At 46.9% G+C, this 72,089-nt stretch overlaps 1 long non-coding RNA gene across 1 annotated transcript; it reads right to left on the reverse strand.

Annotated features, from left to right (window-relative positions):
* Positions 1–14,893: 14,893 nt before the first annotated feature.
* On the reverse strand, positions 14,894–37,848 carry LOC138565934 (uncharacterized). Its single transcript, XR_011301748.1, has 5 exons — positions 37,713–37,848; positions 17,857–17,962; positions 17,637–17,752; positions 15,456–15,494; positions 14,894–14,978 (listed from the first exon to the last, which is right to left on the reverse strand). It is a non-coding gene; the product is annotated as an uncharacterized lncRNA (long non-coding RNA).
* Positions 37,849–72,089: the final 34,241 nt, after the last annotated feature.

A 72,089-nucleotide genomic window follows, 5' to 3' on the forward strand; every position in this document is an offset into this window, starting at 1 on the left:
TGGATCAGCTGCAGTCTAGCATTACGAGACACTTTTGTTTGTAATGCCACAATATCTTTGACCAATCCAAATCTTGTGATGGGGCGCCTAGGTCCTCCTCCCATTTGCTCCTAATAGCCAAGCCCCCAGAGGGACCGCTGGTCACGAGAAAGTCATATGACCTGGATATTGCATGATGCCTTCTGCTATGATGTGTAGGGCTTCCACTACTGAGTGCGTTTCCATTATCTCTTTATATGTTGGCCATTTACACAATATAACATTCTGGATGGTGCAGTGCAGCAGGTATTGGCCTGGATCTATGCCCATGGTATCTACTAGCTCCTTGAAGGGTATGAAGGAGGTGCCATCAACCAGGTCCTTTATAGTGGCGATACCGTGTATTTCCCAATGTGTGCGAATACCCAGCTGTGCTTGGGATGCGTTTGGGACAAGTGAGGCTAGGGGGATTTGTACGGAGAAAGGATCTGTTAGTCCTATCAATGTGAGCGTCCTGTCCCACAGTTTGGTGCCTAGTGCTACCAGGTGTAGCTCTGTGTGGCCCAGGGCTTTTTGTGCCACAATAGCTCTTTGAGGAAACAACCTGGTACTGAGGGCTTGAGTCGGTCGGTGTCTGATGTAGACTCATCTGCTAATCAGCCTACCACAAATTATAGCTGCCCTGCAATGTAATATGACTCAAAGTGTGGAGCTTTGATACCACCCTCTTCATAAGGCTTCTGTAGGGAGGATAATGCTATTCTACACCTTCCATTGCACCATAGAAATTCCCTGCTTAGGGAATCTAAGGTTTTAACGAAAGTCTTGGGTATGTTATATGGGACGTTTACAAAATGGTGTAGGAGCCTGGGCAGTGCCACCATCTTCAACAACACAACTCTGTCCTTTAGTGAAAGGGGTAGCTTGGCCCAGAACTTCATTGAGCTTTCTGTGTGTTGTTGACACATTCTAGCACAGGGCCGTGATATATATTAATCCAGAGGTATCTGAATGTGTTACTGCTTCATTGTAAAGTAAGGACAGGGAGTCAATGGTGATGTACTTTGCTTAAGCCTGCCTTTGGAAACAGGGATGGCTTCTCTTTACTAATTGTGATACCTGAGAGGTGTGCCAAAAGATCTAGGGCCTCCATTATGAGTTCCAGGTTGTCTTCTGGGTTTTGTACATATAGCAGCGTGTCATCGGCGTACAAGGATATTAAATGGCGTGTTCCATTAATGAGTATACCTGCGCCTATGTATTTTGTTCTTAGATATATTGCTATCGGCTCCATTGCCAGAATATAGAGCAGTGGGGATAATGGGCAACCTTCTCTAGTTCCCCTTTCTAGAACCCAGGTTGCTGAGAAGTGTTTTCCTGTCTTGACTCTTGCCACTGGTTTGGTATCTATTAGCTTTACCCAATTGATAAACGTCTGCCCAAAACCAAACCGACATAACGTGGCATTTAGCCAGTCCCATTTGATGGAGTTGAATGCTTTTATTTCATCCAACGCAGCTATCGTGCAGGGAGTGTCCCGTGATGGAGTGCTGTTAATAACATGGTGCAAGCGCTAGGTTCCAAGCCATATGTCTACCTGGCACATACCCTGTTTGATCGGAGTGCACTAGGGTATGAATCTCTTTTTTCAATCTATTGGCCAGCAGTGCTGTCAGGATTTTACTGTCCTGATTTAGCATGGACAGGTGCTTGTACGATCTACATTCTCGTGGTTATTGATGCGGTTTGAGGAGGGGTATGATTATTGATACCCTCAAGCTAAGAGGAAGGATGCCCATGTCATATGCTTCCATTAGTGTATTATGGAGGAGAGGAGCCAGGTCCGCTACACATTCTTTATAGAACTCACTGGGCAGACCGTCTGAGCCCAGAGTCTTCCCTGATGGCAATGAGTTTATTGTGCCTATTAGTTCTTCCAACATGATACACTGTTGACGGCCTCCTCATCGAGTTCAGGGAGTAATGTCTCGCTTATCTCGCTTATCACATCCTCAATATTTGCATGTGGGGCCATAGGCTCCTCCTGGTATACATTGCAGTAGTACTCATGGAAAACCACATGAATCCCCCCTTGTGTGGTGCATGTAGTGCCTTGCTGTGTGTGTATCGAATAAATGGGTACTCGCTGCTCTTCTTTTTTTTATAAGCAAGCAGTTGACCTGGCTTGTTGCATTCCGCATTTTGTCTTTCAATATATCTAGAATAATTGTACCAGCCTAATCTTTCCCAGAATTCTATAAATGTTTGTCATAATACTGACTTGCTTGTGTCCCCCTTTTGCTGGACCGTGTCTGACTGTGCAATCCTTTGTAGTGCCTCCTCAGTGCTTTTCTGGACTTCGAAGGTATAGTCCAGGTATATTGCTACACATGCTGCTGCACTCTATATCGTGCCACCCTGCCTTGAATAGGATAAGATCTTCTCCCTGTCTTTGTAGTTGAGGACATTTGCTATGATTGGTCGTGTAGGGGCTCCTGGCGGTGGTTTTCTTGTTAGGGCTCTATGCACTCTTTCTATTGTGAAGCCCTGCGAGAGGTACCCAGGACCTATATCTTGTAAGAGCATATTTTGGACATAAGATGTGGGGTCTGTCACATGTCCGCTCTGACCTCATCTATTTTTGAGCACAACAAGGTTTTCAGTTTTGCAATAGCCATCAGAATTTGGTTATCCAGCTCTCCAGCTTCTTTAGCTGTATTTTGTGTCGACGCCATCTGGACTGTGGGCGTCTGTGATTGGGTTTTTGCATAGCTATCTATTGTTGTTGGCTGCCCTTAGGTTTGCCCACCTTAGGAGGCATTCAGCTCTCTATGTGTGTTGCGTTTAGTGTGCAGGACGTGAGTATGTCCACCACGCTATTAGAGAGTGGCTGGCTGGGTTCAGCGTGTGACTGTGGCGTATTTCTTGGTCGTTGGCTCAGCTTGCTTTACTTGTGGATGGTGCAATGGAGGGGAGAGGATCCTTGTGCATGGGCTTAACAGTGGACTGTACTTCAACAGCTTTGCGGAGGCATTAGGGACAGTCTCAGGCATCGTTTGGGTGGCGCTGTGGGCAGAGCTTGCGCGGTCTACAATGTGTTTCCAGGGCCCACCGCGCTGAAGTATTGTTTTGGAGTGCTCTGTATCCCTGAATTCCGTACGCTCGTCACTATTATCAGGGGGACCTGGGTCCTTGTCCAGCTGGAGCTTGGCCGTGCTACTTGTGTCACTGATGGTGCGTGGTGACTTGCGTCTCGTGCGGGTTTGCAAACTCTGCGTTATATAAATAAAGACAGAAACAAATGAACTGCTGCTTTTAGGCAGCAAGTGCCTGCCTGGCTCGTGACTGCCCTGCGCTTCACTGCGCGTTGGTTTGTGGGGGCCGGGAGAGTCACCTTCCAGCCTTGAGTGAGTACTATCAAGCGCGAATGTGCGCCGAAAATCCTCTGTGCTGTTTCACGGTGTGCGCGTCGGTGGCTCACCTTTATGCGCGCCTGGGTGTGTCTGGATCGGCAACTGCAGGGCCGTCGCTTTCCTTGCTTCACCCTGCTGCTGTAGGTGTATAGTTTCTTTTTCTGTCTCACTCGCCTCGGATCTCAGCGTGTCGAGGTCGTGGGTGCCATTTGGTTTTGGCTCCAGCAGGCAGCCAGCAAAACTTACAAGGAGTAGTTCTATTGATCCGCAGGTTTGGGTTGTTGCACAAGTGGTGAGCGCATTCCGCAGATGTTTAGGCAGATTTCCTTGTTAGTCCACTGATCGGACTTGTTACGGCGGATTGTGTCGGATCAGGCAGGAGCTCACTGGGAAGCCTCTTCACACCATGACTGTTACCCACGCCCCCTCCTGCAGCTCTCCTTCTTATGTACTGACTTCCCTTACAGCACTTCAGTCCCGCCCCTGCTCCCCGGTCCGGCCTCAACCATAACACTAAACAGCACTGCCCGATGCCACAACCCCCCCATTTAAACAATAAGTCTGTTCACTTTACCCCATTTCTTCAATAATTCTCCTCTGCCTCATCCTGGCCCTCTGAGGTCTGTGGTACCTTCGCTCTGGATATTCAGACCTGTTCATTGGCTCATGACAAGCCCTGTCAGTACAGCCTGAATCGTCTCCATCTCCTTGGTAGTATTCATAAGATGGAGAGAAGTCCTCCTCATCCATTCTGGTGCTCCTCTGCCTGTAGCCTGCATTCGGTAGCTTACTGAAATGTGAGGAGTTCCTGGTCACTCGTCATTGATCCCCTTTTGCTCTTATCATGGAACCCTTCTTCCCATTTATTGTCAAGGGATCCTCATGGAAACTAGTAGTGTGTTTACTGGTTTGAGGTTGCTTCACTACCACCACATCCCCTACGTCAAGTTGAGACTCCTTCGCATTTCGCTTGAGGCCGGTGTTCCGTTTCCATTTCTCCTTTGCAACTCCATCCTGGGCCCTCATGGTGTCATCTTCAACGCATTTCTCTGACTCACTGGGGTGATGTGATATCCTGGTGCAGATGTTTCTTCCAAACATTACTTTGGCAGGACATTTTCCTGTGGAACTGTGTGGCGTGCTCCAATAGTCCCGAAGTAGATGATGTAGCAGCTGTTCATAGGGTTGTCCCGTCAGATGTGATATCTGGAGTGCCCCCTTTAGATTTACCATGAATTTGCCTGTGAAGGAATCCCATGTACTCTGCAAATGTCCTAAAGTCTTGGCTTATAAATGGAGGCCCATTGTCCAACTTTACCTCCCTGAGGATATCATAAGCAGTGACTATTCAGTCCAATAATGGTATAACATGATGTGCTGCCATAGACTGCACTATCGATGCTTCCGGGAATCACGAATACCCATCCATCACGGCAAGAACATATTTCCTCCCTTCAATGGGTCCAAAGAAGTGGATGACGACTTCTTCTAACAGCCCCTCCTGCAGCTTTGTCATTTGCAGTGGTTCGGGATGTCTTGCCAGAGTGGTAAGGCAGCATGTGGGGCATTCTTTGAGTAGTTCCTCAAATAACGCATCCAGTCTCCGGAGCCACACTTTCTACTGTAGCATTCTCTTGGTTGACACAATCTCTGTGTGCTCCTCATGAGCTAATTTCACCACTTGTCGCCACAAAGAGACAGTAATGACTAGCTTGTTTCCCTTGAGTAAGAATGTCTCATCCGATACAGCCAGTTCGGCTTTTACTAGTAGTAGGTTGTCCACGTCCCATTTCACCTCTGCCAATTCTTGTTAACCTCTCTCCTTCGCTCATTTTCACTGACCCGACTGAAGTCCTTCGATGATGATTTGCAAGGCCACCTCTTTTTCCACCTCCTGAGCAATCTTTATCGGATCCACACCTTGATGCATTGCCTGTTGTACAACATATCTTATGTACCTGTCCGCCACCGATGGCTCTGATGATTCGGCCCTTCTTGGGTGCCATGATAAGAAATTGGCAGGATTTTCCTCCTTCCCAGGCTGGTGAATAATGTCAAATGCATACTCTTGCAGACGAAGACCCCAACAAGCTATGCAAGGTGGCATTTCCGCTTGGGGGTTGCCATAGAGAAATAGTAATGCCTGGTGGTCCATGGTTATTGTAAAAGGTTTTTCATATAGAAGCAAGTGAAAGTGCTCACAGACCCAGACTACCACTAGGCTCTCTTTCTCAGCCTGTGAATATGCTTGTTTATTCTTTGAGAGGCTTCTACTGGCGTCGGCAATTATGTGTCTTTGTTGAGTGTTGTCATCCACCTTGTGTGCTAAAAGGGCATGTAGTGCCACTGGACTTGCCTCCATAGTTAATTCTGTGTCTCTTGTGATGTCAAACTAGGCCATATTTTCTGCTTCAGATATGCAATCACGGATAGTGATGAATGCTTCCTGACATTGCGTGGAGCAGTGAAATGGCACATGGTGGTTTGTGAGTGCCCTCAATGGTTCACTAATCATTAAAAAGTCTTTTATGTATCTTGTGCAATAGCATACAAGCCCTAACAACAGTGGTAGAAGTGTACCAAAAAAAGTAGTGGAACTGTGACCGAGGTGGGGCAAAGCGAATGCAGTAACATGCAACACATTTATCAAGGGTTTACAGATTCTAGTTTATCTGTAACTGCTTTTGGTTGGGGAAGTGGAGAAGTGTGCTTTAATTTTGCAAAGATCAGTTTGGAATGGTGAAAATTGGTGCAAAAAGTAGTGGAGCTCTTAACGGTAAAAAATAAAAGTAGTGGAACTCTGCTCCGAATGGTTCCTGCTTACTTCGACCACTGCATAAGAACGACCTGAGCTCTGATACATTTGTCGGAGGGGGCGTCTCATTTAGTGCTGCTATATTCTCAGGATCTGGCACCATTCCCTTATCTGAGAAGATATATCCAAAGAACCATAAGGTACCTTTCCTAAATTCACCTTTGTCCTTGTTGAGGGTGAGGTCTGCTGCCTCCGATGCCATGCACACGCTGGACAGCGTGTCATCGTGCTTCTCCACACTGGTGCCAAAAACCAAGCTATCATTGCTATAGTTAATGCAATTAGGAATGTGCTTCATCACATTATGTATTTCAGCCTGAAATAGTTACAACGCCGAAGAGACTCCAAAGCTCAATTGCGTGTATCTATAGAGGCCAAGTTGAGTCACGAAGGTAGTGATGTAGTGGCTTTCTGAGATTAGGACCAGCTGATGATAGCCCTTGTTGAGGTCAAGTTTGGAAAATACTTAAGCACCATTTAGTAAGTGTATCATGTCAGTGATACAGGGGCCAGGTGACGTTCCCTCTTTATGGCCTGGTTTGGTATTCACAAATCCACAACTAGTCGTATGGCTGTTGATCCTTTTTCTGGAACCGGCACGATGGGTGGCACCCATGGGGTGAGTCCTGATGCCGGTTCTGTTATGTCCTGCTCCAAGAGTTTGTGGAGCTCCACCTACACCTGTCTTTGTATGTTGATAGGAATGCTCAGTAGTGCTGAGCCACCCGTGGGACCTCTTTGTCAATGTGTAGCCTGATCCGTCTGGTCTTCAATTTCCCAAGGCCTTTAAATAATGTCGGAAATAGTTGGTCTATTTTATCCACCATATCTATATCCATATTGACAAATACATAGAGCAGACGAGTGCATATGAGCGAAAGAGTGCATATGAAAAAAAAAGAGGTGCGTAGAATGGGATGAGCGCGTAGAAGTGGATGAGTGCGTAGAAGGGATGAATGCGTAGAAGGGGATGAATGCATAGAGGGGGATGAATGCGTAGAGGGGCAGTGTGCGTAGAGGGGCGAGTACGTATAGGGGGCGAGTGCGTAGAGGGGGCCAATGAGTAGAGGGGGCGAGTGTGTTGATGGGGCATGTGCATAGAGGGGGCGAGTACGTAAAACAGATGAATGCATAGTGCATGCGTGGGGAAGACTGGAGCGCGCGGAGCGGACTGGAGCGCATGAGTGCGTCAAGTGAACCGGAGTGTGTGGATCAGATTGTGATGCATGGAGTGGATTGGAGTGCATAGAACGGACTGGAGCACATTGTATTGCGTGACGTATATAGTATATAGTATGATTTAGAATGCAGAGAACGCTTTGAAAGAGCATACAACACATCATATCACACCACCACGCTTACTCTCCCCTCTACACCACCACTCAACTAGAACACAGAGATACTATGACACCATTCGGTATAACTGTTCTCATACCAACATCCGCCGCATACTCCACATCACTCTAAGTAAACACGGCTGGTTACACACCCCACAGCCAGGCGTTCTCCTCAGGCCTAACGCAGCCACATTCGGTCTGGATAAATCCTGCCAGACCGAACACATACTCCTGATCTCTCAACCACCACACCTACCGCTAAGAAGCAGCTATTACACCAATACCGCACCAGCTGCACACATACCCGGTGTTCACACGCACCTTTGATTCTCTCTACTCTCTCTACTGACCTGAACTTCGGTTTCCAAGGGCGTTCAACCTACCAGCGCCTTCAGACCATACCAATGGTATATAAGGCGCTATATAAATGCAAAATAGCAATAACAATCAGCCTGTATAGTACATGTACCAGTCCCATGTCAATGGCAGTTGTAAAACTTAGAATGCCCCTGCACTCGCTGTCACTATCACATGCACAGGTATTCTTCTTTCTTGTATTTTGTACCTGCATGTTGCCTTGAAGTATCCTATGCTGTATAGCAGGGACTTGGACGCATATGGGTAGATATCGGCTTCCAACGGGTGAAGCTTGGGTATTTGTGGTAGAGTCCTTTACATGTGCTCACTGATGACATTTACAGTGGCACCTGTGTGCACTAGAAATTCCAGCTGCCTCTCATTTCGGTGCGTGTGTAGTGTGGGACTGTGTTCAGCGGCTTGTATGTCCCCAATGCATACAAGTGCCCTTTGTATCTTTGCTCTCCTTCTGAGGAGCTCAGATCAGTTTCTGATGGCGACTGCTGTACCAAGTACTTGACATGGCGCCTGGATCTTCTTACTGGGCGCGCCGCTGTTGGGATGCCATATCGCCTGTGGTCCTTTATCTTCCTTTCTTCTCCAGAGTCATCATACCGTAGCCCCCTTCCCTGTACTTGCTGTGTGACTGCGCCACCAATTGTGATGCCGCCATTGCTGTGGTTGTGGCTCGGTCTTTGATTCTTCCCCCACCACTGCCTTCACTTTCTCCTTTCGCTGGGTTCCTGGGCATCCTACAGACAGACATGACATGGTTCTCGCCACAACATTCTGAGCATTGCTGTCCCAGCGCCAGGCATGTACCGTCATGTGGGAATTTGTACACACACCTGTAGCAAAATGGTTCCGCTTGAGCCTTGGGTGGCGCAACAGTGATTTTGTGTATCGCCTCAGGGTCTGGCGTGGAGATTTTTGTGTTGCCCATGGCTTCTACTTGTGATTTCACTGCTAGTTCCGCTCTCGCCAGCATGAAGATATCCTCTGGCGTCCCAGGTTTTTGTAATAGCTTCCTGCGAAATTTCTGTGACTCACACCCAGCAATTATCTGGGAGCATAGCGATTCAGTGTTTGAATAGTTGTTGAAGTCACAGTGTTTGAGCTTGATCCTCGGTCTCATCATAAAAGCGTCCATGGTTTCATCCTTGAGTTGTTTAGTGGAATGGAACACATGGTGCACTTAGTCCACACTGGTGTGTGGGGTGAAATAAGCGGCAAGGGCTGCTTTTAGGCCTTGAATCGTGTCTGTGGAGTCGCTTGCCAGTTCATCAATGATATCTCTGATTGCGGGACCTACCGCCAACTTCAACAGGCATTGCTGTTTATGTTCGTCCATGGGCCTCATTGCGCCTACGTAGAGGTCAAAGTCTCTGGCCCATCTCGGCCCCATGTGGCTGGTGTCCGTAACATCGAAAACCCCAGGCAGCTGTAGCGCCGGGGATCCATGGGCCCTGGGTGCTGCCTGTACTGGCGGTGTAACTGGCACTGTGGCTGAAATGTAGTGGTCCAGAATGTTGACTTATAAAACTTGTACCTGCTGGTTATGTGGCTTCTGAATTGGTATGCACGAGGAACAGTGGCATTACTGTGTGCAAGGGGTGTCTTCACAGCCCCAGATCACCCACCTGTGTATAGCAGGCTCTGCTGCCTGCAAGATGGTGGCTTCACTAAAATGCCAGCCGCCATTCCAGGCATGTGCACCAACCTGTTGCTGTGCTCACACAGCGCTTCCCTGTGGCCTCAGCAGGTTCTCCTCTCTCAGCGTGCCCACCACTTTGACCGAGAGGGATTTGGCCACTCGCTGCACAATCGCGTTCCTGTTTTATTTATTGTTTTCTCTCCTTATCTCACCACCGCAACCATGGTGCATGACACAGCCTCCCCGGTGGCTCTCTGCACAGGCCCCGCTAGAATCATCTTCTGCGCGGGCACCCCCGCTTGTCACCAGGGCATCATCCTGTGGAGACGGTAAGGCATGCACAGCGCCTTAATGAAGACACGGACGCCGGAGCACCTTAAAGAATCTCTTTACTGAACCTCTCCTTCATATGTACTGACTTCCCTTACATCACTTCTGTCCCGCCCCGCACCCCGGTCCTGCCCCCTGTCTGAACACTAGACAGTTCTGCCAGATGCCACAAACGGTTGCTCTGAAAACTGCAACAGGAGCCAGAGGCAGAGTCTTCGCCCTCCTATTGTGATGAGGAGGAGGCTGAAAGCAGAGGACAGTAAGGCCAGCAACAGAACTTGTAAACAGAGGGAAAATGCAGAACTGATCACCCTGAGAGCTTACAGTGAATTTGAAGGAAGAATCTGTGAGCTTGAAGGAAGAATCTGGAAAATGAAGCCAATAGCAAAGAGGCCACTTCTTGTCAGATACAGAATTTGTGAGTTCTGAGATGCAGTGGAAAACCCTACTGAGTAGGAAGGGACCCCAAAGAACACTCACCTGAAAACGATGTTACTTTGGCAAGAATGCTGCACCCCTTGGGGGCAGAGACACCTAGAGGAAAGAACCCCATCCATAAAGATGAGAATGGAGAAAGACGTGTTGGAGTTGGGGTGGGGGGACAAACCTCATTGTTAAGCAGGAATTTGCAGAAAAGTGCCCAGGAGCTTCAATGCAATTTGGCAGAGGGAAAGAGGGAGAGGGGGATAGAGGGAAGAAAAAGAAAGGGAGATAAAGAGAGAGAGAGAGCACTTGATGGAAAGTGTGTCCATAACAACCTAGGAATAACACTGCATAACTGGATTTGTGAAGGGAAAGGAGCAGTTTGGTGGAAGGGAACCCAGCAAAGCACTTTGATTGTGTGTGTGCGATGTGGGAAACCTGAAGGTGTTTCACCCGCTAGTCCCCGGAGATCTGTCATCCAGGTGGCCAGGACAGGCCAGCGCTATTGGATCCAGTTCTTGGTGTTGGACCAGTGGGGGAGCATCACATAGATGAGGGTTCTTTGGGGAGTGGAAGTGGGACACCGACTGGTGAGACGCAGAACCCCCTTCTTTGTAACACCTTTTCCCCATCCTACCTTGTAGGACAATTAGAAGCTGTACCCCCCTTCTCCAACACAAACACTTTCTTACACTGTAACAGACAATGGGTTAACACCAGAGCCATTTACCTGACATGTCCCAACACACGGGTCAGGCAGAGTCAGGCAATTGACAATAACCATGCACACCTGACGGCCCTTTACCTTACTCACAGGGATGAAAGGCAGGCTGCCCTTGCCCTTTTCAACTCAGACCCGCAAAGCCTCCAAAAGGGAAATCATAAGACCAGGAGTCACAGCTGGCATGTGGAGGAACAGATGTCAACGGTGCACAGGGGCCTCGCACATCGATAACACAGGCGGTAAGGCATGCTGTCTACCGTGGTACCGTTCTTGACTCCAGAAGCAAGAAAAGCCAACGGGATCAACACAGCTGGTGAGTCGGAGGAAGCTGATAGCAAACCGAACTGTGTTGAGCACAAGGTTGCCAGTGGCAACATTATATGAATGCAAGGCACTTGAGAAAAAAGAACTGGTGTGTGTGTTTGAACTTTTGGGAAAACCCCAGTGAAGGGCCAGCTGCAGAGTGGTCAGGCGCCGCAGGAGTGCTCATTCGAAGGACTCTCGCTGGCCCCCTTTGTGTGTTGAAAACTGCACGTACCAGAAGGCCCTAGGAAAGGGTGGCATGAGATGTCATAGTGGTCCTACAAGGGTCATGTTAAATCCCTTGTACAATAGAAAGTCTCTGACCCATTGCTGAGAGAAAGCTAGGGGAAGGGAAACCTGCTTTCTGATAAGAAAGTGAACTGTGGAATAAGGCAAGTGTGAACCCGACAGAGGGATGCCAAAAGAACGCTATGAGAAGGAAACCCATGCTTTCTGATGAAACAGAGAAATTAATGAACTGTGTTAAAGAAAGGCTGTAGTGATCCCAACGGCGGGAAACCCATTTTGCAAAGAAGATCCGAGACCGGCGTAGGCAGGTCCTAGGGGCGAAGAGCAATCACCCAAAAGGAACTTTTGTTTGTTTGTTTGTTATTTGATCAAGCAGGCCTTCTAAGGCAAGAGACTTTGAGGAAAGAGACTTGACACTTGAAGGTTCTGGTATCGTGAAATAGACTTGTGAACCTCGTGCTGGGAGGCCCAGGAGTGTGCTGTGCTCAGGAGTCCCGCCTTGCTCCGTGATAAAATCGTGGGGAAGGGGGACCCCGCCATACCATCCTGACTTATAAATTTGTGAACACTTCTTTCTTTTCTGGTGAACATTATCCCACACTCTTTTTTGTAACTTTGTGGTAAGGATTGGCAATAGTTTTTTTAATAGTATAGGCCCTTTTTATTTGACAAGACGCTACTAGGACTGCCTTATTTTTATTTGATGGTCATAGCTTGCTCCAATCGTAGCTTTAGGTTTAGATTAGGCATTTTTCTCACCCATGCATGCAGTTTAATAAACACCCTTGAACTGTGATCACTTGTGTCTGTCTTTACTGTTGCTTCCATGAGTTCTTCACAGTGTGAAACGCTGAATTCTGGGAAAGTGAGTTTTAAATATCCTAGTGTTATTCGTTGCCTGAAAGCTTGATGCTAGGAAAGATAGTTATACATAAGTGGAATCAAATGTAATTTGTCTAAAATGCTGCCTTCGAGGAAAGCACTCATTAAAGCCTTAAAGCCTTGAGCAAAAACAGCTGTCATTTGTCTCTAGACGCAGCCTCCATGGAAAGTCAATCTTAAAGCCCAAAGCAAACAGAATCCTTACTCACTGACCAGAACGCTACCTAATAGGAAAGTGTGCCTTAAAACCTAAGGTAAATTGAATCCTTATTTATCGACCAAAACGCGGTCTGTGAAGAAAATGAGTTCTAAACTGCACAGCCAGCTGGGCCATCATTTGCCCAAAATAATGCCTAGCTTGGAAAGCAAGTATTAAACCCCATAACAAACTAAAAAGCGATTAATCTAAACTTCTGAATGTTGAGAACAGGAGATTTACAGCTCAGAGCGAAGCCAAATGGCATTTGTCTAAAGCATGCTGAGAATGATAATGATTTGTTATTTATGTAGCCTTTTCCCAAAGCGTTGCACATAGAACATATTTATATACAATTATCACCCAGCTGAGCTGGCCTTGCAGGGATTCAAACCTGAGCTCTGCAGATCACAACAGTGAGTGCTCCACCTCCTAAGCTATCCTACTCGCGCTGAGAATACTACTCTTAAAGGCCAGAAAGAACTGAATTGTTATGCCTGGCCAGAAATGCTAAATGCTGGCAGACCTGAGTGTGAAAGCTCAGAAGAGAATAGACTTGAGAACATTTAACTACTAGACCAGTGCACACTTGCGGGAGAGACAAGAGCCAACCCTGACATCCGAACACACATTGCGTGATGAAGTAGCACTATTTACCATGGGAAGTCTGGGTAAAAAAAAGGATGTCTTATGTTTACAAACTTGTGACCCAGGACCAAGAAACCGATGGTCAGAGAAGAGGCGTGGTCATTGCGGGCAGGAAAATGTGCCGCAGAGAACCAGGCAGAAGAATGTCAGGTAGAAGGGTATGGCGGAGAGAGAGGAAGCGGAAGTTGAGACGATACAATACTAGGGTGCTGAAATACCAGACTGCCGAGAAGGTTGCCATGTCGTTGAGAGGATTCCGAGAAGGTGGCGAGATGAGAGAAGCAGAGCGGCCAACACAGGCTTGTCAAGAAGGTCATGGCAAGAAAGACTACCGAGAACTCAGAGCAAAGGTGAGAAGCTGTTCCCGGAGCGCATCTCTGATACTGAAGAGTTAACAGATGGTGGGAGTCCAGACCAAGATGCAATGGAGAAAGTCCGGACAAAGGCCGCAACACACAGGAAGTGATTTGAAGAGGTGGAAATTGAGAGAAGAAGCTGAAAAAGACCCCAAAGTATTCCATGGAGACACCAGTGAGTGAGAGAGTGACGAAGAAAATTGCGAGTTGTGGTTCTAAAACTCCAAAAGCCTATCACAGGGACGCTAGCTAACACAAGAAAACAAAGAAGAATTGCGTGTTGGGAACTTTGAGGCTAACAGTCTAGGAGCCTAGCACGGTGACACTCAAAAAGCCAAGAAAACAACAGCAGAATGTCCTGTTGGCAGTGGTGGTTATACCACTATGAATGCCAAGCCCAATGGTGCAGATAAAGAGAAGGGAACCTAAGAAGTATCACATGTTGGGAGTTGTGGTTCTGACACCCCAAAACCTAGTGTAGTGGTGCTGACAAACGGAAGGGAAACAAGAAGTGGTGCATGTTGGGGGAAGTCATTCTGATGCTCAAAAAGCGAAACATGAGGGCTGACAAATAAAAAAAATAACCAAAATATAACCAGATGGAGTAAAGTGGGATTCTTAGTGCCCCATGGGCCAGCATAATGGTGCTGACCCATCAAAGGGAAATCAGAATAGGAATTGCAGACTGAGAGTTGCGGTTCGAACATGTCAAGCAAAGACAACCAAAAGAGCGTTGAATCGTGGGAGTTGGTGTTGAGATACCTCAAGAGGACAGTGCATAGCCACTGAGAGGGGCAAGAAACCCCAAAGAAAGCTACAGACCGGAAGCAGTGACTCACACCTTAGTTCTGAAGTCCAAGTGTGCCAACAAGGAGACAGATGGGAGTGCAGAATGCTGGGATGTGTGGCCCCTAACATTAGGGAAACAACACAATGGTGCTGAGGACCACTAAGGAACCAAGATCCCCATTGGATCAATCGAAACATAGCGACACCAGTGTAGTGTCATGGACGCATTTGAGACAAGCTCCTACAGCAAATGACTAAAAAAACTCTGCACCTCGGAGAAGACCTATCCTGTGAACCTTAACGATTGAGAGAAGATACAGAGAAAATAATGCAATATTTCATCAAATTAAGTCTAACATTATCATTTGCCAAACATTACATTCCACAAAATAAACTTTTGATTTACCTGTATAATGCATCTTTGATATTGTTCAACCTGACTCAGAGTCCAGCTGCTTTGTATCATGACCCCATGCAAGACTGAGTAGGACTGCCATTGTAGTGTCTATTCGGTGTCAGAGAGCTGTCGGAAAAAAAGACGCCCCAGCCAATTGGCTACAAATTACAAACCCTGAAATCACACCATGTAACCGGTCGCCTAACATGTCTTTATCTAACATAACAAGATACAATAACGCACAAAATGAACCAGCAAAGAACAGCATGCAATATCATTTGGCATGCGTGTGTTTGGATAGCATTGCCATTGATATAACATAAAGTTGCATTCAGAATGATATAAATGATTAACAAATATACTGTTATATCACTTGGCGGCAACTGTCATTAGCACCCTGGGCGGCGGCGCTGGCCAATCAGGGAGCTGGGAACGGGGCATTAATCCATTGGTACAAGTCCGCATTCTGAGCTCCCCCACAGCTGTGCACCCCTCACCCTGGCTTACTTTGTTACACCCCACCTCCTCCATACCGTCTTTAGCACCCGCGTGTAACTCCTGGGTGCTAAACGCAAATTTTGAATAAAAAAATGTAAAATGTACCTTTAATCCGTCCTTAGACACGTGCCTGGAACAGGAAGCCTAGCAACACAATGAGACGAGAGGATTATATAACGACCCACTCAAGCAACCCCTCTACAGGGCACTAACCTTACAAATACACAAATACTTATGGGTCATCTCACACAATGATAGTACCACAACCCAAAAGAGTTAACAATGTATTAATACATAATACTTCTTTTTCACTTAATACAAATCCTCAACATGAAGCGCAGCCTTTATATAGTAGCAGAAAGATATTTGACCCAAACACTGTTGTTCCCGACAGCTACATACAGTACTATTATCAATATCTAACAAGCGGTCATCGGATCTTAACCACCATTTTTCTAACAAAGTGTTTGTGCTTTCAAATAAAGTGCAATTCAATAGGCTACAGATAGTCATTCATTCACTCCAGAACCTCATTCACTAATGCAGACTTCATACCACATTCCCCCTACATGTTTCATTCCTCTCTACACATTAAAAACCATTAGCAGGACATTCTTCAGGGGCACGCCACCTCCCGCTTTTCCCAAATTAGCTGTCTGTATGGGTTAGACGCTCCACATTACAGCTCCAACCCATCAGTTCTTCTGGTCAGTGTCAGTCTGTACAGTTACACATGTTTCCAGACAACTTTCTTTATCACTGAAACGACATAAACATGGATATAAATTCCCATGGAATCCTTTTCCTTAATAAACCACCTGGGCTATAATTCCTCACTGTTCCACACATGAGTAACTAATGACTTGACATGTGCAAAACCCTTGTCCTATGTTCCACCTCATCTAGTTTATCTTAAAAAATCTTTTTAAAATCTCTCTCTCTTATAGCTGACCCATTTGTCAGGATCCAGGGTGCCATATTCTCTTTTAATAATTCTGCATGTCAACTCTATATTAGTCATGATATTGATATGATATGACATGACATTTATAAGGTGCCTATACACAAGTGTTTCAAGGCACAACGAGGCAAGGGAGGGGCGAACAGGGGGAAGATAAAGACAACGATCTTACTAGGCCAGGTGACATTGAGATCGCGCAAGTGCTGTTGAGGGGGAAAGGGAAAAGTGCAGGGAGAAGAGGGAGGGGGCAGTACATAGGATCAACAGTAAAAATAAATTAAATAAATAAAAACAATAGGTAAAAAGTGCAGCCAGCTTGTGGCAAGTGCAGGGGTAAGTGCAGATATCAAGTGTCAAGAGTTGGTAGGGGACTGTAGGGGTACAGAAACAGTCCCCAAGTGCAGATTTTGCCCAGGTGGCAGCGCAGGTTTGCAACTGGTGGGGGAGGGGACCTGGGCCTGACATTAGAGGGTAGCCAGGTGACCAGTGCAGTTTCAGTCAGGAGTTCAGCAGGGGAGACGAGGAGAGAAAGCAGAAGCAAAGAGGAAGGTCTTGAGGTGCTTCTGGAACCAGAGGTGGTTCTCCTCAATTTTCAGGGGGGTAGGGAGGCTGTTCCAGAGGGAGGACCCAGCCGAAGATAGAGATCTACCACCAACTCGTTGCTTGGAGAAGCAACTGACCCTGAGGGAGTTCGAGGCGGATGGGCGAAGAGCTCGAGAAGGAAGATATTTAGGAAGAGAGAGTTGAAGGTATTGAGGCCCCAGGCCTTGTGGACAATGCAGAGGGTTTTGAACGTAATCTTCCCAGCCACTGGGAGCCAGTGCAGAGATTTCAGTCCTGGAGCGATACGATGCCTGGGCTTGAGGCCAAGGACAAGTCTCGCAGTCCTGTTCTGGATGAGTTGCAGAGAGCGGAGAGTAGAAGCAGGCAGATTAAGAAAGAGGCTTTGCAGTAGTCCAGCCTAGAGAGAACCGGAGCTCTGGAGACAGTGAGCTTCTGGGGGAAGGAGAGGAAAGGAAGCAAACGAGAGGAAACACTGCGAAGCACTGCAACATGTTGGGTAATATCTCACTCACTTCCTTAGAAACTAGATTCCATTGGTTCTAACGTCTTTATGACATAATACTCTCACGCACCAACATGTCATATTTACCTCTGAAGCCCCTTTGACTTGCTCCTTGGGGATCTTGAATTACTCCTATCGTCCCAAGACTAACCGGGATAACACACATACAGGAGCCACATTAAGAGATTTGAATTACATTTTCCTCATGGGCCCCACGCTATCACAAGCCCTCTAAATGAAGAGTACGTGCCATAGTTACCTTACGTGGTTCTCGAAATCGCTTCCAGGTGGAATCATTCTTGTGTAGCGCAACTTGTCATTTCGTACTCAGTATACTTCCCAAGTTATTAGTCCATCAGGATATCCTGTCCCAACCTACAAAGTGACGTGACACAATGACTGCAAGCAGTACGTTTTTCCTAACACACCCATTTGCTGTCAAGCTCGCGTTTTATCCACATTAAATGAGTATTACTTACCTGCCCCGGTCTCTAAATGCTGTTCCTGCATTAAGCGTTTCAGCACAAGGCTTCTCTCGGATAGCTCATGCTATGGTTCATGCATACAGCGCCTTCCGCCTCGTGTCTGTAAGATAAACACAACCGAGAGCGAAACTCTCCTGAAACTCGTGAAATGTTCTTGTCACTATCGCTGCTGCGAAGGTCTTATTGCCCTCCATAGTGACAGTCATTCCACACTTCCAAATTAACTCACCAGAAAAATCGTGACGGCACTGTAACAGCTTCCCTCTCTCCTTGCTCAACCCAGCAAACGTCATTCGCCCGCACTCTCTCAGCCTCCAATGGGGCCACGCCATTTGTGCAACTCAATACCCACATTGCAATGCATGCACAGTGTCCCGTTTGTACGTTTATCGACACACGGGCATTTGTCTACTTTGTGCACCGCATTGAGCGTGGCTCTCTCCCCTCATCTTCCTCGTCTAGATAGTAGCTTCATTTCAATGCACCACACCTACTGTATTAATTGTTGCAGTGCCTCACTTGCTCTTTCTATCGAGTTCCAAGGGCAACTACAACTGGAGCCTAGCTGATGGTGTATTCAACACATGATTCGCCCATGCCATGGCTGGCATCTCAAAGGGAGCACGGTCACCCTCGCACCAGTGACCATACTGTAATTATTTCAGCTCCAACCACTCAATTTGTTTGTTCAAACCTTTCTCGACACTCTTTCCAAAAAAATCAATTCTTGTTCCTTCATCAGCAGTTTCCTCTTGTCACTATTGGGATCATTTCGCACTTTCAATTGATATAGCATTGTCCACTTCAGTTAATCTGTAATCTGTGGTGTGTATACATTCAATACAGTGGGCTGCTAGAGGTGCAGTTGGTACCCGAATTCTAATGCAACTCTTATGTTCTGTTATCCTGATCTTAATTTTCCTCTCTGTTTTTCTTATGTATAGTTTGTTGCAGGGAAACCAAATCCCAAATATCACCATTTTCGAGTTACAGTTAGTAAAACTCATCTGTCTCCAAGGCCTACACAAACCAATGTCAACCTCAGTGCTTCTGAACGTTTGGGGACAAGTAATACACGTACCACAGGATGAGTGTTCCCTTACCTGTGTCATGCCCCACGTTTCTGTCAGTGTCTTCTGTCTCACTAGCCTCAGACTAATATTATTCTGTGGGATCTGGTCCTTTTAAGTTCTTACTCCTCGTGAAGGCTATAATCGGTTTTTCAATCGGGCACTTGCCTTTTTCCATCATCTTTCAATTTTTGATCACAATTCTGTTTATTTGATTAGACAAATTACTAAAAGTATTCACAAATACTAGTTTCTAATCTTCCTTTTTACTTGATCGTGCCTCTCTATCTTCCAATAGAGATTCACGGTTGTTGTTATTGGCTCTGTTCATTGCTTTTGCCATCAACTCTCTCAGGTAACCTCTGCTTTGCAGCCTCTCGCTAAGATCACCCGCTTATTTTTAGAAATCCTGCCACCATGTGCCGTTTCTGTTTAATCTTAAAAATTGCCTCGATGGTAGATTGTCTCTTACCTGGCGTGGGTGAAAACTTGTATAATGTTCCAGTGCATTACGATCCGTTGGTTTGTGGAATGGTTTCGCAAAAAGCACTGCTTCAGAATCAACACTAAAGATGGACTCCTGCTCCTGATGCAGCGTCACAAGACGGAATAAAGGTAAGTTTCCTTTTTTTTTAAAATGTTAACATCGCCTTTAGCATCCAAAGGCAATATGCCCCTCGGCGTTGCGCCGACTCTGTTGGTAACAGCACAGCCGCCTTCATTAAGGGACCTTTGCTTTGCTCCGGCCCTTAACTTTGGCGGCGGGTGGTTACAGACAGGGTTGGCCCACTGCCTCGGGGCATATCGCCTCAGTAAAGTATTGCTGCAGGTGCAATGTGCATGGGCGCGGTGTGGTATGTACTTGACTATGCCAGTTGATAGTGCATGGTGTATATCTGGTCACAGCATAGTTTTGTGACCCTATGTAAAGTCGAATGGCCCCACAGTTAAGAACCTCCATGCATTGTTGGCAGCTGGTAGGCAGACCCTGGCCCGTTGGCTACAAATTGTGATTCCTCAATTTATACGTACAGATAAATTATACAGCATAGCCAGATCTAGCAGAAATTTGCATTATATTATATTGCATTGCCTTGCATTACATTTCATCAGTCTCGGGGGGATAGCCCAGGGGCAACGTGCTCGCCCTGGAAGCAAAACGACACAGAGCAACACAGGTTTGGTCCCCGGTCCGCGCTTAGAAACCTCTGGGTATTAAGCGCGTTATAAATAACCTATCATATCACAATGCAACACATCACTCCTTATTACGTCACATCACATCTCTTTGGAGAAACAAATGAATCTAATACATCAACTAAAATAGGTGCTGTGTTAACAGTAAAGGCAGCAACACTCATTTGTACAAATGGTAACATCGCTAACAGATGAGATTGATAATTGCGAAGTATTTTAGGATGTAAACTACACAAGATGCAGGTTTAATACCATTGAAAAAACAGTTCCCAGACCAACATTGCAGGCATAATGTTCCTTCTTTTTCTTTGCACAGGATGTGAACTGTATAGTGTAACCTATTTGAGCAACTTAGTTGAATCAGGTAGTGGTATTATAATAACTTTCTGTTCCAGCAAATTCGATCATCTTTCTTGTGTGAACTTCAGTTAGTAACTGTAGACTTAGGGCCTCATTATGAGGTCAGCGGTGCAGGAATAATTGGCGGCAATGCAGCTGTAGTTCTGTTACCACTGCATTCCCGCCGCATTCCCAGACTGCCGATCTACGAGACCCGGCGGTACTACTTTCCACATTTGCTGATCTGACACCACCCGGAAGGACTGCAGATCATGAGACTCGAGCCAAGTAAGGACGTTACTTTCAGGCTTTTTCCTGATTTAGTTCAAGGACTCTGCACCTTAGTAGAATGATATGGCCAGTTTGTTGGGTTTGGCCCTTCCAAGGCTATGGGAAATTATTGAACCAAGGGGGAGCAGCCTGCACTAGGACCACCCCAGGTGTTTGGGTTAGAACTTTTGCCTGTACAGAGAGATGATGGGTCTGACAGGGTCAAGGGGCCTGAAAGAGCTGAATGACCTAAGAGACCTGTGGGGCATGATGGAGCCCTGGGGCAGAGGCGTTGCTAGGTGGGCTATAGCCCCGGGTCTTTTGGTTGTAGCCCTGGATAGAAGCTCAAGGGTTACAACCAAAAAGGGTAGCTTGCCCCCAGTCCCGATAGTCCCAAAATTAGCATAGCCCCGGATCTTTTTCAGACATAGCAACACCCCTGCTCTGGGGCTTTAGAGACCAAAGGGGCTTGGGAGAGCTGAGGAGCCTAGGAGAACTGTGGGCATGTCAAAACTGTGAGGCCTCAGCGAGTGGCTGTGCATGAGAAAGCCAAAGGGCCTGAGACAGTTGAGCATCCAAAGAAATCTGAGTGGCTTTAGAAAGCTGACAGTCCTGACAGAACAGATGCGCTTGAGAGAACTGGGGCACCCTAGGGAGCTAAGAGGTCAGAGAGAGCAAAGGGTTCTGGAAGAGAGAGGGGCCTAAGCGAGCTGTGGGGAGACCCAGAGGGATTCCAGGGGCCGGCAGATGCTTAAGGCACAGATGAACCCGAGAGTCCTGGTGTTCCTGAGAAGGAGCAAAACAGAAGTAGGTGGCCTAGGAGAAGAACCCTGAACAGACAGTGATAACATCTGTGATTGTGAAAGAGTGCAGGGCTCTGTATCCCTGGGCACAAAGTGGGATGGGCTCTATATCCCTGAGATTGAGCTGGGCCCTATTTCACGTAGAAATGAGCTGGGAACTATATATAAACAGAATATTCCTTTTGCACTTTAGATTAGCGCATATTGAGACCTTTTGTATGAATAGTTCAGAACCTAGTACATGTATGGATTTGTTCCATCCCCCATCCTGGCAATCACAAGATAAAGTGTTTAAAGCCTCCTTGTATGTGGCATACTCAAATGAACCTGCTTCAACATCCACACCCTTGATGCAGGAATTTGAGGCACTGACATAAAGGGTCTGATCGTTCCAAGCTACACTCTATGGTGCAAATCTACATGGGAGGTGAGAGGAGGGAATTGATCTAGCCCAAAAGTAATCTTTGTTGATGCTTCTTTTTCTGCAGAACACAATGTTTTGGAACACGCATATTGAAATTGTTAGCAGGCTGTTGAAGTCTTTGATCCCCAGCATGTAGCATATTCTTCAAGTTCTTTCGGTGGTGCTCCCTGACCAGAGGTGTCGCTAAGGAGGATATGGGGGGCTATATTGGTTGAAGCCCCTAATAGAAGCTCAGGGTCTACAACCAAAAGGCTCGCTAGCCCCAAATCCCAACAGTCCCGACATTAGCGTACCCCAGGTAGAGCTGGGGGATGCAAGGGAATTCATGGGTAGGGCCAAGCCGGACCCTTTGGGTCAGGCTTGGCTCTAGGAGCCCGCCACGAGCCGAGCCCACAGCACAGCCATACACCTCCTGGAATGGAATACTTCAAAACCACTTACCCAATGTCATTTAAATTGTGTAAAAATATGTAAAGGAAGAATAGGCTAGAGCTTTTCAAAGGAAACTTTATTTTTTTGCTGCAGACTTAGGCATCCATGTATTACATTTACACATGTCCATACAAATTGTAATTGCTTGGTAGACAATTTCTCAGAGACAATGGGCATGGTTCACTTTAATCATTGCCAACATTCCAACATGTGAGGCTTCAGACTTTCCCATCTACTGATGACACGGGGAGCAGACGTGGCAGTACCACATAGGTATTTAAATGTCAATTTAGATAGGTAGGGATATTTGGCATGTTTGCCCCCACCATAAAAATACATCTGTGGACGGAACTTCAATGTCGTTGGACAGGTTTTTTTTTTTTTTTTTTAACTCGAGCCATACATGCTCAGTCCCTACATAGCATCCAATGCGTAAGATTGGGCGAGACGGCTACGCTGGGATCAGAAAGAGGAACCTGTAAACATTACAGCATGTGGGTAGGTATCAAAAAACACACAGTAAGGAATATTGACAAGGTCAGTTCTCATGGGGATGGGTGGCCAACACTATCACCCCCATCCTCCGTGGTAAGAGAATGCAGATAGGATCGGAAAGAGCCCAAATGTTCCTGGGCCTACTCACAGCCAGATGCATAGTGGACCAACGCTCCTCTACGTCGGAGGCCCAAGTGACAGCCTGGAGCCTTTGGTCAAAGGTAGGGCGACAGGGCGCAACCAAAGTAACAATATGCAGCGAAATGCAAGCAACATACAGAGGCCGGCCAGTATCCTGAGGCTGCGGCCGGCATGGGGGATTTTGTGAAACAAACAGGCCATTGGTGTTGGTGTAATAGGGCATTCCATTATCAGAGACACAGCATCACAGACCCCCTCCCAGAAGGCAGTGATTTTTGGACAGTCCCAGAGCATGTGAATATAAAAAGCATTGGTAGCTCTGCATCTGGGGCACTCTGAGGACCTTTCCCTTGCCATACGGTGTAACCTAGCCAAGGTGTAGTGGTATCTGTGCAATACTTTCAAATGAATCCGTTTGAATCTGGAGTTAAAGGAGACTTCCTGTGTACGTGCGCACATGGATTCCCACATCTCATCGGTTATGTCTATACACAAGTCCCTACTGTATGCACCCTGGAGCCTGTCTAATGGGTGCCCCACCCTATCCTGAAGAAGGCTGTATAGCCTGGCAACACCTACCTGCCTTACTGAGCTGTCCATGATCTCGGATAATAGTGAATTGTCAGAGGGGATTGAGGGGAATTCCTGCGATATGCCCTTGAATGCCGGCCCAGGCCCATGTATTGCCGCCAACGAGAGGGACGTCCATCAGGGATACCGGTAAGTCTTGCCACTCAATAAAGGATCCCAATGAGTACACATCCTGTATAGTACCAAAGCCTACTGCTGACCAGTGATGAACCATTGAGCCATCCACGGGGGGAGTCCCAGGTAGGCAGTTCCACAGAGGAAAATCACCATGGAATGGATGGGGGATGTCCACCTGTTTCCAAAGTATGCACCTTGCCGTCATCATGGCCCCAATGAGGTCTTTGGGTTCCAGTTGCAAACTCGAGGAGGGAAGAACCAAGCAGCGAATATCAAGGCTCACGGCTGCCAAGCGTTCCAGTTTGACGTGAGGCAGGGATCCACCAGGTTCAAACCAGAACGCAGCAAAGTGGGCATGGACAGCGATCCAGTAATGTTGAAAAAAAAGGAGCAGCGAACCCTCCCTGCACATATGGGGTAGCCCACATGTCTAGTTTCAGGCGGACAGCACCAGAATGTCACAAGAAAATATTGATCGCTCAAGTGAGTGCTCTAAAGAATTCGAGCCCTGGCCAGAGCGGGACATTTTGAAATCTGTATAGAAGTTGTGGGAGTATCACCATTTTAAGGAGTGCCACCATCCCAGCAAGTGAAAGCCGAAGTTTAGCCCAGCTTTCAGTCTTTCGGGCAAGGGAAGTGAGGTAATTTCCGTAATTGCAGTCGTATAATGCAGTCCGGTGACGCATGACTACTACCCCAAGGTACTTTATCTCCGATTGAGACCAAGTAAACCCTCAGAGGTCCCAGGGGGCTACAGTGGTGTTCGTCAATGGGAACAGAGTGGATATTGTGCAGTTACCCGCATAGCTCACCGAATAGAATGATGTCACTTATTACCGGTGCTAGATTCTCCTCATGGGAGCGAATTTATAATAATGCATCATCTGCATAGAGCAAAATGATCTCAGGGTCCCCTGTGTGCCTAATGCCCCTATGTGCATGTCAGTGTCGAATCCTGTCCACCAGAGGCTCGATGGCTAACGCAAATATCATGGTGGAGAAGGGGAAACCTTGTCTGGTGCCCCTGGCTATATCAAACCCGGGTGGAACACCGGTTTTCATTGCGGACCGAAGCATCAGGGGTGGCATATAGGAGTCTCACTCAAGAAGCGGGGGCCAAAATTGGCCTTCTCCAGAACAACCACAGAAACCTCCAGGAGACCAAATCGAATGTCTTCTGCATGTCCTATGTGGCAGCAACGGCCTGTGTCTCCAGGTCAATTTGGGGCCAGGATATCAAACAAACGATGCAGATTAAGAGCGGTCGAGCGGCCCAGGATAAATCCTGACTGGTCAGGGTGAACTATAAATGACCTATTTGGAGCTAACTGGAGGGCCAGTACGTGTTGGATATTTTGACATCACAATTGATAAGAGAAAGAGGCCAGTACGAACCGCATTGCTTGGCTGGCTTGTTGGGTTTCAGCAATACAGAAATGACAGCCTTGCAGAGCGAGGGGGGAGTTTACCGTCACTGCACACCTCCTCCCAGACAGCTAACAGCCAGGCCACCAAGCGTCCCTTGTAGCATTTATAAAATTTGGTAGTAAGTCCATTGGTCCCGGGAGCCCTCCCGGACGATAGTGAGTCTGTTGCAACTGATATTTCCTCCCTTGTCATTGGGCGATCGAGGATCTCCCTAGTCTCTGCAAATAGCACCGACAGCGGAAGACTGTAGAAAAAGGATTCAATATCTGCTGAGGGGACGGTGTCCACATTAGTATAGAGCACTTCATAGAAAGAGCGAAACTCCTCATTAATTTCTTGGCACGAGTGAGTGAGTGTACCGTCTGCTCTCTCAATGGCCGGGATATGGGGAGCCCCCCTCTACTGTCGGATCAATCTAGCCAAAAGGCAGCCGGGGTGCTCTCCCTCGCCATATTGCCTGGTGGCATGGGAGTCGTGCAGAAACTTGCGTTCCCGATCTGCCTGGGCACGGAAGGAGTCAAATGCAGCCCACATCTCGCTGAGCGTAACAGCGGTCGGGGACATATTGTGGTTCCAGTCAGGCCAGTAGGAGCTTGCTCTCCCCGATAAACTTACGGATCATTTTAAGGATCCCAGCCTCTTTCGCTAGGGCGATTCCACGGATGTAGACTTTGAAAGTCTCCCAGAGAATGGCATGAGTTTCCACCGACCCAGTATTGAACTCAAAACAGTTGTCTATACTAGAGCCCAATTCTGATTCCAACAAAGCGTTTGATTTCAGTTTCCATGAGCGTGTCACCCCATCGCCCTCAACCCATCTCAACCAGACAGTGACCGGGGAGTGGTCTAAAAAGGTCCTGGGTAGGATGGACATCCGTTCTATACATCTAACGAGTATGTCAGACACTAGCCACCTTTCGGTGCGAGAATGCGAGTAATTTACTGATGAGTAGAAAGAGAAGACCCAGGAATCAGGGTATATCAGTGTCCAAGCATCAACTACCCGCAGTGAGACCTGTGCTTCTATGATGGTCTTAGCAGCTATAGAAAGTTGCCATGTTCTTGTACCAGACCTATCGAGATTGGTGTCTACTATGGTATTGAAATCACCACCGCACAGTGTAGGGATAAGAGGGAACCCAGTCATCAAGGAGGAAACATGGGAGTAAAATTTGGGGTCATCAATATTTGGACCATATACATTGAGTAAGACCAATTCCCGCCCCAGAGGCGAACCGTACAATAAGAAATACTGTCCTTGGGGATCTATATGTGTCACCTTGTGGACAAACTTGAGGGACTTATGAACCAGGATCATTACCTCACGGCTTAGGGTAGAGTAGGTGGTATAATATCGCTGGGGGCCCCACGACTTGGTAAACCTATCGCAGCCTCCAGCCAATGCGTGTGTCTCTTGTAAGAAAGGAACCTTAACCTTATGTCGTTCCACATACAGCTGCAGTTTGTGCATTTTAACAGGATTGCCCAGGCCTCTGATTTTACAGCTCATGCATACTATGCTCTCATCTGCCATCTAGTCGGTAGGCATGTATCACTAGGGTCATGACCCGGTATCCATATGGCAGCTGAATTCCTAACCAGGTCAGAAAGGGTTGATTCATAGTGCGATCGGATCGGAGAGGAGTTTCAACTCGCCTCCACCATTGCAAGCTAAGCAGATTTTCAAACTTTCTTCCCTCCCTTCCAGCCCCCACCACCAAACCCCTCCCAATTAGAGGAGTGAAAGCCCAATAGAACATTAAACCACAACAAAAACTATTGCAGTACTGCATGGGGGCTGTGTGCTGGCCAAGGTCGGCGCCCACACTGACGTAGGGTGTAAAGAAACCTAATGTGGTGCGGTGCACATCTAGGGATTTGCCGAGAAATATTGCAGGCGACTTATATGAATCCTGCACGGACTTCCAACCATTTTATGAGCACAGCTTTATATCAAGGAGGGACAGGAGGGGTTTGCACAAGCAGAACCCACATGGACCTCTCGCCGATAGACGGGGGAGGCCATATCTCAAGGAGAGTCTGGAAGGGTCCATGTGAAATAGTGAGGAGCAGCTATTAGCCGGGGAAATGTTTGTCGATAAACATGGAGGCCTACTCCGGAATAGTGAAAAAGAAGACCCTGTCCGCGTGTTCGATTCTCAGCTTCACTGGGTATAACATAGAGTATTTAACTCCCAGCTCTTGAAGTCGTTTCTTGGCAGCTAGGAAAGTTTCACGCTCCGGTTTACAGATGGATCCTGGCGGAGCCGAGTAGTAGTTCGCCCTTGCTTCTGGCTGCGCGCAACAGAACATCTCTGTCTCGATAGTTTAGGACTCTGGCTAGGATAGGCTGGAGGGAGCTCCGGGCTTGCGTTTTACAGCCAGGGAATGGTGGGCCCGCTCAGTTGCAAACTGTGGCAATAGCTTAGGGACATCCAGTAGATAGAGGAGGATTTGTTCCACATAATCCTCCATGGGGCCGTCGATTTTATCTTCAGAGACACCAATAATGCGCAGGTTATTGCGCCTGGACCTGGAATCCAGGTCTTCATTCTTCTTACTCACTGCCTGGACCTGCCTTGAGAGCAAGGCCACCTCGGATCAGAGTGTTGTGATGTCGTCTTCTGTCATGCCGACTCTAGTCTCCACCTCCATGACCCGAGTATCAGTCTTCTCCATTCGGGCCTTGATAGAGATGATTTTCCCATTCATGATGTCTAGTTTTGTGTGTAGTGTTCTGAACCCCTCCCGCATATACTCCATCATCTTTTGAAGTTCTGTGGGTTCAGTTGACGCTGCGTGGGGGGCTTCAGGTTCTGGCTGAGGCTCACCCCGCCTTGGTGTTGACTTAGTGAACATATTAATCAAGCTCTGCTTTCTGCCAGACCCCTTAGTCATGGCCGAACAGGGATGTATATAAACTGTGGTAGGGTCTTTCAATTAGAGGATGGTGCTAGCCAGGGGGGACAATTCCGCCCTCCAGTATATAGAGCAGGCCACCTTATAGGGAGGACAGTTCAATGCTCCAACAGATCAGGCACACCAAAGGATCTGCAATGGTATTAAGCGGAGTATGGCAGTGTGACGTCCTCCTAGTGGTGCTGGAACACAGAATAGATAATCCCGGTGGGCAGAGAGTTAACAGAAGGGGCCAGCCGCAGAGACACCCACAGGTCTGGGGTACGGAGAAAGGATTGGTCAGGGGCTACAAGACGGCCTGCGCCAGTGATAGTGAGCCGGGTAAGGATCTCTCTCCAGGGAGGCAAACAGAAATTGTGGACACAGCTATCCCCACACAGTATCAGGAGAGAAGCTGGCGACCCACAGCCATGTAGCAAATCAGTACATACCAACAATGCCCTCGAGTCCGGTTCCCACCTGGAGATGCAGCGGGTGAAAGTTAGCGGGGTACCCCCAAGGTGCAGGTCGTAGCTGTAGGTGGTGCAGGAAGAGCATCAGCCATGCGGTTGAGGCCAGAGAAGTCAGCTTGAGTCTGGGCAGTAGTAGAAGGAGATAAGGATGTAGGCAGGGCCCTGGCAGCAAGCCGTAGAAGATGCAGAGGGGAGACAGGAGCCTCTGAGGTGTGTCTCCCTCACCGGAGCAAGCAGTGTAGCCTCAAGTTGCCTGCTGCAGATGATGCGGCTCCCCTGTCCCCCAGTGCGCCCCAGAGTGGGCCCCAGAGTAATCGGCTCGGGAGGTCCTCACTTGGGCACCAGCCACAGGTCTGCCAGTATGAGACCCTCAATTGAGGTGGCGAGGTGTCACCGGCGAGCGAGAGGAGCCAGTTGTGCGTCCACGCGCTGGGAGCCGCAGACCAGGAGATAAATGGCCCGTGCCGACACCCAGGGATACTGATCCAGGGGCACAGGCATCGGCAGAGGAGTGACAGCCGGTGCCAGGTATTTATCCAATTCGGACATGGGTTTTATTTTTGCATTGTCAGCACTCTCTGTTTGGAAAACGGTAGCCAGAAATCAGAGTCTCTAATATTTTTTGGTTGACGGAGGCCCACACTCTTAACTCTCCTCTGCCAGATTCTGTATTGCTTCAGTTCCAGCTCCAGAGTCATTATGTGCAGGTCAGCTGCAAGGGCTTCTTCAAACCCAAAGGATTTAAACCTGGGGTCAATAATTGTTGCTTTGCCCAAAACGCTGCAGTGTTCAATGCTTTGAAAATGTACAACTGTAAGGTCTTTTACTGTTCTGCAAAGAAATCTTATTACAGAATCATGTCAATTCTGAGTAGCCCATTGCTGAGAATATGAACCATCAGCTCCACACATACTGACATACTCACATCATCACGGTCATTATCAGGGCCACCTGGTCTGGCTGTGTGGTCTTCAATTATAGCAGTCGATCTTGCCTGTATCTCTGCTCTGATCGAGATAACCATGGAGCATGTGCTATATGCCTGCTACAGTAGCATTTCAGTGGCAGTTAAAAAAGACTCCAAAATCTCTAAACTATTTTTTAAGATATCTGCCTTCATTGCAGTGAGGACCTGTGGAGTATTGTGTGCACGGCTTGCACCAGCGTGTGCAGCAGCAATGAGTGCAGCATTAACAGCACGATCCTGTTCCAACACCCTCTTCCCCATGCCATAAATGCTATTGCACCGAGTCACCACATCAATTTCCATCTTGGTTTCAGGCAAATTATGCCTTGCTTACATTTCCTGCCACCAGGTGGTAGATGCACGACTATTCCTTAAAAATTAGCTAATAGAGCGGCATTTATCAAAGATTCTGTCTACACACCGTGCATCTTTAATTGCTTTCGTAACAATTAGGTGGAAGCAGTGCCGCATACAATGGGTACACCTCTCTGAGAGGCCAAGGAGATGGAGGGCTTTCACAAAATTTGATCCATTGTCTTGTGAGGGAACATATCCGCTCCAGGGGAATGCTACATTCCTGAAGAATTACAGAGAGCTGACCTGCTATGTTTTCCGCAGTATGTTTCTCAGGAAAAGACCTTAACCCTAAACATAAGTTTTTCCTCCCACCAGCAGGCAGCTGAAGTACATGCCCAGTCAAAGCCAAATATGCATCATTAGCTCATGAGGTCCACATAGCAAACATCAATGCCACATGGTCTGCCTTACCCAAATCCAATACCATGTTACGTTTTAAATCTTTTTGCATTTTTGGCAGAATAGAGGGAAGGTCATGATTACAATTTAGCTTCCTGACAAAGTGCTGAAACCATGCATTTCCACAATAGACAGAGGTGGAAGTCTAGAGCAATCATCAGCGCAGGTGCATTTTCAAAGTCTTCCTTCTCTTTTGGTTGTATTTTTTTACGATCGGGAAATCAAACGATCAAGCGGTGCGGGCAAAATGGTAAGAAATGCAGAAAAGGGGAAAATAAATAAATGCAGCCCTAATGGCGGTTCAGTGCCCCAGTCGCCATCAGGGACAGTGGCCAGATTTATGTCTTCATATTGGGCATTTCATTACATTTTGCCGGCGAGGCGGGGAGTGGGGCAAGTTGGCAAACAGGCCTATCTTAATCCATCGTCACTCATGTCATCGTAGATCGTAGGTCATAGCTGCCTGCTGCACGCCAGTCTCATGCACTGCCCAGCCTGACTCCCTCCTGAAACAGCCTTAAAGGGAGCTGGTAGGATAAAGGGGTAAATGCCTCTCCCATCAGCCTCTTTAAGGCTGCTCCTGTGACAATCTGTTCTGCCCCCAGCCAAACGTGTTGCCTGGAGACAAGGCAATAAGTCATGGCTCGGGAGGGTGGAGTGTGGGCGGCCCTGCACGCAGTGTACGCTACCCTGCCTCTTTTTTATTTTTTATTTTTTCTTCCCCCTTCGTGCAATTTTGTGGACTGTACAGCAATGGTGGGGCCCGAGGCAGGCCTGTGGCGTCCGGGGTACCTGCCCGAAACGACTGCCGGGCTGTAGCCCCCGTTTGAGCTTCAGCTGGCCGTGCCTCGCCCGGCTCGCCCACCTCTAAGCCCTGGATCTTTTCCAGACCTAGCAACACCCCTGTACCTGACCATTTCTCAGATGCCTTCCTGGTCCTGGTTCTGTCAGTGCCTCGTATCCTGCTGCCCCTTCCCTGCCTAACATGCTGTCCTCCCTTCTTATTCCTTTGTTGTTCTCACTGTTACTTGGTTCGTTCTCCTCTTTCTCCAATGTACCGAGTTGGGAGGATGATGGGTAGCGCGTTTGTCATTGAAGCAAGACAACACATAGCAACACAGATTTGAATCCTGGGCTCACGCTTAGAAACTGGTTCCGGTATTAAGAATGTTATAAAAGAACAATTATAATTAAAATGTAGTGTAGATGTCAGAATCTCTCCCAGAAACAATGTCTCCTCCCCCTTTTTGCCACTCTTCCTTGCCATAGGCATGTGGTGGTGTTCGTGAATTGTGTCCATGCTGACTCATGTGGTACTTTCTCTGCATGTGCTCCATAATGGATCCATATCTCCTTCCTGGTCTCAAGGTGAACATCGGTCAGCCACCAGTCTGGAACCTGGCAGTCTCGTTGCTGACTGCCCTCAGCTTTCGGGTTATCCTCCTTGTCAACGACCATCTGCCTCGACCTCCAGAGGAAACTCTCTCATTGTCCTTATTACTTACTTTTTGAAAGGGCAGAGGGTCGACAGATGCTGTCAAATGATAACTCGCATGGAAAAAAGACACTCAAACTTCCAATTTCTCTGGGCTAGGTGATTCGTCATAATATCTAAATGTGTGTCCGAAATTCATTATGTCAGGAGTTTGTCTTGACTACTTTCTGTATTTCCTCTCCTTCAGATCCATTTTCTCGTTTTTTGTGTGTGGATAGTCAATTTGCAGGTATTTAGGCAGGTCTGCTTCTTTCTGTTCCACCATATTTTTCTGTGTGTCTTTCGGCACAGTCAATCATTCTGAGATTCTGAGGGGGGTCAGCTCATGTGCAGCCAATAATGAAATCTGAAAGAATCATTGTTTCTGCTCCTCAGTCTGTGCAACATTGTTGCTGTGCTCTTAGATTCTGCCCCTCCCCTTCAGTAATCTGACTTCAGCTTTCCTTTTTTGTATTCTCTTTATTGATTTTACAACATGTTAAACAGTTCCACCCCCCTCGCCCCACTCTGCCTCCTTCCCCGCCCCTCTTGCCCCCACTCACCCCTCTGCCCCCTTGAGGACTTTCATGGCTCTGTCCTCCATAGGTAAAGGGCACTCACTGGAGATCCAAGAGTTTTAAACTGTGCTGACACCATTACGCCTTATAGTCAGCTTTCAGTAATACCAATGTTTGTTCCCGTTCTGTACCAAATTCTCCTGCCCACCTGGATTGTGACTCCTTGGCCTATTTCTCCAACCCGTTAAGCTATGCACGTGTTTGGTATCGTTTGCCTGGCTCTTCCCTTTCCTTCTACTTTTTAATCCATGCCTCATTTCCCTAGATCCCTTTTTATTTCCTTAATTCCCCCACAGGTTCCCGAGGGCATTTTGCATATTCATCCCTATGGGGTCTGGTGGTCTTCCCCTTCTGTGTGTCTATGGTTTCTGGGACTTGATGCATCTGTGTCTTCCGGGATGTGGACTTCCTGTCACGTCCTCGTGCTGGTCATTGCACCACCTGACCCTTACATTCACAGGAGGTTTTTTCCCTTTCCTCTTTAGGTATTCCCCAAGAGAATATCAGATATTCATGCCTCTTATCCATGCTTTCTACTGGACCGACCTCATTACTCACACGTCCTCTTTTTCTCCCACAGCTTGGGGTTGAAGACTAACCTTTTCTCTCCTCCCTATGTTTCCGTCCCGCCTTCAGTGGCAGGGATATTTACTTTACCTTCTGGATAGCTGGGTTGCACGGTCTGTGAGGGATGTCTGTGAGGCCTTCCGGTAAACATCACTTACCTGCTCCTTTCCCAAACTTTCAGACAACCATGTGACCTCTGAGAGTACTACAACTGTGATTTCTTGCTGTATTAAAAAAGTATTACGGTAACATCAAAAGTATTTCACTTGAGTCAAAGAAGCTGACTCTTCTACAGGTGGCACCGGGACTTTCTTATGTGTCTCTCGGGCGGAAATGTGATGTGTCTTGGTTGCGATCTGTAGAGTCGCCACGTGGACGTATCCGCGGACTTCTGTTAAAGATGACAGACTTCATGCAACGGGTTCCTGAGCAGCCCACTTTGGCAAGGACATGCTCACGTCTTTATTACAAAGACTTGTGAATTTAATGAAACAGATATGTTGAGATGATTTTATTCGATATACGTCGTACCCTGTATCATGTATTTTATGGCAGTGATGAGTTTTAACAATGTTTTAAGTAAGTGTCTCGTATAGTTCGTAACATTGTTCATATGTATTGTTTATGGAATATTTCCCCAAAAACATGTTGATGATGATGCATTGTACAATTTGACTGGTTGGTGTTCTCAGTGCAAACAGCCAGGGTGCTTGGTATCTCTCACGTGACAAGGACTGGACCATGGAAGAAGAACACAGGGGTAATGCCCATATTATTTCATCCTTATCACTTGGAGTCCTGCTCTTCCTCTTTTGAGCCCTTGTCCGCCTCACCTCCAGTATGATAGCCAGTCTTTTTGATGCCTTTTGGGTGCCGGGTGAACGTTGAGGTGGTAGGTGATATTTGTTGCTACCTGACCAGGGGTGGGGGCTGGTGGGAGGGTTACAAATCTGAGAGAAAGCTCTTGGTTATTCCATAAAACGTCCCTTGAGGCCGAGGCACCTTATGTGGGATCTACGTTAAAATACCGAAAAACATAAAGAGGTTGTTCGAATTCCGAAAATAAAATGCCTTTTTTTTGTTGCCTCCCCTCCCCCCACCCCGACTGGGCCTCCTTATTCCCCCTACCTTAATGTATTCCCTTACCCTACCCCCATCTATTTGCTTGGCAATGCGGTGTACAAAAATCGAAAAATTTGATTAAGCAATCTGGCCTTTCCAGCCTTGATATTTTCAACTTGGTTTTTTTCAGGCGATACCCCTTATATGATAAGGACTGGGATCATGGGTGTGGCTTCTAGGCATAGCCACCCTAATGCATAACCTATGTTGCGTGTATAGAGTCCTGTCAGGTGGAATGGCTGCCATGGCTGGGATTCGCCCATCAAGCTTCTTACTGTGCTCTCAGTTACTTTACATTCTCTCTGCTTGAAGGGCTGAAGGGCAAACGAGACATCTATTATTCGAGCTGCAATATGCAGAATGCTTTGTGGTGTCCCAAGAGGGCGGGGGTACAAAAATGAAGGGGGCGGGGGGATAAATGTCATTCACAGCTCTTGGAGCATTCAGACTACATAAGAGCGGGAGAGTAGGGAGCGGAAGAAGAGCAAGCAAGTAGGATGAAACAAGAGCAAATTAAGAGGAAGTGACCAAGTGATCCGGAGTAACCCTTAGAGTAAGCTTTGGGGGCCTGAGCAGAGTGACGGTGGTGGGTGCACGCAGATCAGATCAGGAATCTGCAGTCAAGACTCAGAATCCCAAGGCAAGATGACCCACCTGACATACTAGGGCACCTCAAGGTGCCCCAGATCCTGTGTGAGCAGTCCATCCACTTAAGATGTTCTTTCTTCTTGGAATTGTGCTACCTATAACTCTGTGTACAAGAATGAAAAGAAAAAAAACATGCAAAATGACCCCCGCCTCATGCACCACGAGGGAATGTCTCTGCTTCACAATCACTGTCCAAAGTAAGTAGGTAGAGAGAGAAAAGTAGCAGAAAAGGGGCCAGTCTTTGCTTTGTAACAAAAAGTATTTTTCGCGCTGTGAACTACAAGTCCCAGCATGCAAACGGCGGTTGACTGACATGACATAGCTGAATGAAGGTCTCAGATATGGAATGTAACAAATTAGTTGTAACAAAATTCTCTGGAGATTGTTCAGGCTTTTCCATGCGAGCTATAAAACACGTGGCCTTCAGGTGCACATCAGTAGTCGTACATTCACAACTGCATGCACAATGGAAACATTTCATTGAAATATTGTCTGTTAGAACAAAATGAAACGGGCTGACAGAACATCTCAAATCTGGCATGGGGTAGCAGGGGAGCTTTGTTTCTGCATGTTTTTGAGAAACTGATGTGAATGAAGGATTGGTGCCAAATGACAAAAAATGACCATTAGTGTTGTAGAGGAGCAGCTGAATGGCTCTGCAGGAAGTCCCGTCCCCATTCTTCCTTTGTGTTGGAAACTGGAAATCGTGACATGCATGACACCCGTTGATTTGACAATTCCACAGAGAGTCTTTGAGAAAAGGTATCCATTGAGAAGACCCTATATGATGTACCCCCGTACAGATGAAAATCTCTTGGAGCAGGTGCCCGAAGGAATATGAAGATGAGAGAAAAAGAGCATGGTGATGTCACAGGAAGTGAGTGTGATGTACTGAGAAGAATGGTCGAAGAAGAAGATGCATAGACCTTATAGAATCTGATGACGAAGTAGAGAATTGAGTAAACTTTCATATGCGGAATGAGGATTGCACGTGTGAAGCGCACTGCAGAAAATGCAAGCCGTTTTATAACTGTACAGATGCAGCAACGCAAGTAGACTAAGTGATCTTAAAGGCTAGCTATACGTAGTGAAAAGACTGCAGGCGGTGCTGCCATTATATAGATTCTGGACATTGGTGTCACGCATTTAGTAAGATCAGACCCGTGAAGAAGGAAGGATCGAGAGGCTGTGTCGCAGCAAGAAAACAGTTGAAGATTGAGGAAAAGCCTGGAAAGGCTGTCTGGCTGTCAAAGGATGGAGCGGCCATGAACTGGTTATCGATCCTTGAAGAACAGTGAACATGAGAAGCTGAATCAGCCCCTGTCAGGAAAGAACACCATGAGTATCAAGTTTATCAATTCAAGACAATTAAATGCTGCAAAACACGCCAAAATATGGTTCCCTGTCACATGAGTCAAGGATGGAAATAGGAGTTGGGTGTATAGACCAGAACTATGATGAGTGTGCCCATACTCCTTTTATGGTGTCCAGTCAACTCGTCGAAAAAAAACTGGTCGACTGCAATTTGGTCGACGCAATTTGGTCGAAAACCAAATGGTCGAATTTTTTTTTTTATTTATATATTTATTTTTTGGGTTTTCGTTTAGTTAAAAAAGGGGTTTTTAGAGAATAAAAGGGGGTTGGGGGGGGGTTAAAATAGAAAAAAAAAAATTTAGACGAAATGGTTTTCGACCAATTTGCTTCGACCATTTGTCTGGTCAACCAATTTTTTTCGACGAATTGACTGGCAACCTCCTTTTATTCGCAGTAGCAGTGATACTTAACAAGGACAAGTTCAAAGACAATCTGAATGGCAGATGGCATGAGCAATGAGCAATGAGAGATGTTTGGCTAATTGGGTGGGGAGACATGGTCAAGTCCACCCACTGGCACCTGGGGTACCACCTTACGTGCTGCTAGTGAGCCGAATGTTCCAGGAGGGTACAAGCATGCCAACCAATTGTAGAAGGCCATATAACGAAGGACCTTATAGTTTGATAGCCAATGGTGCATCGTGTATCTAGTAACTGATGAAGATGACTTGCATTAGGGGTGCGCATAAATTGTGCACCTGACTGTAGAGACCCAATCACAACCGATCCCTTAAGGAAAGTATACTTAAATGTTCCCCTTAAGCCAATCCCAACCCCCCCGTAGGTTGTTTTAGTTTGCCACGTAGCATGACATCATGTACGATGAATTTTTGCCATATAAATGTTTTTTTTATGCAAAATGATTGAGAGCTCCAGCAAATCTCTGTTGTAACTCCCTGTTTTAGACAATTGAAAATAAAACAGGCGGAGGAGACATTTTGCCAACTTCCTGAGTCGATCTTATTATTTGGTGTAAGAGTTATTCTGCAACCCCATCCATGTTTGACGTGTTACTAAAGCCCCCCCCCCCCCCCCCACCGTGGGTTCAGTATGTTACCCACAACTTGCTTTAACAGCCTACAAAATGTTTTCATCCGGTAGTTACTTTGCATGCAATTACGATTACGTGAATAAACAATCCAAGGTATGGTGCTGACCCATATTGCTAGTTGGGAAATATAATTACACGAAAAGGTTTCTGGTTAAGATATTATTATAAATCGCCATAATGGTAAATGTTACATTTAACTTAGAAAGATGAAACACCATAGTGGCCTCACAAAGGTTTGTACCTGGGACCAGCTGGTCCATAACCCTAACCTAGCTCAGCAGGTTGCTGTCGTAATCTTTGTGTGATTTGCAGGTCGTGGGTATGAATTCCAGCATGGCCACCTGAGTCTTTCATCCTTCCGAGTTTAAAAAATGAGTGCCAGCTTCAATTGGGTGATATTATGTGTTCTATGTAATGAAAAGCGCCTGGACAAAAGTGCATAAATCATCCTTGTCATTAGAAATACGCAATCAATAGCTGATTCCCAGCACTCGTTGCAGTTTCTTTTTTTGGTTGGTCAAACTACATGACGTGGGTACATTTCAGGATCAGACACCTTTGGTCTCTGACGTGAAAAAGACGGGCTAAAATGAACGAAGATTACTGGCAGGTAATCTGGCAATTTCTGCTCTTTACCTTATACCGGATGTCCCTGATTGACCACAAGTAGCTCCTCCTTGCTCAGGGGTCTTGGTACTGTCTCTCCTAGATGGGCGAATGAGAGAATTCTCCCGTGTAGAATGCGGGCGAGAGGGGCATTCCAAGGCACGCAAAGGAAGCAGGCTGGGCCCTCTTCAAGATGTAGCTGGGACACATTTTTTCCTCAGTCAACAAGCGATATTGCGCCAGCTGGCAGTGTCGGGCCGTCATAGCAGTTTCCCCAACAGGCCGCTGTTATCGCGCCGCGCAGGCCCTAATCTACAGCACCAGGCACGAGCGGCTGGTGCGCCGCCAGCGGAACATTCCCATCATAGCAACACCAAGCAGAATGTACTGGCATCCAGCGCGCTGGGTGGAGCCCAAACTACACAGGGCCCCCTGCAAAAAAAAGGGGGAAACCCATTCAATGGAATATTTGGGAAATTCCCGCATGTCGTCAATAACTGCCGCCTAGAGACGACAGGGCGTGCCACCTTGGGATCGAAAAGTAACGGAAAGAACCACCGAGAGGCGAGGGGGTGCGCGAGCCAGGAATGGCGTATGCCCATGCAGCCATTGCTTTCACACACAGGTAGCCACTTTTCAGACACAATGCTTAGTAATTTCGTTTCCGACAATTTGCAGTTATGGCAGGTCATCGGGCACTGTTTCCTGTCCATTACCTGTTCAGAAAACTGCCTTTGTTCCTGTCAGGCTGAACATGACACATCCCAAATCACACCTGTTGCTAATAAGAACAGCTTATCTACCAGTTCACACACTCATAGCCAAGTGTGGACTAGGAACCAATAGTGGCCCTGGAAAGAATGTTCAAAGTGGCCCCATTTTACACATTTTGAGCAATCCCAACCCATTACCCATAAGAAAATGTGCAGATAAAATTGATAACCACACAAAAGAGGCCAATGATGCCGAGGCCTACCCGTAAATCTCCAGAGCCCCCTGTAGGCCAGTCAACCCCTGCTCATAGCTGTGAGCAACATTGACCTGCTGCTGGCACTCTTGTTTAACGGTCGCTCCTGCACAGCCTTTCTCCATAGACAAAACCATGTGAAGAGGATTCAGAGCAACCTACGCACTGAAAACACTTCTTGGGCTAGGTGAGGGGCCACGTTGGGCTAAACGGGTAAGGAAGTGACAGGGGGCTAGCGAGGGGTTCTGCGGTGTGAAGGGAAAGTATTGTTAAAGTGAATAAAGAAGTGTCCGGTATCATCCTTGGTAACGGAGTGGTCCTCCGTTGCTGTGCCGAGGTCTCAGAGTCGGTCTTGGGGGTGGGGGGCCGAGCCGGGTGACCGTCCAGGGTGCCACACCCCACAGGGCGCAATTAGCCCCTGCCATGCTCAGGGGCTAATGGCGCCCCGGGAGATGAAGATCAATTCTGGGTCGCTTGCAAGATCGCACCTCTACCGACAAAAGGGAAAAGACTGCCGAAAGAGAGATCGAGAGCCACGCAGGCAAGCCTGTGCTAGGCCAGAACCAACAGTGAGTCATGAAGATACAAGCCGAATGACCGCGAGAGCACCGGGCAATACCCCTGTTGTGAATGATGATCATCTGACCGACACAGACAGTGACGCTCCAGGTGACATGTCCACTACATAGAAGTCTGATCACCGTCAAACAGGGACTCTGTATCATCCACAGATGACCAGAGGAAAAAGTGTTACGTATGCAATGATGTAGCTAAGGCGCACATCCTGAGTCTGATCATGCAGGTCAGTAACACCCCCGCTGAGTTCCTCATCGACGCAGGGGTGATGGTAAACATTCTAAGTGAGGAGGCATACAACAGTCTCCCACAGCCCCAGAGCTAAGACCGTCGAACATAGACATTTACCCTTATGGGTCAACCACACCCCTGCCATGCAGAGGAGTAATTTCAGCAGTCTGCTCACACAAATCACATGCAGCACGCCTCTAGTTCCAAATGCTTAAGAAAGAGACCAACAATGGGTGCTTCGTCAGCTTCAAAACCGCAGTAGACATGGGGCTGGTACACATGCTCTACCAGTTGATGGCACATAAATATTTGGCGAAGGCTGACGACATTGAAAGAGCATTCCCAAAACTGTTCAAAGGGCTTGTCAAGCTCAGAAATTGCAAAATACAACTTCATGTAGACTCTGACGTCAAGCCAATAGCCCAACACTATGGGGGCATCCCAGTTAGCATACATAAACAGGTGGAGAGTCTAACTAAAGAAACGGTTGGACCAACACATCATTGAACCCGCAGTAGGGCCCATGCCCTGGGTATACCCTATAGTACCGGTCCCCAAGAAAGCAGCCAAAGGCTCCATCCAGCTATGCATAGATACGAGAAGGGTAAACAAGGGAATACAAAGAGTCATAAGGTGCCTCGAATCACAGACATGATTCACTTGCTGCACAGAGCGAAGGTGTTCTCAAAACTAGACCTCACAAAGGGATATCACCAGCTAGAAATTGCCCCTCAGTCGAGATACATCACCACATTCATGATACGCTTGGGCCTATTCCGATATAAATTATTCAGTTTAGGAATATAGTCTGCAGCCGAAATCTTTCAGGATGAAATTCTCAAAGTCATACATCACATCCTTAACTGCTTAAACTACTCGGAGGATGTCATACGTTTTCAGAAAATCTACAGAGAAGCATGATGCCGCACTTCAGTGGGTTTGTTCAGCGCTTGAGGTGGTGGGTCTGACATTGAACAGAAACAAGTGCGAGTTCCGTAAGGGCCAATTGAGATTCACAGACATATTTTCTCGTAACAAGGCTTGCGCCCTGACCCCGACAAAGTAGCGGCACTCAACAATGCCACAGGACTGCATAATGTGTCCAAGCTATGCTCGTTCCCTGGGCTTGCCAGCTATTGCTCAAGATACCTGCAGGAATTCGCCAGCATCAGCATGCCCCTTAGACAATTCACGAAACATGAGCAGGTGTTTCAATGGACACAGGAGTGCCAGGACACTTTTGAGAGCATCAGTGACAGCATTTTGAATGCAGAGGACATGGCATATTTTCACATGGACAGAACCACGGAGGTGGTCGTAGACACCAGCCCAGTCGGCCTGGGTGCCATTTTGATACAACAGGACCAAGACAATCTACACAACCAGTTCATAGTGACATACGCCATCCGGAGCCGAACACTCACAGAGCAACAAACTCACAGGCCGAGAAAGAGAGCCTGGCCATTGTATGGGCCTGTGAGTATTTTCATTTGTTTTGCTACAGAAAAGCGTTTACAGTTGTCACGGACCACCAGGCCTTCGTGGCTATTTTTGGCAACCCGAAGGCAAGAATGCCCCAGAGAATTGCAAGGTGGGGCCTACACTTACAGGACTACAAGTTCCCCAAGAGCCCTGCTGACAACCTGTCTAGCCAACATTTCCCCATTGACTGGGCCACCCTAAGAGGAGATCGGAAAAATTAAGCATGCCTGAGCGCAGGCACAGAGTCAGGCTGTGCCCTTGCAGGATGGCGTACGCAGCCTGGAGTTGGTGCAGGATGAACTCATGGTGGTGAAGGATCACATCGTCATGAAGGGATGTAGAGTCGTGCTGCCCAGCACACTGTGACAGCGAGTTGTTCATCTTGCTCATGAAGGTCACCATGGGGTGGTGTCCACGAAGCAATTGTTAAGACAGATGGTCTGGTTCCACAGGCTGGATGCCATGGTGGAGGACACGAGCCAGAACTGTGCCACATGTAGTGGTGTAGCACCGCTGCCTCAGCCCAGCCCCTTACATATGTCCCCGCTCCTGGAAGGAGTGTAGGAGGAACTGGCCATGGATTTCTTTTGACTGCTGAGAGATGGGTCATATGTGCTAGTACTGATAGATGAACATTCAAATTTTCCGGATGCCCAGGTGATTCAGTCTACATCTGGCACCTGTGTCACACCTGTACTGGATCGAATGCTCTCGACATATGGAATCCCCAAAGTCATCAAATCTGACAATGGCCCTCCTTTTACTAGTCAGGACTTTGCAAACTTTGGAAGGTATATGGGGTTCTGACATAGGAGGATCACACCATTATGTGCACAGGCCAATGGAATCGCAGAACGATTGATGGCAAACATCAAATGATCCCTGCAGGTGGCCAATGTCACCAATAGGCCATTTAAACAAACCATCTACCAGCTGCTCAGAGAGTACCGACACACCCCGCACAGCACCACAGGAGTGTGTCCTGTTGACCTCATGTTTGAGAGGGCAGTATGTACCCAACTACTGGAGGAAGGCCTGATTGCTCGCTCCAAGGGCTCACTAGAACAACAGACCCGGGCTCGTGATCAGGAGAAGAGGAAAATGAAGGGACAGGGAGCCAAGGAAAACAATATAGAAGTGGGAGACCAGGTGATAATGCGACAACCAAGAGGTCGGAAGAAATATCCCACTTTTGTCCCTAAACGGCTGGTCATAACAAATAAGAGAGGAACAATGCTGACAGCACAAGGAGGGCCTCGCAAGAAAATCACACGCAACACCTCACATTTCAGGAAATGCCCAGATGAAGACACTCAACCGTGGTACCCCACCCGAGCTGACCGGAATGGCTCAGTCTCAGATGACTCCTACCTAGGAAATGGGGAGATGTCAGAGGACGAAGAGGAGGCTGCCAGATCAGGTGATGACCCTGCGGCCGCACCGCCAGGACAAGAGAGATGCTCTCCGCGGTCTTGCATAAATCTCAAAAGACTGATTAATGAGATGGGGTAAAACGTTATCTGTTGTGTTAAAAAGGGGGGAGAGATATGATGTTGTGCATTGTAGCACAGCCCATCACCATCGTTGGGCTGGGGGGGGGGGCCACATTGGGCCAAGCAGGCAAGGAAGTGGCGCAGAGCTAGGGAGGGGTTTCAGGGAGTGAGCGGAAAATATTGTTAAAGTGAATAAAGAAGTGTTCACATGCACGCTGGTGTCCGGTATCATCCATGGCAACAGAGTGGCCCTCTATTGCTGTCCTGAGGTCTAAACCTCACACCTGCTGCTCCTTCAACCCATACTCCCCGACATATATTAATATGGACTCTGTTCAGTGCTTGCTCTCCAAGCAATGCAATCTACCTCTTTACTAGCACTTTAAATGGTCACGCACTTCACCCGTTAAGATCCATAACTGACCAGCCTCATTCACTTACCTATTCTGCACCCCTTCAGCCCCCCATTACAACAGCCTACTAAGAAAACTAAACTCGTGCAGAGGTGGAGGAGTCTCACTGCAAGAAGCCCATCCTGTGTACTCAGACCCTAGGTTCAAGCTATACTCGCTTGCACATGTGCCGCTGAAGTGCTTCACTGACTCGGCTGGTTCTTGCCTGATTGCAGCGCTGTGCCACATGCCTGTTGAGTCAAGTCACGTTTGCATCAGTGTCCTTTACATCGATGGAGCTTTTGTGCTCCTGAAATCCTGCATTAGGGGGGGCTGCTGTCCCCATTACCTCCCCCTTGCCAGCCTGTTTTTCCCCTCCCTCACCAATGCCATGGCCTGCTGGTGCACTCTCTCTGCTCCTCCACTAGGATGGGGAGGCCTACGGCTCTGCCCTGTCCCACCAGCCGCTCCCACACTGCCCATCACTCCCCTCCCCTACTCTTAATCCCTCTCCACCCTCCTCCTCCCGCTCCATCTCCCATTCTGTGTCCCTTCCATGTGGTATGTCTGCATTTATGCTTCTCTGGCTTCCTGCTTCCGCCGCCTGTCCTCTCTTGCTGCCTTGCATAGCCATCAAGGCATGCAGTGCATTGCATCTCAGTAATAGCACATGCTGCAATAGCAATGCAATAAAGACGTGCCAACAATGAGTTCAAGATCTGGGTTGATGCTGACCTGTCAGCAATTATTTAAATACCTGTGTTGATGATCGCACCAACCAGCCTGTACATTGATTAGTTTGGGAATCTAGACTGCTATCCAGTGATAATGTCGCTGTGAAAATGTCTGCCAGGTGGCGACATTTCCCTAAAAATGTACCCTCCAGACAATCAAACACTTTCTCCAAACATTCTAGGATTGGAGGTAATAACATATAATTATACCCTTCAGAGAATATTTTAGGAAAGATTTTTAGAGCTCAGGAAAATTAAAGTCGACTACCTGCCGACTTTTCCAGCTCATTATCACAATAAACCAGATCGCCTTGATTATTACAAAGACATCCAATAATCCATCCATGTCGCACTTTAGACCTGGTTTTCACCTAAAACATTATTACCCTCTTAGATGTCATCCCTCACTCATGGTCTCATCGTTCCAGGGTCATCGTCATTGTATTAGATGAACTTGGTCAATCTCCTCTTCCAGGAGGCCCTCCTCCCTGATTAAGGACTCAGCAACATCTTAGCCAAAGCACGTACCCAAACTTTCTCAAAAAACCAAGCCACCCGTTCTCTCACCATCAGTACTCGTACTGGACTCCATACGAAAAAGCAGTTGCCTTCAACTTGAGGCATCTGTCAGCACACAGAAACTGAAACCAAGTGAAGCAGAATCAAATGAAAGTTTCAAAGTCAGGGCAGAGCACCAGAAAGACTGTCAGACATAACCAAACTCCCTCCTGACTGCATGTTTTGTGGAATGGATTGCAGAGATTATAAAAAGGTGATCCACAGTACCAATGTAGCATATTTCCAAAGAAAAATAAAGAATACCTCCAACTCAATGAAGGAACATATCAGCATCTTCAAAAGACGAACCAAATCTCACCAAGTATCCGCCTCCACGGCTCCGTCTCAAAATCCCGGTGATGATGTCATTACCTTCTTTCAGGGCAAAATAGCTCAGTTTTGAATAATAAGCACTTTTTCCCACAAAGAACTGCACTCTCACTCCCCCTCAAAGATAAATCCTCTTGGTCCTTTATACTCCCACTGTCCAGGAATATTTCCTCCATATCTGCCATTCAGTCAGCAAAGCGTTAATGCTCCCAGCTTCGGCATGCGTAATACCCATGTGACCAAGAAAGGCACCTCTTACTTTGCCCCCTCCATTAATGAGATCATGAATATCATTAAAGTATCTTTAAGCCTTGGTGCGGTCACTGCATAACGTAAACGTGCGTGGATCTCTCTTCTAAAAAAAACCAAAACATTGTAGTCCCAGAGAAAATAGCTCTCTTTAGTCCCATCTGTGGTCCTTTTTGGGGGGCAAGAGCCTAAAAAGCAGCGATTATCACTTAAGTAGATGCCCATCTGGAGATACGTGATCTAATAAGTGACCATCTGGCTTCCACCCCCATGGATTGTAAAGAAGAAGTACTGCAGACCTGCATCCAAACCCTCTCCTTTCCTCTCCATTGATCTTGCTAGGTTTGTCTGAGGCAAAAGATCATGCAGTCCTACACAGCCGAGGGAAAGTAAACATGGGGGCAAGGGTTCACCACAGACAGACTACACCATCAGTCATGGTGGCTCCTTTCTTGTTCTCTAATAAACACAATGAGCTGTGGAGTGTTCCGGGGTTCAACACTAGCACTGATCCTTTTAAAGATCTACCTGGCCCTACAAACTGAAATTTCGAACAGCTATATCATTGGCTTTCATATGTATGCCTATGATGTGACAATAGTAACATCATAATCTGTGTTATTATGCAGTACTTCATGGAAGTTTACTCCCAGTTCTAACCACTATAATGCCAGATGTTATTTACACCCCTGTTGATAATACTCGATTATCGAACTCAGAGGGATGAAAGGATAAGTCCGCCCTGCCATGAGATTGGAACTTGCAAAAAATCATCGGTACTGTCAGACATCACTCTCTTTACTTGTAAGATAGCTACCCAGATACACAGATACATCTTAAACTCCAGGAAAGCCTCAGAGGTCCCAGGGTATTTTATTTAATTGTTTTTTTTATAAACCACCTAGTACCGGAGTTTGGTTCCTGAGCAGAGATCTGTTGCTCTGCGTGGTTTTGCTTCCAAGACCAGTGCGTTGCCCCTGTGCTACCTTCCATTCACAGGTTAATTGTTGGTTAACTTCATCATGTTCATAATTCAGTGGCTGCCAACCATAATTTTTGCCTCAACACCAACAAAAGTGAGATCTTGTTGATTGGCCATTTCCCCCAGCCTAACTGTCTTTTGTACGTTTTGTTGATTTAGGGCTTCACCGACAGGTGAGGCCAAAAGCCTTTCAGTAATTTTCATCAGTGAACTATCTTTCATCCCACATATCAATGCTATGAAATAATGTGCACAGAGCCATCCGCCTCGATGTGACGATGTCCCCCACCTGACTTGCTAAGGAGATGGTACAGACAAGAGGACCTACACTGGTGGTATTGGTTTTCTTATCTGACAACTGTGCATGTCATTTGAATGTTGGTTGAATGCTAGCCATTGATACATGTGTTCTGCATGTAAAGTATATCAAAGCCCTCAACGATAGACAGTTGCCCAAGCGATTTATACAACATTTACAATACCCTTGCCCCCTCTCGCACTGCAACCCATAGAATACAGCTGAGTCCCACGAAAAATTCGGACCAGCTGTCACATAGCCACTGACAAAGCAGTCTTTCCTTATGCCTTTACAATATGTGCTGCATGATTTAAAATGCTTCAACTTAGTCAGCAAGAAACACTAAGGGTTGACCTGACGCCGTGCTAATATACATGCACAGGTCCTTTCTTCTTAGCATCGCTGAGCACGGATTGCAATGCTGTAGGAATTTGCAACCTTAGTTGTGCTCCTTCATGGCGTCTTCCCTGGAGATTAGGGGATTCATGCCGATAGGGACTACCATCCACAGCCGCACATGGGGAACGCCGCGCTCATACAGTGAGAGCGCTCTGTGGTCATGTGACGCCCTCAGAACGTCATGAATCTCCGAGCGGCCCAGGACTAGAAAAGCCGCTGTATAACACAATTCATGGCTTTTCAGCTGTTCTCCTGTGGTTCAGTTTTTTGGCGTTGAACCTTGACTCCTGTTGCTGTCTCCAGACTGGTATGAGAACTTGGACTGCTTTTGTATCTTGATTCTGCTTGTTGTTATTTCCCTGAATCTCGACCCTGCTTCTGTACCTGGACTGCCTTTGGATTACCCCTTTTTGGATCTGGTGCTTGCCTTCAGGCTCTTGGATTTTCTTGCACTTTGAACTTTTGGATTGTTTTTCTACCTGAGGTCTTTTTGCCTACTTTTTAGCCCCTTTCTTTGGACCTGTGATTTTTCACTTTTCTTATGGTTTTTTTCTTCCTTTAATTTACCTTGGATTGAGACTTAACCAGTTGACATCAAGACTTTTTGTACTCTGGCTTATTTTATCCCCATTTGGATTTCTCTGGATAACTCTGTTTCTATTTTTGTGCCCAGTAATATTTTTTGGTCACTAGACTATTGTTCCAGGTAACTAGCAAATACCCATGGGGCATTAAGGGTATAGGCATAGATATATCCTTGTCCTAATTGTGTGCTTTTTCCTTTCAGCCTGGTGCTCCTAACGGTAGTCCTTCACCCTTCCGCTCACTCATTTGGCTAATAGGTGTGCCCTTATTCTTATTGGCTGGGAGATTGGGAGGAAGGTACTCTTGCTCCTCCTGGGATCCGGTACAAGTCAGTACAGACTGAGAAGCGGTACTTACCCACATGGACAAGAGTCATGGAGGCTGCCCCAGACCAAGTACCTGCCTTAGTACATGCAATTGCAGCACTACATAATGAGGTTTCTGCCGCCAATACCCTTATTCACCATCGATTAGACAACCTACTTGCAGGCCAACGGACTCTCCCTCCAGACACAGGGCCTGCGGGTCCACCTAACATACCTGGAGCACAAGTGAATCCAGTGTTTGTTCCTACTCCCTTTCCATTAGTCCTACCCAATGTTTTTTGGGCAAACCACGGAAATATAGGACATTCATTAATCAGTGTAAACTACATTACTTGTGCGGCCGTCAGCTTTTCCAGATGCCACCACGAAGGCGGCGTTCTTCTTTCACACTTGGGTGGTACTGAAACCACTTGGGACAATCCGTTATTAGAGACTAATATTCCTGTCCTGTGCAGCTTTGAGGCTCTCTGGGTAGAAAAGGGTAGAATATTTGATACCCACTTCAAAGTACGGGCTAAGGATCTAGAACTACTCAAACTTAATCAAGGCAAGACAGGTGTTCTGGAGCACGTTGCTGGATTCAATAGGTTAGCTGCAGAAACTGCTTGGCCGGACCAGAAGAAAGCAGTGGTCTTTTATAGAGGCCTTAATGGAGAGATAAAGGACCCTTCACAGTGTGGCGGCACCTCCTTCTAGGACCAAAGCACCAAACTACGGTTTATACTGACCACCGCAATCTACAGGACTTAGCTGCCCTGAAATGCTCCAAAAGCCGACAGGACAGATGGCAACTATTCTTCACTACATTTGATTTTATTGTCAAGTACTGACCAGCCCACCGTCATAGAAAGGCTGATGCGCTGTTACGCACCTCAGGAGGGGAATCATTACCTCACTTTCCTGACTCTATTCTGAAACCAGAACACATAATATGTGTCTGTACGTCAACACCTACCCTTGTCCTAGAACTCCGGAAATGGGTCCAGGAAAATGCATCCCAAATTGTGCACTGGAATATCGATTGCCGGGATGACTTTCCTTACATTCAGGGCCATTTGTATCTTCCATTGCCAGTCGTGCGTTCATAAGCCTTACAATGGTCTCATGGTGAAAAATATGCTGCACATCCAGGGCCACATAAAACCTTGGATCTCTTGAACCGATGGTGCTGGTGGCCGCGGATGAAACAGGATGCGATAGACTCTGTAAACACATGTGAGGTCTGTGCCCAAAGTAGAACTCATTGAGGAAAACCGTTGGGGCTATTACAACCTATGCCTATTCCCCATAAACCATGGCATATGATCTCCATGGATTTCATCACAGATTTACCCCACATTGATGACATGGATACCATCTGGGTGGTAGTGGATATTTCTCGAAAATGGCTCAATTTGTCCCTTGTAAAAAGGTCCCTTCCACACTAGCATTAGTTGACTTATTTGTCCACCACATTTTACATTTCTATGGACTCCCCTCTATAATCATTACATATCGGGGATCTCAGTTCACCGCCCTTTCTGGAAGACCCTAACAGCACATTTGGGGTTTAATGCCCGATATTGAACAGCCTATCACCCAGAAACCGATGGACAAACAGAATGGGTAAAGCAGACTCACAAGCAGTTTCTATGCTGTTTGAGTCTACAGCACCAAGAGAACTGGCTGTCCTTAAGTATGGCAGAATTTGCAAATAATAATGCATCGCATTCTGCAACCACCATTTCTCCTTTTTTTGTACTTTATGGCCAACGTCCGCATACTCTCCCTGTGGAAGAAAGGGTAGGATCTCCTGTGACAGCTGCAGCTAGCTGTTACCATACTCTACGCTAAATCCATGATCAGACCTGTGTCCATTTATGTGAGGCGCAAGAAAACATCTGTCGTTTTGTATATCAGCATAGACGGAAAGCACCTCAACATTACATTGGTGATTGAGTTTGTCTCTCAACCCATCAACTACATCTTCATGGCGACAGGAAACTACTCCCAAAGTATGTAGGCCCTTATAAAGTTACCCAGGTGATCAGTCCTGTTGATTTTTGCTTGAATGCCAGAGGGATGGCCAGACAGGAGTGGTGAGGCCTATTAATCTCATACTCCATGCAGCCAGAGAGGTGTTTGTTCCCTAGGGCAAAGCAGAAGACCCAGAATAGTCTGAGGGGCAGGTGGAGAGACCCTGACCTCAGGCACCAAAGCTGCCGAAGGAAGGAGCGTCAGAAACCATGAACAGTGAGTTTCTGAAGCAAAAGAAACACAGCACTCATTAAGAAAACACTCTATAATTTGGAGCGGTGTGATCTTGAGTGAAAGAGCCCTAGTTCCCGAAAGCCGTCAGTATACCGCTGAGATATGAACAAGTAGAAAGAGCGTATGAAAAGATATAAAGTAGCAGAGTGCTCACGTATAATGGTATATGCATTCAGAAGTCTCTGTGAAGAAAAAGAAGCATCGCTGCAGCAGGGGAGTTGTACGCAAGCAAAGTGTGAGCAAAAGATAAATCCTTTTGAAGAAGCATCGCTGTTGCATGGGAGCTATGCACAAGCTAAGTGTGAGCATAATAGAAATCCTTTTGAAAGGTCCATGACAATAGGGAAGCTACTTGAACTTAAAGTAAGAGCAAAGCTGCAAAAACGAATAAAGAGATATTGTGAGTGAACTTTGTGTTTTAAAATTTGTGGTGAACCATTGAAACAAGAGGGGCCTAGGCTTGAGGAAGGGAACCCTGAGAGGCCTAAAAGAAACTGTGAATCTTTTTGAGCCAAGAGGGGCTTAAGCTTGGGGAAGGGAACCCTGAGACGCCTAAAGAAACTATGATAGGAACTGTGCACTTTGAGAAGCGTTGGGGTGGCCTGCAGGCAGGAGGCTGATACAGGAGGGCCGAAGAGACCCCACCTTCAAGACCAAATGAGAGACTTAAGCAAAGCCAGCCACCTGGTTGCGCAACCTGTAAAGGGTAGACCGTGCAGTCTGCAACTTGCACCATGAGCAGGGGAGGGGTGGGCTAAGTGTAAGAAGGAATCATTTGAGATACTGAAGTTGCAAGCAAAGAAGAACTTGGTTTTGCATGCAAGCAACAAACGAAGAGTGATGGAACTGTTGTGATTTTTTTACTTTTGTGTTTGGAAACAAACTTTGAACATTGGTACATTACAGGATAGCCAGGAGGGTCTAGGCTCGAGACAAGGGGAGCCTGAGAGACCCTCTGAAGAAGGGAAGGGTAAGCATAGGTTTTGACACAGACAGTAGTTTACTTTTGACTGACTGACAGACTTAGACTTCCCTTAGTTTTCTTTTCATTAGGGAACATTCCCACCTTCGAGTTAGGGCAAGATATGTATAATTCCATCCGGACCATCAACAATAACGGTTTTCCAAATCTATCTATTTGTCTGTGTCATCGCTTGATACCACGCCTGTCTCGCAGTACCCAGCACTTTATGGACTGACAATCCCCATGATGTAGGGCTTTTGTATAACATAGGAGCAGTATGTATTAAGTTAAAGTAGGGTGCAGGGTTACCCATAGTGTGACAATATCCATTGTCAAGAGAAGCAGATGAGGGAATACATAAGACAATTGTGGCGTTAAGGCAGCAGGGCATCTTAGCACCCTCAGAATCCCCGTGTAACATGGCAATATATCCTATGAAAAAAGTGAAAGGGTCAAGATGGAGGATGATACTGGACTTAGGCCCATTGAATAGTATCATAGAAGCTTAGTTCCCAGTAGTACCAAATCCCGCCATGATACTTTCCAGTATTCCCACTGAGGCCACACATTTCACCATCATTGATTTGAAAAATGCATTTGTCTCCATTCCATTTCACCCCAATTCTTAAGATCTCACTGTGTTTACCTATTGCGGGCAAAGGTTCCCACACCCCAGACTTCCTCGGGGGTACTGTGAGTCCATATCCCCCCAGAATACTCCACATGGATTTGGGAAAATATTTGTACTGTCATTCAGTATGTAGATGACCTTCACATGTACAGTACAAAAAAAGATTCAGTAACACTGCTAACATTGTTTGTGGACAAGTTATGCAAAGTGGGTAAGGAAAGAATGCAATATTGTTAAAAGGAAGTTGTGTATTGGGACAGATCATAAAATATGCAGGGAAACTAGTAACCCCAGAAAGAGAATCTGCAGTACAGAACACACCACAGCCATCCACTGTTAAGGAGATGCAACAGTTTTGGGGTTTGTTTAACTATTGTAGAGCATGGATTTTCGACTATTCTAGTTACCTAAAGCCTCTGCTGCAGGTACTTAAGGAAGCACAGAAAAGGAAAGGCACACTCATATGGACAGGAGAAATGATTATGTGTTTCCAGGAAGTTAAGAATGCCATCAACCATAATGCACCAGTACTAGCAACCCCAAATTGCACAAAATTATTTTATTTGTTTTCACATTCTATCGGTCAGGTCATGACCACAGTGTTGGCTCTGCAAACATCCATGGGACACATGCCCCTAGCAGGTCAAAGTGGCATATTAGATTCAGTGGCCACTGTGGTTTTTGCCATTGAAAAATCCTCTGCAATCGCTATTGGTTGTTCAGTGGCGTTATATGTAGAACATGCAGTGTTGGCAATTCTTAAATTATCAAAATCCATTCTGGCCACACAAAGGGCCTCTGCATATGAAGTGATTTTGTCAAGCCCATCGATTCACATTGTGAGGTGTCGCACAGTAAATCCTGCCACGTTTATTGAAATGCCTGTCCATCAGGGAGAGGAAGTATATGATTGTGTTACCTATGAAGCCCTGAAAATGATTTAATATGAGCAAGGGAGCTTGCACTTGAAGAAGGAGAGGTCCTCTTCATTGATGGGTCATCGACGATTGATCAGAAGACTCATCAGAGACACACAGGTGCAGCAGTGGTGTGCCTTGTAGATGGAGAATATGAGGTTGCAGTTCATAGGTTACCAACACACTATTCGGCCATGGCAGCAGAATTGATTGTGTTAATTGAAGCATTAGAGGCATCCCAGAGATGCTTAGTGATCCTATATTCTGACTCTGCATAGGTCACCACCACTGTACATTCAGGATTGTCCAGAAGGAAAAGGAGAGAATTTAGGCAGTCAGAAGGGACATGAGTGCAGCACCCGGCCTTGTTAGAGAGATTTATTTACACCTTGTCCCATCCAACACTAGTGGCAGTGGTTAAATGTGCCATACACACCCAAAATATAGAACCTGTTTCACTTGGCAATGATGCAGCAGACAAGGCTGCCAAAAAAGAGGCGTATCTCTGGGACACATATGTCACTGCATATCCTGAGGTAGCAAACCAACAGTTGCAACTAGCTAACTTCCAGTGTTATGCAGATGACACACAGCTCTCTTCCAAGCTTCCCTCAGCCTCCTCTCCTTCCTCGCTCATTCCTGACTGTTTATCCATGATTCAGGAATGGTGCGCCTCAAACGATCTCTGCCTCAATGCCAGCAAGACTGAGATTCTTCTCATTGGGAACCCTACTCCCACTTTCCTTCTCGCACTCTGGCTGCCCTCCTTGGGCCCCCTACCCTCGCCCTCCTTTGAGGCGTAAAACCTGGCGGTCATCTTCGACTCCACTCACTCCTTCTCTCCTCATATCACAGACTCTGCTAAGAAGGCCCACTTCCAGCTGCAACTCCTCAGAGGTATTCTATCTTTTCTCACCTTTCACCAGGAGCTCACTATCCTCAGAGCTCTGGTTCTCTGCAGGCTGGACTACTGCAACTGCCTCTTTCTCAATCTGCCTAACTCTACTCTTCGCCCCCTTCAACTAATCCAGAACAGGACTGTACGACTTGTCCTTGGCCTCAAGCCCAGGGACTGCATCTCTCCAGCCCTAAAATCTCTCCACTGGCTCCAAGGTGGCTGCAAGGATCAAGTTCAAGACCATTTGCATCATCCACAAGGCTTTCTGGGGCCAGGGCCCTTACTATAACCAACTCTCTCTGCCTAAATACCTTCCTTCTAGAGCACTTCGCTCAGCTACCTCAAACTCTCGGAAGGGCATACGCTTCTCCAAGCTGAGAGTGGATGGTATATCTCTTTCCTCTACAGCTGCCTACCTCTCGAACAGCCTCCCTGCCCCTCTCAAACTTGGGCCGGACAACCTGAAGTTCTGGGAAGCTGCTCAAGACCTTCCTCAAGACCTTCCCTTTCTCCTCTGCTTTCTCTCTCTCTGTTCCTTGCTAACCATCCTGTCTTCCTGCCCTGACTGGTTGCTGGGGACCCTCAGAGTCTCACAGGGTACCAGCCCCATCCATGACCAGTCTTCCTACACTGCCTCCAGGCCTATGGCGCATATATGGGCTGTAACTGCAACTCCTACTGCCCCCTGCCTTACATGCACTTACCTAGAGCCGAGCTGCTCTGGCTGCACTTACTCAGAGCCATGGTGCCCTGGTGGCACTTTACCCTACCCTCTCCCCTGCAATTCCCCCTCTTCTTTCCTCCTTAGGCTTTTGTTGTCACACTTGCACAATCTGAATGACACAAGGCCTAGTAGGATTGTTTGTCCTGTCTTCCGTTTGTCTCCCCCTTCCTGTCCTGTGGCGCCTAGAACACATCAATCAATCAATCCTATACACTGCAGTACCACTTACGCAGATAATTAAGTAACAACACCAGGCACCCCAGGAAGAGAAAGAGCTGTGGATTAAAAGGGGGAGCTCACTGTCACCGACAGAACTTTCTATATGGAGATAGAATGTTACGGGTAAAGCAGTAATGCCACGGGAGTTGCTCATTGTTGCTCTGGAGCAACTGCATTGTCCAGCACATATTTTGAAACAGCACATTGCAGCTGACATCTAGCAAGACTGGTTTGTCCCCAACCTGCAGGAATATTTTAATACATTTCTGGTAAATTGTACTACTTGCCATCTTTAAAGTACCTGACAAACCCTCAGGATGGTACGTGGTACATTGCACCATCCAACTGGACCTTTCTTTCAGGAACTCCACATTGATTATGTGCACATGCTAAACAGTTGCAGTAATTACTGTTACCTTATTGTTGTTTCTCCATTTTCCCATTGGATTGAGGCTGGCCTTTGTGTACAACCAGATGCTAAATTAGCAGCTACAGTTCTAGTACGCATGTTTTTTCCTTGCTGGGGGATATCTGAGGTCCTAAAGTCTGATAAAAGAATTCACTTTTTTAATGAGTTGTTTAAAGAAATTGCATTCCTATTGGGCATACAGCACAAACTGTGCTTGATTAACCACCCTCAGGCCAACGGAATTGCAAAAAAATTGGAATGGCTTGTTGAAGGCTAAACTGTCCAAAATGTGCACTGCGGTTGGGAGGAATTGGCTGCATTCTCTCCCTCTGGCTGTGTTAAGCCTGAGAATGCAGCCAAGCAAAGATCACCACTTGTCCCTGCACCAGATAGTGATGGGGAGAAGAATGCATACACCTCTCACACGTACATGCACAGCATTAGATGCTCACAGGGCAGCAGGAGAATTGGGGCAGGAGTTTCAGGAGTATTTGAGGGAGGGAACCGAAAGTATTAAGATCTTGTTTCGACAGATTGCTCCTAGAAGAGAGGACACAGCTGAGGCTTCATCGATGGATCTTACCAGCACTGCAACTGTATCCTGGGGACCAGACATTCATATGGAACTTTGTCCGGCGCTGGCGTTTTCAGGGCCCTTATTCTGTGGTTTTTGCTACACCATTTGAGGTTTGTGTGAAGAAGTTGTGGTATTGGGTCCACTTATCTGATGTTCGTAAAGCACCAGTACCACTCCATCTTCTTGCGAGAATGAAGCAGTTACTAAGTAATATAAAAGTATACTTTGCAACACGTTTTCTTGTGATGTTACACCTGCTCAATCCCCATTATGTGATAAAAAGTATGGATTTTTCTGCATGTTGTTCTTTTTTTGTAACCCCCTCTGCAGACCGTCTGAGACCTTTTTGCATTTATTAAAACTTGTTTTCATTTGCAAAGTGGTGCAGTGATCATTTGGTCATTTGAGTTATTTTTACTGCACAGGTTTTGGGTTATGATTCTCTTTACACCCTTTACTCCTAGTGATATGATATGATATGATATGGCATTTATAACGCGCCTATACACAAGTGTTTCAAGGCACGACGAGGCAAGGGAGGGGGAATAGAGGGAAGACAAACAATGATCCTACTAGGTCAAGTGTCATTCAGATCGTGCAAGTGCAGTGAAGGGAATGGAGGAGAAGTGCGGAGGGGAAGGGGGAGAGGATAGTGATGTGCATGGGATATAAATAAATAAATAACAGTAGGTAAGGCCAGCAGGTGGCAAATGCAAGGGTAAAGGCAGACAACAGGTATCAAGTGCTGGTATCAGGACTGTAGGGATACAGAAACAGTCCCCAAGTGCAGGGGTGGCCAGGAAGGCAGTGCTTGAGTGTGACTGGTGGGGGAGGGGAACTGGGTCTGAGATCAGAGGGTGGCCAGGAAACCAGTCAGGTTCAGTGTCAGCCGGGAGGTCAGCAAGGGAGAGAGGAAGAGAAAGCAGAAGCAAAGAGAAAGGTTTTGAGGTGCTTCCAGAAGTGAATTTGAATGCATTAACCTCTCCCTTAACCTTAACGCTCTAGCCCTTTACTCCTACCCCTTCACCTTTAGCCCCCTCATCCCTCATTCTTAACCTTTCAACTTTAATCCTTCAGCTGCAACCCATCACCCCTCATTGCTAGCCCTTCACATGTAGCTCTACACTAATTACAAGGTACCCTCTACTAAACATTCACCCTAGACCCCTATCCATCTCCCTGTCAATGTACACCTGTCTCTTCAACCATAATTGTTAAATAGATTCTAGCCCCACCCTTTCAACTATGACCCTTCATCCCAAAATCTTAAACCCTCCATAATATTTGCTTCTTGTAATCTGTGTAAAAAGCTGTATGGAAATTCTTGCCAATGAAAATGGTTCAACCCTACAAGCATTGTTTAATTTATATGTTGGTGAACAGCACTCAATGAATGTGCTACTCAAGGAAAACACTTAAGGACTTTAGCAGTTGCCCAACAAAAGTGTGTAACATGTTTGCCAAGCTGCAAAGAGTACTGAAGGTAGAAAGTCGATAATTCTGTGGTGTATTTTTATTTTTTAATTTCTTTTATTAATTGGCATTCCTTATGGAATTTTAAACTCTGCTTTCGAATTTGTCTTTTTTTCTGTGTGAACAGTATATCAATTTGCAGCCTATAATATGCATGAACCACAAAAGCCTGCCCACTGCAAAGCCAGAGGATGTCCTGCGGTGAGACAGCAACAAGCCTAAGAAGTGGCTATGTGCATTGCCATGGTTACTTACTTCTGTAAGCAACCATGTACACCTGGGTATCCTGTAATGTACATTGCACCTGTGTGAATTATGTGACCACTGAATTTCGCAAATATGGACATCTCAGATAAGACAAATGATACACTTCTCTAAAAGTGGTCAGTACTTTGTGACTGTACCCGGGGAAGGGTGTTCAGCCAATCAGGTGGCTAGAAACACAGACGAGAACACACAGTGTATCCTCTCTCTGCGTTTTCCAGCCACCCCAGGGCCCTTCCCTGGGTGTTGCTGTCTTGATTGTGGGGGGTAGGGGCGACAGAGAGCCTTTCCCTGTTGCCTCCCTACACCCTCCAAGAAAGCCTGCACCCTTCTTCCACCCCACTCCTGCTTGACCGGTGCTTTTTTCTCCGGTCCCGGAGCTCTCCCCAGGCCTCAGCGCCCACCTTGGAAATAGACGAGGGTACCAAGTCTGTTCTTTTCTATTTACTATGGCAGGGGCCATCTTATTTCTTCAGTGTATTTATCATGGTAGAAGGGGCTTGCACAATACGCGTAGAGCCCTTCTCCCATAGAAAAAAAGAAATAAAACGATTCGCTCCTTGGATGGATTCGCTCCTCGGGCGGAGCTCCGGGATGCGAATAGCAAACTCCCCCTTTTGTGGGTGCGTAAATGGCTGGTAACAGCCCTAAACCCTCGACAAGGCCCCAGCAAACCGGCCATGTAGGCCCCCTGACTCGGGGGTGATAGCTATAATCCAGCCCATTCGGTCTCACATTCCCAAAAAAAGTTTGGGAGACAAAACATCAGAATCTGAAAGCACTCACCTGAACAGAGATAGCTCTAAAAACACTCATCAATCAAAGACTCTGTTCACCCTATTTAAGGCCCATTATCGTAGTGTAGTTCTCATAATTGCTAGGCTAATGACTACCAAATCGTCTTAAATACTGAACATTCTCAGTGGAACCTACCAACTTGGACACAAAGTAATTGAAGGAAATACTTCTACTGATGAAAGCTGGAGCATTTTGTAATCTGAGGAATAATAGGATGTGCGAACAGGAGGGCTTGGACAGCTTGTGAGAGTCAACCTATTATAAGGGTGCAAAAATGCTGCAAAAGTGAGCAGCTTAGCTTTGCATTCCTTGTGAGGCAGCATTTTCTGGGATTTACTATGCAGCATATTGTGGGTTGCCTCTGTTACATATTATCGTATAATATGCTTTATAGTGCGCCAGATCACCCACCTAGTAGCTGCAGAGCGCAAAACAATAACTGCACTATGATATTATAGGCTCTCTATAACGCACAGAGGTTTCTCAGCGCGGACCCGGGGATCGAACCTCTGCTGCACCGTGTCGTTTGCGTTGCTGCTGAGCTATCCTCCCGAGACTATCCTGCATTATGCCATGTCTGTGATCTACAGGACAGTGCAGTTTCATCCCTGGGAGCTGGGGTGCAGTACTCTATTGCCAGCTAGGGACTGCCCCGCATAAAGGGGGCAAGTTAATCTTCAGTCACCCTTTCAAAAGTGCTCATGTCGGGTTTCTTAACTCTGATGAGCTACATGCATTTCCAAGCCAAGCCCCCACAGCAGCTCACAGTTGATGAATGGTTAATATGTAAAGGAAAAGGTTAATTGAATACATTTAAATCTGTACAAAGCAAGCAAAAAAAAAAAAACTTTTTTACAAAGCACTTTTGCTACACATGATGCAAAATATGTTGCCGGCCTGTTCCAAGTAAGGAAAAAAGCAAGCAACCTTAATCCATAATGTAACCAACCCACAGCACACTGTACAATTGCCCCAGCGTGAATTTACTCGGCCTAGTAAATTCTGTCCTGTTCCCCCTTTGCACGAAGTGAAATGCCCTCAGGCCTAGTACACTTTTTCTTTGTGCTAGATCATGCGGAAACTTCAAGCCCTAAGAATGACTACTGTTTTTCCCTTTGCCCCTTCCCGCCTTGAAGTGCTTTGAAGCACTTCACTTGTGTATAGGCGCTATACAAATAAACAATCATGATTACAATCACAATTACATGTGAACACGACAACCAGCCCAACCTTTTTTTCAGTCTGTCATTTGTGCCCTGCAATTATAATTGAAAAGCAAAACTATGAGCACCAGAATGTAGATAGATAAGCACACAGCAGGGGATGCATCACTCACTATCTGCATGAGATCTGTGATTAGATTGTGTCATATTCATATAGCACCCCACTAAACAAATTGAATCAATGCAATGCTCTGCACCTTGCCGTGCAAATGCTGCCCACAACTCAAGTCGTCCAATGTGTCTATTGTCACATGTGAGTTCTGTACTCATAGTGGGAAACCAGGCAAACAAACATGCAAACATGGAATGGGCATGGCGTGGGAATACATACCATCCCCCAAAGGCTTAGATGGGCTCCCACCCTCTGACAACACATTTCATGCATTTCACATGCCTTAAAGTTTCAAGGGGCTGGGCGCTGTGAGATCTACAGAGAGGGGGCTGCAGTCCAACATGGCTTAAGTGTAGGAGGCCCATGACATGTCTGACACCCCAACCCAGCCCTGGCTGTGCACTCAACAACAGAGTGCTATTTCAGACCTGTGGTCACTTTCCCGCCACTGATTACTTACTCTACATGGAGATGCTGTACCATATATATAGAGAGAGAGGATGATGATGGGAAGAGGTGTCAGACATGTCACGGGGACACTTATGCTTAACGCTGTGTTGGAACACAGGCCCGCTCAGTAGCTCGGCAGAAAATATCACATCTTCCATTCTGTGTGCTTTTCACAAATGAGTGTAAATGAATAAATCATGTTACATGACAAAAGTGGACGTGAATCAACATCACTGGCCTTCAAAATGTTCTTACTCAGAAATGACTTTTATGTAGACTGCTAAGTTATACCACTTCTCCCACGTTGGTGGAGCGAACTCTCATCGTTATTACATTCCAAGGGTTTCTGGCTAAAATATCCCCTTGGCTGTGTAACCCAGCAGACTGGGCTCTGTCCTTCTTCGTTCCCCTAGGAGCAAATGGGGTGTCCGTTTGTGGCAGGTCCACCTTTAGCGCGGGTTTAGCGATAGAATGTGTGCTCATTATAGGAACGCCTATAGTTTTAATTCTTTCTGCATCTCATTAATGGGTGCTATGTTCCTTGTTTTCTTGTCATGAGAAGCATGAAACGCTATCTCCTTCCTTGCTCTATCGATTCATACCTGCTGCTTATAGATCAGACACACACACAGGTCATATAGTCAATGACATAGCAATCCACTCCGCACCTGAACACTCTTCATGCCATGGCTGTCAGTATCATTTCACTACGTTGGTCCGCTCTGCTAATAATTGAACTGCCACTTGAAATTATAACTATTTTTTTCCACCATGGAATGCTGCAATGAAATGCTCATGTTTCCTGAGACTTTATCTAAGGGTCATTTGCGCCACAGATCTTCAAAACAATAACAAAGGCATTATTTGTTACACAAATATCAAACAACATAACACACCTCTCTGTAGCAGGGCCTAAACCCACAAAGCTATGTTACAACTGTAGGATTGCATTCTAATATATGCTGCTGTATGTATTTGAACACACACCACACTAATCAATTGCTAAATTATATGCAGATGTAATTGTTTTTCCACCAGATTTGTCAACTTCTCAGATCGTTATCCATGGTAAATCAGTATAGGTCACTGATTTTAATACATACTCAGTTGTTTTCCTTCTTAGCATTGTAGCATGGAAACCAACAGGTGCACTTCGAATCCAGATTCTTTGCTGTATTGCAGTACAATCATTTGCACATAAACATTCTCTGTTGGGCCCTTTTGCACTTTTAGTGGAAATCATACTTTGTATTGTCAGGTTGGTTTACTATGTAGTTTGGTGCCATGCAAGCCATCTTTGTTGAACATGTAGCACTGGTGTGCTCCATGTAGCACTAATAAAACAAACTATTAAATACATTAAATAGCAGCTTTCAAAAGACAAATGTGCAACAATAATTGAAGATTCGTGTGAAAACTAAAGATTGGATGGGAGGAGATGTGGGGCTTATTACGAGTCTAGCAACATTTCCCACAGCAATGTTTCCATACTTTATTACCATTACTCGCACTTGCATCTGTGGTGAATTTTCCTGATTGTGAGTGGTGGTGACATAGTATTAATCCCCATTGGTGAAGTCCCACCGTGGAGGCATGGTGGAATTACCACAGGAGGTAATTCCACCAGCAGAGTTTCCTCCAGTTTTTGGAGGTAAAGTGGAGCAAATACATACAGTCAACTTTTTCGCCACTTCATCTCCCAACTTGCGCATAACTGTGTGGTAAAATTGGCAGTAATTCCATTACTACCACTTTTTACCGCACCACCAAACTTGCAATGACCTGCATAGACTACTGCCTAAATGACCAACTACAGAACGAGGAAGCTGGTTTAAAATCCCAGCTTTGCCACTTGATCAAAGTATGCGATCCTGGAACAATCACTTTGCACCATTGCTTTCGTTTTCTTATCTGACAAGCCTGTTATTGCCGGGAAGCGATCCTTGTAGGTCGGCGCCTCAAAGACTCGCTCGTGCACAGCTCTACACTCTGCAGTGTTGCAATACATATAATATTGACCATTCGAATAGTGCCCTCCACAGGCTGAAGTGTCTCTTAGGTCACTCACAGCCACCTCAATTTTGCGCCATTGGTTGTCCCTCATTGATTAAGCGCAAGCCGTGAATCCACAGTGCTGGTGATGTGTAGCTCAGTGGCAACGCGCTCGCCTTGGAAACAAAAGGACACGAAGCAACACAGGTTCGACTCTCGGGTCCATGCTTAGAAACCTCTGGGTATTAAGTGCGTTATAAACAGGCAACTATGTCATATTCCTGTAAAAGAGCCTTGATGCCCCCGGGCTGTGTGAGCGCTTTAAAAATACAAATAAATAAATACATTCCGTATACTGGGGTGGGTATAGAGCACACGTGGGAACTTTGGGCAGGCGACATGAAGGGGTGTGAGTAAGACTGAGGGGAATCTTGGCGATATAAGGCATTACAGAACAAGATGGAAAGGCGTTGCAGTGCTATACAGTTATTGCTTCTATTAAAAGTACATAATAAAGTGCCTATCACAGCTCGCCACACCCTCCTTTTTATTTGGGTGCTCTGCATAGTTTTCTGGGGAAATATCAGAAACAGCTCCCCCTCACCCTCCCCCCACACACATACACTTACTAAACTGTAGGTGTGGTGGTGGCCTGCATCCAAAGGGGCTGGCCTGTTTCCGAGTGGTCAGCGTTAACCTTTTACACTTTTGCGCAAAACCTTTAGTTTAGGTGGTCAAAGTGTACGAAAAGAAGTAGTGGAACTATGTTTCCTGCTGGCCTGCCCCCCTCTCCACAACCCCCATTACCACCCCCCTCCCACACACAATACAAAACCCCAAAAGAATGCACCTGCTGTTAAAGGGAACGTAAAGTGTATTGCGCTGAAAGTGCAATTTTCAACTTCTTCCTACACTTTTATTTTAAAACGAAACCATTCCCGCTCACTTCGACCACGCTTAGCCTGGGTGGCTAGCCTTTCCCCTGCCAAGCTGCCCTTTACCCCGAAGAGTTTGCCTTTACCCAAAGAGACTAGCATTCAGCACAGGAGCTATCCATGAACGCTGGTAACATTGCTTTACGCAGAGGAGCAGGCCTCTATCGTGGGGAGTCGCCATTTGCCCAGCTGTACTCAAGTCCGAAGCCAAAGATACTGGCCTTTAAACATGAGGAGGCCAGCTGGCTTTCGCTGGCAATATGAAGTTTCCTCTGAGAAGCTGACCTTTACCATGGGAGACTGGCCTTTGCCCCGGGGTATCTGGACTTTAAAAAGCGTGTCTGACGTTTACGGAGCAAAACTGGCCTTTAGCCAGGCGGCCTACGGGAGCACATGAACTGAAATTCCCTCTTGTCTGTGGCATCCAACCACTTCCTCCAGCTGCCTGCTCGCCATCCTCCGACTCAGCACCACGCCGATGCTGGCGCGCGATTGGTTCGCCCAGAAGACAGCAGGCTCTCTGATTAGCTGAGAGCTCGTGCGCGTGGGTAGACACTCACAGGCGGCGTGCTCAGCTCCTGCTTGGCAGGCGACAGAGTGCTCTCTGGGCATCTTTCCACTTAGACTCCTTTTTAAGACAAGAATCTGTGGTTGTCAGTTCTGTGATCTGAAACAGGCTGTTCTTGCGAGATGTGCTTTGTCAGCAGAGCCCCGAGCAAAACCTCTCACCCTGCCCCTTCCGTGCAGTAATGTGGATTGGGACGGGGTGTCTCACACAAGTCTTCTGTCTGTCTCAACACCTTTCTGTTCATTTTCCTATACTTCTAAGCACCTCTCTATGTACCAACATGTCTGTCACTGCGTACCTATGTATACATCTTTTGTCCTAGCTACACTCTGAAAAGTGCTTTAATGGGATGTGAAATCTAGAAGGTCCCCTGACAGGGGGCGTGGATTAACGGGCGGCACGCGGCTGGGGCAAGTGTCTCCTGCGCCTACACATAACCCAATTCACTAGGGGCGCTGTCAGTCTTTGTGGCTGTCTTTTCTTGTGCAAGAAAGACTGCACAGTCTTTAGCTGGAGAGGTGGATTCATTTGCTATCATTCCTTTTACTGCGCCTGCCTCTCATTTTTTTCCTTAATTGTGGTGCCGAGCCCCGCCAGACACCCCTTTAACTGAAGAGACACACCCTCACTCCTTTCCCCACGCAACAGTTGACACTGTGTGGAGACGTCACAAGATCTCGGGAGTGCAGTCTCGCAAGATCTCGGGCCGACGAGATCGCGAGGACTCGCGCTCCGCGACAGAATGTTGGCGAAGCGCCAGGCAAGCGGTCTGCTACAGCACTGCTCCTGATAAGGAGACTTCATAACATTAAGTTACGAAGGGCTATGCAGCCTGGCTTCCAGGAGCATAAGTCCAATGCCATAGGAGGCCTCATGGGTGCCTCGAAGCCTACAGTGTGCCATCTATGCGCACACCCTGCCTCCAGTGAAGTAACTGGGAGGCCCCTGGATGCAACTGTGAGTACTGCTCCAGCCCCATACATGGGCAACAGATATCCACCCTTTGTATCCCTTCAATAAATATAGCTTGAAGCACTCCAGGCGTCCTGTCGTCCTTCAAGGCCACCACATAATTGGTGACGAGGATACTAAATGACCCACAGGCACACCATGCAAGACGCCACACCACCCCCAGCGTTTCTCTCCTGACCTGGGACCCCAGCAATTCCGTGGATGCAGTGGGAGCCCCTTTTCTTCACGTATCTGGAGGCTCTAGGTGACATAGGATATGCCCCCGCCAGGAAGAAGGCGATGTTGCTGAACGTAATGGGGGTTGAAGGACAGCGCATCTTTGCCAGTCTAACGGCCATACCAGTGGACAACGACGTCTACAAGGAGGCAACCCGTTGCATAGTGAAGAGGTTCACCAATAAGGAGAACGCGGTGCTACAAAGGCTGAGGTTCACCCGCAAACAAGAAGGTAGCGAGCCTGTGGACGACTACATCACCAGGATGAGGGAGCTGGCATCCCTATGCGCTTTTGGCAAAAACGCAGAACAAGTCATCTGCGACATGCTGGTCATTCACACAAACTCCAGGAAAGTGCAGGACAAGTTCATCCAAGAAAAGGAGGTGACCCTCGACAAGGCCATCCAAATTGCCAGGGCGGAAGAAGAAACCTCCATCAGGCGCAAAGAGGCGGGAAGCCATCTGCCAGTGCCTGAACCTATGGCGCTGCAATGGAGAGGGCATAGAGACAAGCAGACCCGTGACAGCCCCAGAGACAAAGGCCCTAGACAAAGGGATGCACTGAAATGCTACAGATGTGCCAGCACCAAACAGATGGCGAACGATCGTGACTGCCCCGCCAGGAACAAGGAGTGCTCCAAGTGTGGACGCATAGGTCACGTGGCCCCGTGGCGGGAAAAAAACATCTCCTGTGTCGATGGTGACCGCGCTTCAAGTGAAGATGACGAGCTACAGGACAGACCCATGGTCATCATGGTCAACGCCCTCCATGCCAGGAGAGAAAAGCCCCACTGCACCATTAAAGTGGACGGCATGGAAACACGTGTCATCGCCGACTCAGGCTCAGGTCTCACAATCCTTCCCATCAACACGTACAAGGAGATGGTGGGACAATCAAGAGTGGAAATCAGAACGACAAGGCAAAAGCCGACTGTCTTCGGAGGCACAACTGTCAACCTACTCGGCTACTTCAGAGCCCAAATTGAGTTCAAAGGCAGCTAAACCACCACCAAGGAGTACTTCTCGTCCAAAGGCCCAGCCATGCTCGGATGGGACGATCAACACAGGCTCAATATAAAACTGGACCCCAGCACCCTGGAACAGGTACTCATGGTCTCCTCAGGAGCAGCGCAAAATTTCAGAGAGGTTTTTCCAAGCCTGTTTTCTGAAAACCCGGGGAAAGTGAGGAACTACATCCACAAGATTTATTTGAAACCCAATGCAGTGCTGGTGAAACATAATGTCAGACCAGTACCCCCCATGGCGAGATCAGCATTAGAAGCCCACCTCCAGAAGATGGTCGAAGAAGGAACCATCGAAACAGTGGAATCCTATGAGTGGCTGAGCCCAGTGATCCTAGTAAAGAAGAAATCCAGCAACGACCTCAGAATATGCATTGACCAGAGAGGTCTGAACCTAGAGGTTGTTACCGATAGCTTCCCACTCCCCAGCATCAGCGAAATTGTCTTCATGATGAAAGAAGCGTCAATCTTCTCGAATCTGGACATGCGTGACGCTTATCAACAGATTCCATTACACAAAACTTTGCGCCCCCTGACAGCGTTCATCACCACTTTTGGCTCATTCCAATACACCTGCATGCCGTTTGGGTTGTCTTCTGCAGCGTCCGCATTCCAGAGGATGATGAACTCACTATTAAAAGGAGTCACAAATGTTTCATACTTTCAGGACGACATCCTCGTGTATGCCAACGACAAACCATGAGAAAGCTCTCAGGGCATTCTTGAGCAAGCTTCAAGAAGCAGGCGTCCATCTATGCCACGAGAAATGTGCTTTTGGAGTGAGCGAGGTAGAATACCTGGGGTACTGCATCTCAAGTGAAGGGGTGAAACCCAAGGAGAACCTTCTGGAGGCTATACCAGACCCCCGGCCCCGATGTCCAGAGAAGAATTACGCCTGTTCCTGGGCCTCGCGGAGTACTATGCAAAATTTGTCCCAAGGTTCTCTGAAACCACATCCCCCATGAGGGAACTCTTGAAGAAGGGGGCAACCTACTTCTGGGGCCCAGAGCAGGACGAAGCCTTCACCAAAATCAAAAGAAGGATTCTACACGCACCAGGCCTGAAACCGTTCAACCCTGAATGGGACACCTGCATCACAATGGACACCAACGCGTACAGGTTGGGTGCCACACTGACCCAGAAGAAGGGCGACACAGAAAACATCATAGCATTTGCATCGAAAGCCTTATCATCAGCGGAGAAAAATTACTCCACCATAGGAAAAGAAATGTTGGCATGTGCCTGGGCCGTCGACTACTTCAGATCTTACGTTTGGGGCACGAAATTTAGATTGGTCACAAACCACAAACCCCTCATTCACATTTTGAGCCCAAGCGGCACCAAGACTGCCACCCCGAGGCTGGCCAGGATCGCTGCAAAGCTTCAAGAGTACACTTATGAGATAGCCCACGTAGTTGGCTTGAAAAACGCGCAAGCGGACTGCTAGTCCAGGCTCCTGAACCAAAACGCCCCTGTGACCACATTCTTGGAAGATGAATGTGTCGTAGCCTCAATAAGTGACTTGCGTAACAGCGAGTAGATGGACCACAGCGAGCGCCACTGGCAGGAGGAGTATGAGCTGGATGATGCCTGTAAGTGACTCCAATCAAGCAATCCCACTAAGTCAGTGCCTTGTCTGGGATGCCCAAGGGAAGCCCTTATTTATGTATTTTTATGGCAAGTTATAATCTGGATGATGAACCCTTGTATAACACCCCTCTCTTGGAATCCCCCTTCGCCCCACTGAGCCAAGAAGTAGGCTTGTTTTGCAAATTTAAAAGGTTTATTTGAAAAATTAAACAATATATATATATATATCACACTTCTATAAATAAATTGATAATGGATAGTACACTTGTGAATATGAGCAGTTATCAGCAAGAGGTAATCCTACAGTAGCACAGTTCTTGGTTACTTATGAATAGGAACAGAAGAATGAGGTGGGAAAGAATGCTTTATATGGTTCAAGGAAACGCAATGATGAATGAAATGCAGTACAGAAAATAACTTGATATGGCTTCAACAAAAGACAATGTAATTACGTTTCCTTGACAATTCACTCCCCCCCTTTATGCAATATAAGGAGATGGAAAGAAGACACACAGTTCTCAGGAATGCAATCAAATATAATTCAGTGCCCCCCTAGCAAGCATAGAGGAAAACAGGTATGAGTTTTAACACAGGCAAGATACTTTGATGTGGTTTCAATTAAGTGAAAAATATGCTAAAAAGGCTTTTAATTCCCTATAGGGTGTTCAGGGTGGGTGATATCTAGTTTATATTAGTTCAGGCTCACTTTAGCAATGCTCTATGAGTAACTAGCAGGCTAAAACAAATTTTAGCAAAGGAAAGCAAGGAGCTGCTGATTTTTACACGTGGCTGAAATTGTGCAAAATGTCTTAGCTTAGCTTTAAGATGACAGTTAAAACTCGCTCCTAGCACAAACGGTTCCGGAGATACGGCCGATTTAGTCAAGGTAGTTCTTCGGATTTTAAATTTTAAAGCTCAGAATGACAGATGACAGTTTTCAATTTTAAAGATGACAGAATGTCACGATTCTAGGAGGCAGTTCTAATAGGCTAAAATAGTTTGGATTAGATTATTTTAAACTAAGAGATTGGTTTTGGCACAGTGAGTACTCACACTATATTTTTGAAATAAGCCGTCAAGGTCTGGTCAGGTTGGACGGGACTTCCGGCGGGGGGTTCTGAAGTCCCGGCTATCTGGGTCAGCTCTGCTCTCTGGGTATGTCAAGCACCGGTTCTGCGCACAACGGTCTGGTTTGTGGTTCTCTCTGGTTCCGGATACAGCACTGCTTTCTGGATACTGCTACATGTTCTTGCAAAAGTTCTTGCCAAAAAATTCAAACAGCTCGCCTGGCTGTTGAATAGTTTGGTTGGTTTTGAGGCCTGCTGAAGAGGATTCAGCTCGTGGATTCAGGCCTCTCTGCTACAAATTCCGGAGTTAATTTCTGCTACAGGTTCTGCAGATTGATGGATTTGAAGTCTGGATCTCTGGATGTGAAGTCTGAAGTCTCCCGGCAAAGCGTCCCGCAAGAAAGTGGAAAGTGAATATCCCTACTTGTCCTGCACTGTCTGCTTTTATGTTTTTAGAAAGTGGGTGTGTGTGTGGCATAACCGAGCCTGCCCCTCTCTACTTGTCATTGGCCCAATTCTCCCCTCTCCCATGATTGGGGGAAGGAAATGGATTGTCATCATGATGAGGTCTGTTTATGGGTCAGAGGATCCTCCCCTGGTCAATTTGCCCACAAATCTATATTTGATTCAAATACATATTTCCCAGATACACAAGTGGTTGACATTACATGTACATATTACAGATGAATTAAGACAGGTCTCTGTTCAAGCCTCATGTTCCTGCGAGCTGGGATTCAGAAATGAGCACATTTTGCGCTTTTTGGTCGTTTTACCAATATTGGACATTTACCAAAAATTACACAAATGTGCGCAAGGAGTATGGACATTAATTGATGAAGTGTCGGATTTTTAACATGCAGACATTTGGAGTAAGACCCTATTTTCTGCTAGCAACCCCCCAGAATACACCACAGGGTCCTAACACCTCTTAAAACGTGCACAGAAAAATCACAAGAATAATGATATTACTTATATAATTCTGACAAGTCCGTACTATGAATTATCCATCTTTTTTTAAAATTATGCTCTGGTCCTAAGGGCTGTGGTTTCCCCCAAGCACATGGTGGAGTTTCTGGTTTGTCCACTTCCCCCAAGCTCAGCTTGCTAGCAGAGGCACTGCCCCTCCCATTTCCTTCCAAGAGGAAGCCATTTTACGACCCCCCTAATTTAACAATTGCCTGAGCCAAAGAAGGCCCATTGTTCAGTTCCCTGCAGTCCCCAGGTGCCACTCCCCTTTCAATCAACAAGGCCATGTGATCTCCTTTTGGCAGGGGCAGCAGGATGCAGCCAGGCCTGGTAAGAGTTGTTGAGCCAGTTCAACTCCTGTCGGGGGTAGTTGTCAGGCAGAATTCAATTTCTTTAAGCCAAGCTTCAGCTAAATGTCCTGTTTGTTCCCAGTTTAAATCAAAATTACAATTTTTACTCATGCAGCTAGAATGCTGATTCTAAGTTCAAAACCATGACATTTAACAGTTGCAAACTATGTGACACTCAAAAGTAGGTCACTCATTTAATTTAAACATTTTGATTTTAGTGGTTTTAAATCTAATTTCAATTAAGCTGCTGACATCCACAGCTCAGCCAGTTTTGTTATAAACATTGTTTTGGGCTCTTCATCTTCCCAGATTTTGTATGCACACAACACTTCATTCTGCCAGATGTCTGCTGGTGTTCAGTAAGATTTTTGAATATCCTGCAATGTTTGAAAAAAGGCACTTTGAGCTTGCATTCAGGAAAACAAAGGTGATTTTAAGGCGCTTTTGGTCTAACAACACTGTTATTTTTCCTTTGACACCACCTTTCACCCCTGGCGCTTCCGGTCCATCATGCTGGCAATGGTGGGTGGCAGGTTAGACAACCATTTTGGTGTGCAAACAACCGCGCGGTTTTCCTGGTTTTGGGATGGAATGATGGGCAGCGACAGCTCATCCCCACATCCACCCAGTCTATTGATTTAGTTTTGTTCTGGGATAGAATGATGGGCGGCGACAGCTCATCCCCACATCTACCCCGCCTATTGATTCAACATGGGTCAAAACCCTTGACATGCCCTACGGCGCATAGCAGCCTGGGTCTGTGAAGGGTGGCCTGATGAAAGAGCAATCCCTGAAGGCCTACATCCCTACTGGAAAGTGAGCGTCGAAATCACCACCATGAACGGTCTCATTCTGAGAGGTAACCAAGTGATCCTGTCTGGCGGAATTCGCAAAGTGATACTGTGCAGAGCACATTTCAGGCCATCTGGGGTGCAACATGACCAGACGCAGGATACGCGATGCCTATTGGTGGCCCAGCATGGATCAGGACATACAGCAAATGGTTGAAAGATGCCATGAATGCACGAACAGCGACAAGCACCTGTCGGTGAGACAAGCCACCATGCTGCCCACCGAAGTCGCCAAAGGGGTATGGCGCAAATTAGGGTTGGACTTCATCGGGCCCCTGGACAGCATGTCCCCAGAACACAAATATGGGATAGTCATGGTTGATTACTTCTCCAAGTGGGTCGAAGTTGACTTCACCTCGGACATCACTACGAACACAGTCATCGAAGCGCTCACCGCCATATTCCAGCGCGAAGGCCTCGCCGAGGAAATTGTGACGGACAATGGGGTCCAGTTGGTCTCTCGAGAAATGGAGAAATTCCTGAAACTTAACAATATTCGACAGTGAAGAGCAAGCCTCTACCACCCACAGGCCAATGGGCTCAATGAGCGGGCAAACTGCTTCATCAAAGGGGCGCTGCAACTAGCGCATGCCTCGGGCCTGGACCTGTACAAGACTGTCAAGGAAGCCGTTGTGGCCCACTGCATAACTCCCAACACCATCACCTGCGTTTCACCGTTCCATCTGCTTAGGGGGAGAAGAGCAGCATCCACAATGGTGCCACCCTGGCTCCACCAAGTGAGGGCTGACAAAGATGTGGACATGAAAGACGTAGCCGCTCGCTACACAGTAGTTAACAAAGGCGATTTGGTGAAGATACAATCGGCTCCAGATACAGTAGTCCCATAGAAGTCATTGCGAAAGGGTCAAACCACATCTGCACCAGCGATGGAAGGAAATGGAATCTAGAAAGGGAGGCCATGTACTGCAGAAAGGAATCCATCGAACAGCCACTGTGGGAAACCAGAGAAGATCAAGACCAAAAAGAGTTGTCCGACAACCCTCGCCAGTCAGAAAGAGATGCTTCGGAGTCACCCTGCGGTGATGAGTTCTCAAGCACCAACTCCACAACCCCACCAGGGAGTCACAGCGAAGGGCAAGACAAAGAGAACCTGATCCACCCGCACCTCCACAAGAGTGCTCCCGCAACCCTGCCCCACTCCTAGATCAAGGCAGACCACAGAGAGAGAAAAGAAAACCCAGCAAGTTTGCAGACTTTGTCATGGAATGACCATCCATTCTTTTCCCATCAAAGGAGGTGTGTGGAGACGTCACGAAATCTTGGGAGCGCGGTCACGCGAGATCTCGGACCAACAAGATCACGAGGACCCACGCTCCGCGGCAGAACATTGGCGGAGCGCCAGGCAAGCAGTCTGCTACAGCGCTACTCCTGATAAGGAGACTTCATAACATTAAGTTACAAGGGGCTATGCAGTCTGGCTTCCAGGAGCGTAAGCAAAATGCCATAGGAGGCCTCATGGGTGCCCTGGAAGCCTACAGCGTGCCATCTATGCACACACCTTGCCTCCATTGAAGTAACTGGGAGGCCCCTGGCTGCAACTGTGAGTACTGCTCCAGCCCCATACATGTACAACCGATATCCACCCTTTGTATCCCTTCAATAAATATAGCTATAAGCACTCCAGGCGTCCTGTCGTCCTTCAAGGCCACCACACACTGCCTACAAGCCTGGGGATTTTTCTCCACTGCCTGAAGCCCCCCACATACGCCGATCTCATTTCTCCTGTATGGGTCGGGTGATCAAGGTAGTAAAACAACATGCCTTGGCTTGTAGCAGCCTGATCAGCTTGGGCTAATAGGAGACTTTAGGAAGCCCAGGCAGTATCACATCTCAGATGCACTTTTCAAAGACTGCCAGAGCTCCACCCGGCTAGCCCCTGGCCCACTTAAAACCCCTCCTTATGGCCACACTCTGATCCCTCATCTCCTTCAGTGCCATCTCCAAGAATCATATTTAGTAGCGTCGGATTTTTGCCCCCTAGGGTTACTACCTTTGTTTGAAGCCAAAACACCACACTAGAAGCCCCAACCACATTTTCAGTAGACCCACCCCCTTGCCATGACCAGTTTATGGATATAAAAGCCACAAGACAATAGGAATGGGGAGAAAAACATTTTTTTCCAGGTTTTTTTTACAACGATTCAGTCACTTTTTTTGTAAAAATCTTTTTTATTCTTCGTTCTTTAAAAAACATGAGGAAAGGCTCAAAATAAAATGTCACTATATTATATATCTTACATGTTTTTACCTTGGAATGATGAAATGCTGATCTAGTTCGGACAGAACTGAAACCAGTGACTATTAGGCTGTTCAGATTTCAGCAAGATGTGCATTAACCCACTTGCC

The sequence above is a fragment of the Ambystoma mexicanum genome, chromosome 1p, assembly GCF_040938575.1.
Source record: "Ambystoma mexicanum isolate Mex_15411 chromosome 1p, UKY_AmexF1_1, whole genome shotgun sequence".
Lineage (NCBI taxonomy): Eukaryota > Metazoa > Chordata > Amphibia > Caudata > Ambystomatidae > Ambystoma > Ambystoma mexicanum.